The sequence below is a fragment of the Eschrichtius robustus genome, chromosome 6 (genome assembly GCF_028021215.1).
Source record: "Eschrichtius robustus isolate mEscRob2 chromosome 6, mEscRob2.pri, whole genome shotgun sequence".
Classification (NCBI taxonomy): Eukaryota; Metazoa; Chordata; class Mammalia; order Artiodactyla; family Eschrichtiidae; genus Eschrichtius; species Eschrichtius robustus.
This window is the reverse complement of record NC_090829.1, coordinates 29853549-29925637: the sequence shown is the minus strand read 5'-3', so window position 1 is coordinate 29925637 and position 72089 is coordinate 29853549. Positions and strand designations below refer to the sequence as shown.

General features: G+C 37.8%; 1 protein-coding gene and 1 pseudogene across 1 annotated transcript; both read right to left on the bottom strand.

Moving 5' to 3' along the window:
- Positions 1–8842: 8842 nt before the first annotated feature.
- Positions 8843–9787, bottom strand: LOC137765840 (methionine aminopeptidase 1D, mitochondrial pseudogene; annotated as a pseudogene).
- A 29755-nt stretch (positions 9788–39542) lies between these two features.
- On the bottom strand, positions 39543–68081 carry CPA3 (carboxypeptidase A3). Its single transcript, XM_068545626.1, is given in 13 exon segments — positions 39543–39730; positions 49513–49543; positions 49545–49598; positions 51286–51488; positions 52484–52574; positions 53473–53583; positions 54948–55049; positions 56094–56195; positions 56305–56407; positions 64196–64320; positions 67090–67165; positions 67263–67357; positions 68073–68081. Coding segments are annotated over 13 exon segments (1290 nt in total).
- Between the last annotated feature and the right edge of the window lie 4008 nt (positions 68082–72089).

The following is a 72089-nucleotide window of genomic DNA, read 5'->3' as shown; positions in this document are numbered from 1 at the left end:
ATCTTCCTGGAACTGAATTAAGCCTGGATAGGAGTTCTGATGAAATGAGGTGCAAAACTGGACATCAGAATGGATGCAACAAATGTGGCTAGTCCACACTGCCTGCCCCAATTCTTTCCCCTGATAGTCAGAGACGAAAGGGGAAAAACTATAAAATAGTGACATAAATAGTAAAAAATGCGGGTTTCTGCCTTGTTTTAGAAGGAGGCTTTGCCATTGAGGAGCACACTTCAACGACTCTATTGGATCTCAAAAAAACGCAGCTATTGGCTTATCTTGATGCTTGTTACTCATTCAAGCCACCGATCTGATGGGGGTCAGGCCAGTTACGTGGCATAGGAAGTGTCTCCCCAAGGGAGGGCTCGTATACTAACTCCTCTTGGCTCATATACACGCTATTTCCATTGGATTTTAAAACGGAAGTTTTTTGTTTGTTTACTTAAAGCCTGGATTTTGTGATATGTCAGGAAGCTACTGTTTCACTAAATTTATCATCTCAGCTTTTTGGTGAGACTTGTAGTTCTTGTTTTTAATTTTATTTATTTATGGCTGTGTCGGGTCTTTGTTTCTGCGCGAGGGCTGTCTCTAGTTGCGGCAAGCGGGGGCCACTCTTCATCGCGGTGCGCGGGCCTCTCACTACCGCGGCCTCTCTTGTTGCGGAGCACAGGCTCCAGACACGCAGGCTCAGTAATTGTAGCTCACGGGCCCAGTTGCTCCGCGGCATGTGGGATCTTCCCAGACCAGGGCTCGAACCCATGTCCCCTGCATTGGCAGGCAGATTCTCAACCACCGCGCCACCAGGGAAGCCCGAGACTCGCAGTTCTGAAAAGTATTTGTTTTTGAAGAATCATCGATAAAAAGGCTAGAGCACCCACTGTAGGGAGCCGGAGAAGAGGCAGCCAGGAAAGAGGGAAGAAACAGGGGCTCCAGCCTGCCCCGATGTGATGCAGGCTCACTTGACCACTCTGAGGTCAAGCATTGTGTTGAGCATTTTAAAAACAACATAAAACTATGGAGGGTAGATGAAGTAGATACTGGCTAGTTTTTGTCTACCCACCATTCTTTTTCTCATTTATGGGCAATGTATTCCCAGTTTCCTTCTGGGAAACCTTCCTCTTCTACTGTCAATTAAGGTGTTTTGACTGAGGCTGCGCCCTCTTCAGCTCCAGGAGTGGGCACTTGACATGGGTCTAAGTCAGTTAATAAACTCTCCTGGGTCACAGTGATTGCTTCAGACTCCAGGAAGAGGCACGGGGCTCAAGGGGAGCCAGTCATAGTGAAGTCCTGGTCCTGAAGAGAGCTGACTGCTAAGGAGCGGTGTTCTCTCTCTTCTGAGGGATTTGCATGAGGAGGGATGCGGTAGGCAGAAACTGTTTTAGGCATCTTGCCACCCTGTGGGTGGCGGTGGTGAGGCCTGTCTAGAATGTAGCAGCACAGTGGAAGCATGGAGAGAAGTGGGTCCTGATGAAAGCTTTTGCATTTTTTAACTTAGTTATGCCTGAACCGAAAACTGCAAATTGATAGTTTCAGTAATGTGACTTAACATATTCCACCTTCTTTATCCAAACGTTTATTTTGCTCCAGCCATTTTGAGTGAGGGCTTCTGTCACATGCAATAGAAGGATCCCTACCTGTTACCGTAAAGTATTATGAGATAATGATAAAAATTTGAGATGTAGGAAGAAATTAAAAGGAAAAACAGAATCTAAATATGACAATTAAATCCCAGTAAAGACAAAAGATTGGGAGCTGAAATTATGGATAAATAGGTGACTTAAAATAAAGATACAAAGAATCAAAGTTTAAAAATATAACAGAAAAAGAAGATATGCACATAAAAGACTAAAACCCATGATATAAAGGTTTAGAATATTAAAGTCGAGGGGATTAAGGATTAAGAAAAGGAATTGGAAACAGTAAAGATAAAATTGAAGATTAAAAACCTCAGAAGAATAAAAATAGTTATGAAGAAATATTTTTGAGAGAAAACAAAAACAAAAACCTTAAAGATTGGCGAGAGTGATAGGAAAAAAAAATAACCCAGTCCAAAGTAAATCAGTGAGAATTCACACAAAGTTCAAGGTGGTGACTGAAAAAATTCTGTTGATGGGATGTCATTCAGTGGGGCAAAGAGCCAAGAAGGCAGAAAGCCCATAGCTTGAGTGGTATCTGTAAATACACAGGGTTTGTCTGCTTAATACTGACACATGGCAGAGCAGTGGGGAAAAAAAACCCAGCCTTCTCATCCTTGGGAAACTTGAAAAGTTAGTGTCACTCACCTCCCTCTACCACCATGCACGACAGGTCTAGTGCTTTATTGTCTGAAAATTTGGAACCTATGTGTACAGCCAATAGAGCCTGGTTATAGTCAATTAGACAACTGTCAGGAAAAGCAGGGAGTCACTCGATACATTTTTTCAAATGATTTTCTTTTAAAGGAGAAATACTTGGAGAATATGCCGGAAATAAAGTAGCCCAGCTATAATTAAAAATGAGATTATTCAAAATGAACATTTCATACCCATCAAAAGCCTGAAAATATTAAGTATTATTGAAAACGAGGGGAAGTAAAAACTCATACACTGCTGGTGGCAATCTAAACTGGTATACCACATGAGAGCAATTGGACTATATCTAGTATAATCAGAGATCCCTACATGCTTAGATAAATGCCTTAGAGAATGCTTACAAATATACATAATTAGACATACCACAATTACTTGTAACAGCTAAAATGTATATGAAACATATTAATAGACGAATGAATAAAAATTGTGGTATACTGAATATATAGAGCAGTTAAAACAAATAAACTATTGTAATTATCAATGTGAAGAAGTATAGAAAACATAATGCTAAATGAAAAAATAAGTTGCAGATTCATAGGATAGGCTAGTGTTTACGTAAATTTTTTAAAACACCCCACACTACTATTTTTACTTTGGGACAAATACACATGTAGTGAAAGTATAAACATATGGAAAGAAACAACAGACACCATATTCAGAGCAGAGGAATAAGGAAGGATTAAAGATTTGGGAAGATTACAAAAGGAGTTTCAAATATAACTATAATGTTCTTTTACTTAAAAGAAACCTGGTGAGGATGGGATAGAAGTGAGAGAGGAGAGAACAGCACTTGCTGAAAGCATTGCTGTAGGAGTAGAGTGGCAGCTCCAGTTTTTGGTTGGCAGCGTCTTTGCATTTTGGAGCCAGGGCAGACAGTGGGGAGGGGCAAAGCATCTTTCTACCTTCTTTTCAGCCACCGGGTTTTCTGCGGCCCAGTGCCAACATATTCATGGGTCACCAATTTTATTTCTCAATCCAATTCTGAGGGCTCTGCAAGTAGTTGCCATTCTCCCAGATTTTGCCAATTAATCGTCAGTTTTAGTTTTCTCTGCTGTGAGTTTCCAACATTTTCTGGGGTCTTTTAAAGTATCTGTCTGTATTAGTCTGAGTAGGCTAGACTATGCTGTAGTACTAAATAAACACCCAAATCTCAGTGGCTCAATTCAGTGAAGGTTTCTTTAAAGCTCCTGCAACGTCAACGCAGATATTCTTGGTCAGGAGGCTTTCCTAGGTGGCTCTCCTCCAAGCAGTGTATACTAATTTACCTAGACTCTGCCACCTTCTTAGCCACAGGGATGGAGGAAAAAGATGGTGGCAAATTGTGAAGGATGTTTAATGGCCAATTCTGAAAGTGGTGTACTTCACTTTTGGCCAATACCATCAGACAGAATTCAGTCACATAGTCCCATCTGGATGCAAGGGGATCCAGGGAATGCAGCCTTCCTCCATGCCTGGGAGGAAAATAAAATAGTTTGGCGAATTCATAGCATGGTCCAGCCACCACATTTTATTAAGAACATAAGTCCCTGAGACATAATTTAAAACCACCCATGTTTTTTTTTTTAACTTTTGCTTTTAACTATTTAGTTATTATTAATCATGTGATAAGCACCTACAAGCTCATCACCCAAAAGAAGAGCAAGGACCTTGACAATAACCTACAACTAACTATATGGTCTTCTTTCCTGCATCCCCTGACTCTATTCACAAGATAACCATCATCCTGAAACTGCATGGATCATTCCATTGTTTTCCTTTTTTCAAAAAAATTAACCTTTTATCTTGAGATAATTCTAGATTCATATGTAGTTGTAAGAAATAACACAGAGTGATGCTGTGTGCCCTTTACCCAGATTCTCCCAATGGCAACCTCTTGAAAAATTGTACTGTAGTATCATAGCCAGGATATCAACATTGATATAGTCAAGATACAGAACATTTCCACCATCACAAGGATCAATTATATGGCCCTTTAACAGTCATATCAACTCCCCTCTGGCCCTCAACCTCTCCTTAGTCCCTGGTAACCACTAAATTGTTCTCCACTCCCACAATTTTGTCATTTCAAGCATGTTATATAAATGAAACCATTTCCTTTTGGGAAAATCAGCATAATTCTTTGGAGATTCATCCAGATTGCTGCACGTACCAACAGTCTATTCCTTTTTCTCTCTCAGTAGTATTCCATGGATGTACTGCAGTTTGTTTAGCCATTTACTCATTGAATAACTGGATTGTTTTTTTTCTTTCTTTCTCTCTCTCTCTCTCGCGCTCTCTCTCTCTCTCTCTGGCTGCGTTGGGTCTTCGTTGCTGTACGTGGGCTTTCTCGAATTGTGGTGAGCGGGGGCTACACTTTGTTGTGGTGCGCAGGCTTCTCATTGCGGTGGCTTCTCTTGTTGCAGAGCATGGGCTCTAAGCAAGCAGGCTTCAGTAGTTGTGGCACGTGGGCTTCAGTAGTTGTGGCTCACGGGGTCTAGAGCGCAGACTCAGTAGTTGTGGCGCATGGGCTTAGTTGCTCTGCGGCATGTGGGATCTTCCTGGACCAGGGGTCAAACCCATGTCCCCTGCATTGGCAGGCGGATTCTTAACAACTGTGCCACCAGGGAAGCCCTGGATTGGTTTTCCTTTGAGCTATACAAATTAAGTTGCTATTAATAATCACATAAACATTTCCTTTGTGTGTGTGAACATAAATCTTCATTTCTCTGGAATAAATGCCTAGGATTACAATTGGTGAGTTGCATGCTTCAGCTTTTCTAGTTCTCTCACCTTTCCATATAAACTTTAGGATAAACTTGTCTATATCTGCCAAAAATCTTGCTGGGATTTTGATAGAAACTGCATTAAACCTGTGTATCAATTTGGGGAGAATGTTGACTCTTCCAATCCAAGAACTTGGTGTGGCTCTTCTTTTATTTAGATCTTATTTGATTTATTTAATTAGTGTTTTGTAATTTTCAGCATACAAGTCCAGTACATATTTTGTTAGATTTACACTTACTTTATTTTTTGTGCAATTTTTAATGATGTATTTTAAATTTGAGTGTCCACATTGTTTAAGTACATAGAAATATAATTGATATTTCTATGTTTATCTTGTATTTTGCAAACTTACTGAATTTGCTTATTTCTAGGCATTTTTTTGAAATTCTTTGGGATCCTCTATGTAGGTAATCATGTCCTCTGCAATAGGGACACTTTTATATCTTTCTTTCTTATCTGTATGCTCTTATTTCATTTTCTTGCATTATTGCACTGGCTAGACCTTCAAGTACTATCTGGAATAAGAGTGGTGAAAACAGATACCCTTTCCTTGTTCCTAATCTTAAGAGAAAAGCATTAATCTTTCACCATTAAGTATAATATTAGCTGTCAGGTATTTTTTTTGTTGTTGTTTTTGGTTTTATTTCGTTTTGTAGATGTTCTTTATCAAGTTGAGGAAGTACTCCTCTATTCCTATTTTTCTGAGAGTTCTTGTAATAAATGAGTGTTGAATTTTGTCAAATGCTTTTTCTGCATCCATTGATATAATCCTGGGATTTTTCTTTTGGGAGTTTGTTAAGCTCCACTTGGGCATGGTATGTAAATATTTTTATATCCTGTTGAATTCTATTTGCTAATTTTTTATTAAGGATTTTTACATCTATATTCATGAGAGATATTGACTTATAGGTTTCTTTCTTCATACTGTCTTTGATTTCAGTATCAGGGTAACACTGGCTTCATAAATGAATTGGGAGTATCTGCTCTTCTTCTATGCTTTTTGTTGGAAGAGATTTTTAGAATTGGTATTAAATTCTGTTAATTTTTTTCCATTGTTTTAGATTGGGGAATTTCTACTTATTCTATTCTGTTGTTTACTTGTCTGTCTACTCTGCTGTTGATCCTATCCACTGAGGTTTTTATTTAGTCAAATATTTTTGTTTGAATTCTAAAATTACCATTGGTTCTTCTTTTTAATCTGTATCTTTGTGGATACTTTCTATTTTTTGCTGGGACTTTCTATTTTTCATTTGTTTCAAGTGTGCTCCTAATCACTCACTGAAGCATTTTTTTTTTAAATGGCTGCTTTACTATCTTTATCAGATAATACATTTCTTTCATCTCTGTCTTTTCAACTATTGTCTTTTTCATTTAGTTCTAGATCTCAGTTTTTGGTATGCTGAGTAATTTTCTTTTCTCTTTCTTTTTTTTTTATTGTTTTGATGATTTTATTGCTGAGTAATTTTCAAACGAAACCTGGACATTTTGGGTATTATGTTATGAGATTCTATTTAAACCTCCTGTTTTATTTGGCTTCCTCTGACACCTCTCCGGCAGGGTAAGGGAGGGCACTGTCTCATTACTGCCAGGTAGATGTAGAAGTCCAGGTTCCTTAACTGGCCTTTGTTGATACCCAAGGGTGGGGTCCCTAGCCTATGCTGGATAGGATTGGGAGTTCTGGCTGCTCACTAGGCCTCCACTGAAACTTCCCGGGCAGAGAGGGGCATGAATACCTCATTACTGCTCCTCACGTGTCCTCCACTGACACAGTGGAGTGTCAGGAGTGGCCTCCTTTCTGCTGGGTGGTAGAGAACCTTCCCAAGGCTTCACACATCCTCACTGTGGAGAGAGGAGGGCACCTTCTGATAGTGCCTGCCTGGAGGGGAAATCCAGCTTCCCATCTTGTCTTTACTGAACCCACTGGGTGACCTCATTACCTAATGGTGGAGATGAAAGTTCTGGTTCCATACTCTGCTGTCTTTGACACCAACCTTGTGGGTATTTTGGAGTTCCTTATTACAGCCTGATGGGGGTGGGTAGGGTGGGGATGGGGCTGGGTGTGGGGCGTGAGGCTGTGAAGGGTGTGCGGTGTGGGAGTATGGGGGATGGAAGTCTAGACTCCCTCCTCAGTCTTTGCTGGCATGGGTTGGGCCACAGTTTTTACACAGTGTTTTGCTGGAATACAGCAGTTATTGCCTACAAGTTTTCTGTCTTGCTAAGCTGCCCCTTTCCTGGTTCCTTGGCTAGGGAGAGTAGGCTTTAGTTGGGCCTTTTTTACTCTGTGTCCATTGGTGCTTCTATGTTGATAGCTTCTCCAGCTTTAAGTCTGGTCCATGTAAAGCAAAAAGAAAACCCATGGAATTCACCAACATATCCAACCTTGAGTCCCAACATCCTTAAGTGGTCTGCCTTCTCTCCACCTTTTGGGTCTTCTGATGTTTGCATGTAAGTACGTATGTGTTTAAAACTGAGCTATAATTGACATATAATATATTAATTTCAGGTGTACAACATAATGATTCCATATTTGGATATATTGTGAAAGGATCACCACGATAAGTCAAGTTAACATGCATCACCACACACAGTGACAAAAGAATTTTTCTCTTGTGATGAGGATTTTTAAGATCTACTCTCTAACCAACTTGCAAATATGCAATACAGTATTATTAACTATATTCACTATGTGGTACATCACACTGTACAAGTAGACCTCAGCAACCTGTACTTGAACTTCCATGGTGAGAAGCTCTCTGAGAAGCAAGACCAGCTGCTCTGGGATCCCAACATCCTCCCCAAGAGCGAAGGGACTGTACCTGGCGGAGAAGCGGTGATGGCATGAAATGGCCGTGTCTCAGCTCGCGGAGGGAGAAACGGTGAAAAGACAGCAAGCAGGCGCCGTATGAACTGGTGAGCTGCAATTTCAACGCGGAGAAGGCCGGGTGCGGGCTTCCGAGTGCACCAGAAGCGCTTCCATCCAATCCAGGCCAAGAAGGTGCACAGGCGGTTGGTGGGAGCGAGTGGGGAGTACTACTCCCTGTGGAAGCAGCTGGAGTGCTCAGACTCCCCTGAGCAGATGCGGTTGAGGCGGAGGAAGCACGGACGGCCTTCCGGGAACCACAGCCGCAAAACAGCTCCTCGCCGCCCTGCTGCCGCGGCTGGCAACCCGGAACCGCAACCCCTGACACGCATGCGCACAGTGCACAGAGCGAGGCAGCGCGAGCGGCGGTCTGGGTGGGCCTGGGAAAGCTCCGACGGCCTTGCGTCTTTGTCCCTGTCAGTTCCAGCAGCTGGACGTGCCGAGATGTGTCCCTGCCCCAGAGGCCCCCAGCCCTGGCCGACCCGGCCGCAGCCGCTCTGGAGCCTGGCGCCAGCCAGAGACCGGCAGTGGGTTGGCCCTGCCTGGCCCCCTCCTGGAGAGCTGTCCCTCATCTCCAACCACTTGGATATGCACTGAGGGCCCAAGGAGGCCGTGCCCGGCACAGGTAACCTTGTCCGTCCTTGAGTTTGGAGTCATTGGCGTTGAGGACGTGAATCCCTTCCTGGCTGCTGACGCAGCGTGCTTGGCCCCTGGGCTGCGCTCAGAGAGGCCCTGTTAGGCTGAAACTGATGACCTGTTGATCCCTGGCCACAGGCGGGCGTGTGTGGCCAAACTGGAGATGGGGCTGCCGCAGGGCCTTGCCTCTTCGCGACCCTACCCCTCCTTGTGGTCTTCTCTGCGTTAGCATACTTCAAGGACTGGGGTGAGAGGTGGCCCAGTCATGGGCCCTGCCCCTCCCTGCAGGCACCACCGCCCTGCGCCAGGCTGCCGCCCCCTCCGTGGGCCCCATCTGGCAGCTGGATACCCACCGGGTACCCGGCAGCCAGCAGAGGCCAAGGAAAGGCGACCTTTCCCAGCATCCCACAAAATGGGGACACACTTGCGAACCAGTCTGAAGAGTTACGTGGTTGATTGTGTTTCCAGTGACAGAGAAGGGAATCCCGCTCTGCCCGCTTCAGTTGCTTCATCTCTACACCTCCTGGCAACCTCCACTAACTTTTCACCACATTCATCCACATTGACCACCGAAAATGTTTCAGAGGTGGCTCCACAGTAGCCATTGTGATAGACTGTGACTTCAAAGTTGATAATATCTCCAGTCCTGGAGAGGTCGACAGTCAGGACTACCATGACATAGCACATTGTTTACAGAGGTGCAAACAGGTTTTGGAAAACCTCCTTAGCCTAGAGGTAAGGGATAGACATCATGACTGATGACTGCCTGGTGAACAAGAGCATCTCTCTCTTCAGTTGTCATGTCAACCTTTAAACTCTTCCCAGCCAGAAGGAGGACATGACCCGGCCAGCTGAGGAGCCTGACAAAGCCCTTGAATCTGATCTTTATGCTTAACTTCTTTGCTGTCTCCACAGTCAGGTACAATGCCTGTCATCACATAGTCTAGCTTCCTTATGTGCTTAGGGACTGGATGAGCTGAAGAAACTGCATCCTGCAAAACTACACTGTGTGAAATATCTCTTTGTCTCCAGAAAAAGAAATTTCTTCATTATTGACTGCTTGTGTAAGTAGATATGATTGAGCAGTGAAGAGAAGATTCTATGCCAGCCTCTGCGGGATAAGCAGGTGGACACCATTGGGTGCTGCTATATTGGCAGTGGTCACCAATACACCAGACATATTCAGGAGGGGGGAGTGGATGAAATGGGTGAAGGGGTCAAAAGGTACAAACTTCTAGTTACAAAATAAATGACACGGGGATGTAATATACAGCATGATGTTAGTCTTATATTGATATATTATATCCTGTGTTTGTAGTTATACTTAGAGGGAAGATTTGGTAAAAATACATCTATCTTCCTGGAAGTGGAAGCTGCTTTTCTTTTTATATAGATTATTTTTATCTCTACTTATTTAGATCTTATTTTACTTATTTTTAACTTTATGGAGAGAGTCTCATGCTGAACCTACTCTTTAGGGATTTTTTTTATGTTAATATCACATTGTTAGGAGTCATCCATAAGGCAGCACGTTCCCGTGTAGCTTATTCGATCTGACTGCTGTGTATATATACTGTGGTTTATTCATCCAGTCACCTGTGGATGGATATTTGTGATGTTTCCAGGTTTTTACTCATGTGAATCAGCTGGTGTGAACAGTCTTTTACATGCATCGTGTCTTACATGTGCTAGAGTTTCTCTTGAAATATACCTAGGAGTGGATTGCTAGGCTACAGATTATGTAAATCTTAAACTATAGAAGATAATGCTAAATTATTTTTTAAAGTGGTTGCACTAATTTATGTTACTACTAGTAATGTGTTAGAGATACTACAGATCCTTACTGAGCAGCAGCCTGAAAACTTGCCCCAGGCAGTAAGCTGGGGTAATTATGGGGCTCCCCTCAAATTTTCCCTTCTCAGGCATCACTCAACTGCCTAATGACCAATATGTAAAAGTTACTGTTCTATATTTTTAGATTTTTTTTTTTTGGTTGTTTTTGGCAGTTGAGTCAATCTGGTCCCAGATTCACTATCTTGTTTGGAAGTAGAAGTCTTTTAAAACCATTTTAGCCCCTACTTCTTCTGTAGTAATTGTCTCAGTTTTTATTTATAAAATCATTTGTGTCATCTCTCTACTTGATTAATTTTGCTAAAGTTTTATTTTGTTAGTTTTTCCAAATAGCCATTTTTTTCTTGTTAGTCTTCTCTATTTTATGTTTTCTTTTATCCCTTATCTTGTGTTTTCTTTAGTTTTTATCGTGTTATTTTTCTAACCTCTTAATTTTGGCAATTAATTTGTTAATTTTGGGGCTTTCATTTTTTTCCCTTAATATTCATGTTTAAGGCTATAAAATTCCCTCAGATCACTGCTTTTGTTGTGTCACATGAATTTTGATATATAGTTTAAAAACCTTTAAATCAGTTCTAGATATTTTAAAATTCTCATTATGACCTCATTGTAACTCATGAGTTATTTATCAGGGTTTAAAATAGAATTTCAAATAAGTGGGGATCAAGAATTTATATTTGTTTTATTAATGTCTAACTTAGTTGCATACTTATTTTTATAAATTATTGAGGCTTTTTTATGACCTAATTCATGGTAAATTTCATTAGTAGTCATATATACTTGAGAACAATATTTTGATTGTAATTGTTGGATGCAGAATTCAATGTATGTTCATTAACTTAAGTTTCTTAGTTCTGTCCTTCAGATCTTGTATATCTTTGCTGATTTTTTAAAATTAATTTTTATGTTTTTAAATTAATTTTTATTTTTTGGCTGTGTTGGGTCTTCATTGCTGCATGTGGGCTTTCTCTAGTTGTGGCTAGCAGGGGCTACTCTTTGTTGCAGTGCGCAGGCTTTTCATTGTGGTGGCTTCTCTTGTTGCGGAGCACGGGCTCTAGGCATGCAGGCTTCAGTAGTTGTGGCATGTGGGCTCAGTGGTTGTGGCTCGCGGGCTCCAGAGCACAGTCTCAGCAGTTGTAGCACATGGGCTTAGTTGCTCCGTGGCATGTGGGATCTTCCCGGACCAGGGATCGAACCTGTGTCCCCTGCATTGGCAGGCGGATTCTTAACCACTGCACCACCAGGGAAGTCCCTGCTGATTCTTTTTTGTCTATTTGACTTCTCAAGAATTGAGAGAGGTGTGCTGAAATCTCTCACTATGATGTTGGATTTATTACTCTGTCCCTGCAGTTCCAATAAAATTAACTTCATATGCTTTAAGGCAATTTTATTAGTAACTGTGTATTTAAAATTACTTCATCTTTTTGGAGAATTGAATTAAGTAGTAAATTGAATTATCTCTCCCTAATAATACATTTTACTTTAATATTTGTTTTATCTATTATTAGTATAGCTACAGCAACTTTCTTTTAGTTGTATTTACTTCATATTTCATTTTCTATCCTTTACTTTTAACCTTTGTGTTTCCTTATGGTTTAGGTATATCTTTTATAAACAGCATATTTTAGATTTTATAAAATCCAAACTGTGACTTTTATCTTTTAAAGTTTTAGTTCACATTTATTTATGCTAATTGCTAATATACTTGGACCAGTTTTAAATATCTTCACTTATTATTTCTGTTTTTTTCTCCCATTTCTATTTCTTTCCCCCATTTCATTTCCTTCCCTCCTTTAAATTGATAGCAGCTATATCTACTCAAAATGCTGATCTGGGAGTTGTTTGTTACTGATCCACAATGAGGTAAGGACCTCATGCCAGAACTTAAATTAAAGCACTGCTCCCTTCATTGAGGAAGTATGTAAAAATCATATCAGCAGTGTGGGTGGTGATGTGGTTGATGTACACGCTGGTGCAGAATCCTTCTCTTGTCAAGAACTGATAAATTGTTCACAGACCAGCTTGGTGGACTACACTTTGAGAAATACTGTTTAGCACGTTTTCACATCCCTTTTGAGATCCCAACGTTCAACATACTGATAATATCTAAGCTTTTAAATAGGGGTTGTTATGAATGTGTTTCTTTTTTTACTTTGATAATAGAGTTCTTTCTTGCCCTCTCTTTAAAATAGCAACCAGCTTTAAGATAACAACCAATATATTGGGTCTCTTTTATTCATGTATCATAGCATCTCTTGTATTTGTTTGTTCTCTTATTTAAGAATATCCCCAGCCTATTTTCAACGTGGATCTTCGCATGGCAAACCTTCTGAGGCCTTATTTGCCTGACAGTATGTTTATCAAGCCTTTACATTTGACTGATATTAGGCTGGATATAAAATTCTAATTTCTAAATTCTTTTCCTTCAATATTTTGGAAATTGTACTCCTATAGTCTTTTTGCAGTCAGTGTTGCTTTTCTTATTCCTTTGATGTGGATATGCTTTTTCTTTTTGTTAGCTTTTAGAATTTTCTCTTTATCTTTCTTATTCTTAAATTTTAGTATAATGTGTAGATTTTTCTTTCTTCTCTTTGGTACTCTATAGGTTTTTTCAGTCTTAGTCCTGTTATCTTTTTAAAAATCTGGGATGTTTATCTACATTATTTCTTCAAATATTTACTCCTCTTTTAAAATTTTCTTTTCTTTCTGTGATTTACATTATTTGGATTTTAGCACTTCTGTTTCTATTCTTTCTACCTATTGACTTTTCTTTTATATTTCTCATTTCTTTGCCTTTTCTTTCTTTTCTCAGAATATTGTCCTTTTTAAAATGTATCTTACCTTTCTGTTCTTTGTTTCAGCTATTATAATCTTATCTTTAAAGTATCTGCTTTATTCTTTTTAATGTATTTTTTCTTTTATCATATTGATACATTCTTCCTTTTTAAAAATATATTTTATTAAGGTGATTTAAAATTATTAGTTTAAATATTTTGCTTCTGATGGAATCTAAAATACAGATAGTTGTACTCCTTAAATATCTTATCCTCTTGGTTTGTGGGCTTGTTTTTCCTGGAGGTATGTTTGACTCTGTCAAGCCATACATATATGGGAAGGCCAGACCCCTGTCTCTGTCACTACAACCAGCTCAGGGGGTGAAAGTGGGGTGTATGCACGAGTCCTAGTGTGGAGAGGTCCAGGCAGTGAGGTCCAGTCACTCCTCACTCTAAAAAAAGAAAGCAGGGCTTTGCTTGCCCCTCAGCTTTAGAGATCTTCCTTAAACGTAACAGCTTTAAGGAGATCTTCCTTAAACATAACAACTTCCAGAAGTCATTACCTTGTTTTTCTACACCATAACACAGTGGCTTCAGCCATTGATTTTCTTTTTTTTTTTTTTGAGATCACTTAGACCAAGTCTGAGTTGCTGTAGGTGTGGGGTATTCTTTGTCCCAACAGTACCTTTTTTTTTTTTTTTTTGGTTTTGTTTTGTTTGACTATGTGCCAAGCATTGCATTAAGTGCTTTATTTTTTTTTCAACTTTTTATTTTATATTAGGGTATAGCAGATTAACAATGTTGTGATAGTTTCAGGTGCACAGCAAAGCGACTCAGCCATACATATACGTGTATCCTTTCTCCCCCAAACTCCCCTCCCATCTAGGCTGCCACATAACATTGAGCAGAGTTCCCTGTGCTATACATTAGGTCCTTGTTGGTTATCCATTTTAAATATAGCAGTGTGTACATGTCAATCCCAAACTCCCTAACTATCCCATCCCCCTATCCTTCCCCCTGGTAACCATAAGTTCATTTGCTAAGTCCAACAGTACCTTTTCTACTTTATACTGGGCTGCCTCTTGGGCAGGTTGAAGCCACTCTTTCTTTCTTATAGTAATTCAGAACAACCTTCTGTCTTTATTTCAAGGATTTCTCATATCTTTCTTGGTGTCTTTGGTTGATCTTGGGTGTGAGAGCCAATAATAGTGCCTGTTCACCTTCCTAGTAGGATCTGGAAATGGATCCACCACCCTTTGCTACTGCTTTTAGGGACTAACATTTTTTTTTTTCAGCACAAATTAACATATAGTTTTGTCTCATGGTTTTATTTTTACAGAGTGTTTAGCATGTAAATATAAATGTAGAATATAAAATACTATACTGAAGCTCTTTGTGTTCCATTTCCAATCTTTAGCCATACACAATCACATTTTTTTATGCTGCAAGTTTTTTTCACCTTATTTTTTTGAGTATACTTCTTTTGGTTTGTTCTTTTTGTTTATTTTAATGGTTCTAGTGTTTATTCTTAATACATTGCATAATATTCTAAAAAATTACATACTAAAATTTATTAAAGCTCTCTTATGTTTAGGTTATTTTTACTTCTCACTACTAGAGATGATTATAACATCTTTAAAAAGATATCTTTTTCTTTTGATTTATTGGTTTAGATTTATTTTAAGAATGAGGTTACAAGGTCCATGGATGTAAAAACTTTATGGCTCTTGATAAGTATTGCCAAATTGCCCTTCAAAGAATGATGCTATTCTTTGAATGGTTTTCTGTACACTTATTCTGATGTATACTTAATTGCATATGCACAAACTTGTTGTATATCACTTAAGACAATTCCTCTTCTGTCTTTTTACACTACTCTGATTACATTTTTTAAGGATACATTAAATTTAAATGGTGATAGACCATCTTCCTTTTTTTAAAACCACTATTACTTCCAAATAGCCCTGTAAAATTCTCTTAATTCTAATTCTAATTTAAGTAATTAGGAATATAAATATAAATTGAGACAATGGGGGACATTTACTCCCTCAGATTCTACCAGTATAGAGAGTATGTATTATTTACATAGTTTGAAGTCTTAGGTGTCCCAGAAAGGTACAAAATATTTTTTGAAATCACTGTTACCTGCAGAAGTTGTCTGAAAGTGTGACCCTCCCCTTCTGTTTGGAGCCATGTAAGTCCTGGGGTTTTGTCGTGTAAGAAAGGGATGGGGATTGGAAAGAACAGCTGTTATGCTTCTTGCCAACCCTAATGCCTGGTACTCAAACTAGATTTAATTTGATCTAGAAAAAATGCAAAAAGGTAACATTGTGTACATATTGAAGGTCTGCTATTCATAACTGTTGTCATCTTTAAACAAAGACTCAGAATATATTGCTTACATTTTTATTTTCAGTATAATTTATAAGATTCCTGAAATACTTATGGTCAATATGTGCTAAGCACTGTTTAGATACTATATGTTTAATCCTCTCTTTAATTTTTGCTGCATAACAATGTCAAAATCTTGGGGATTTACAATAATAAACATTCATTTTCTCCTTCACAGGTCTGTGGGTCGTCTGTGGCTCAGCTGGGCTCCAGGATTGGCCATCCTTGGCTCCAGGCTGTGGATTGGATTCCCATCTGCTTCACCAGTGCCAGCGGCTCTCTGGGGCATGTTCTTCTTATTGCAGACCACAGAAATGTAAGTCGGCAGGCCAAATCACACAACCATATTTAAAACTTCTGCTTTCATCACATCTGCTAAAATTCCATCATCCCACGCAAATCACGTGGCCAAGACCAGCTGCAGTAGGCTGGGGTATATACTCTGCCCCCACTGGGAGACACTGAAAAGTCACATGGCAAAGATTGTGGATGTGTAACTTTATTAGGGAGTGAGTGAGGAAGTGAGAATAATGATCCTGTATATCATAATCCTCAAAGCAACAGTGTAGATGGTCTACTGTTAACTCACCATCATCCTCATCCCTTATATTATATTAAAGGTGCTGATGGTTGCACTGCATTTCATGGGGGATGCCTAGTGTATTAGCTTGGGTTGCCATAACAAAATACCATAGACAGGGTGGCGTAAACAACAGACATTTATTCCTTACAGTTCTGGAGGCTGGGAACCTGAGATGAGGGGGCCAGCCAGCATGGTTGGGTTCTGGTGAGAGCTCTCTGCCTGGCTTGCTGCCTTCTCACAGTGCCCTTATGCGGTGGGTAGAGAGAGGGAACAAACTCTCTGGTGTCTTCTTATAGGAGCACCAATTCCATCACGGGGGGCCCACCCTAATGACCTCACTTAAACCTAATTATATCCTAAAGGCACTGTCTCTAAATACCATCACATTGGGGGTTAGGCTGTCAACATGTGAATTGGGGGACGAACACAATTCAGTCCCTAGTACCTAAGAGCAACATTTCCCAGAACCCCTAGCCAGCAGAGTTCTGGGTCAGGTTCTGTTAATGAGAAACATTTACTTGACATATGAAAAATGGAAAATTAGGAGAAGGCATTATTCTCTGCCAGCAGGTGGGCAGGTAAAGGGCAAATGGCAGTCATGAAGTTTACTTTGAGTTCTGGGCATGTTTTTGAATCACTTGCTTTGGTGCTGGGGGCAGCTGAGAAGGATTGTTAGCAGAGGTTTTCCATGATTCTTAAGCCTTCTCATCTCTGAAAGCCAGTGGTGGTTTCCCTGACTTTTGCTCCCTCAGACCTTTCCATGATTTTGTAAGTAGTTACAATATTTTATTGAAGTTAAGATCCCATCAGTTGTGTCACTATGAAAGAAAAAAGAGCGACCAATTAGATTAAAAAATTTTAATCCCTAGGATTTTTATTCCATACTTTTAAAAAGGGCTCTTTTAGACTTATTTAGACAGGTCTCAAAGATATGTGTGATAAAAAATACATCACAATTGTACATACATCAAAATGGAAATATGAGTATAGTAAATTTGCTGTTATTCCTGAAATAACCTCATATTCAGAATTTTGCTCCTGTGAATAATTTTTCTCCACTTAGGGGCCTCAGTGTGTGTGTTTTTCCACTCAACAGGAGGCGTCAGGAGCATTGGTAACAGATCATTTCTTTAGAGTGCTCCGTCATTATCTCCTGTCTTTTTTCTTACAAGCTGCGAACAACTGTTCTGCCAGTTTGGTTGGAGTTATCTTGATTTCATGTCAACTCGTATTCCATTCTCAAAGAGTACTCAGATGGTCTGTGGGTTCAATATGTGAGGATTTGCAATGGTTCAATTAGGCCACCGGGAATGACCATGAGATTCTGCACTTCTCAATGGGCTTATTCTTTACCCATCTTAATACACATTTCTGCGATGTATCAAGAGCTAACCCAACTGGTGGGTTGTGTAGGGTTCCTGCATATCTATTCTGAGGACTTTGAGTTAGCTCAGTGGCAACCCATCTATGTTTTTTGAGCACATACTATAACACTTTGGGGGAAGATCTCATTTTTGTATATCATTTTGCAGTTTAAAATTAAATGTAAAACCCGTGGAATGTACAACAGCAAGAGTGAACCTTAATGTAAATAAGGACTGAGTGACAGGGATGTGTCAGTGTTGGTTCACTGTAATAAATGTACACCGTGGTGGAAGATGTCGCTGAGGGAGGCTTTGCACATGTGGAGGCTGGAGTTACATGGGAACTCTCTGTGCTTTCTGCTCAGTTTTGCTGTGCACCTAAAATTGCTGTAAAGAATAAATAAAGTCTATTAAAAAGTAAATATAACAACAACAGTTATTGGCAATTATGCATAGCTTTACAGGTTTAGGCTGCTTTTTATAACCTGTGTCATGATCTCCATCTCTTTAGCACCTTTATCAGTGATGATATCATCACTAGAGTTTCTTTAACATTTTTTATTTGACTAATTAACAAATAGCTTTATTAATTCCCTCAACTGAATCACATGTTGCTGGAAATTAAGTAACTTCTGTTCACAGTCAGCCAAAAGTTTCTGACAAATTGATACTTAGGGCCTTAAGGATAATCCTGGGTGGTACGTGAATTATTCACATAAGCCTCTCTTTCATCTCTTCTGGATGATTTGGCCATTTCTCCTGCCTTCATTTCCCTTTTCGTTTGGGTTCCCCTAAAAGCAGAGCCTGAGACAAGGATGTGGGTACATAGAGAACATATTTAGAAAGTGATCTCTGGAGGCAGGTGGCCTTCTAGGGGCATTAATGTCACCCCTGGGGGCATTTACTGTCCCTTGCCCCCCAGTTTCCAGGCTTCTCTACGGTAGAAAGCAGAAACACCCTTATTGTTTTGAATAAAGGGAAAGAATGATGATAAAGACAGAGTGATGGCTACTGGGAGGTGCTATGCTGGTTTTGTTTTTTCCACGATACTTGCTAGGCCAAAGTGCATAAACTTGAGACTTAGCATGATCTTATGACATTTATTCTCCCAGCCTGTTTGCATTTCTGCTTCTTTAACAACTGCTGGGGATGGATGCTGCTTGTCTATCCCAAGTGTGTCTACTCTGCGTTCTCCAGTTCGCTCCAAACCCCTATCAGCCCACCATAAATTAATAATTTGGCAGTCTCATTGTAGAAGTCAGACCCTAGTGAGTCTGGTTGACATGCGTTCATTTAGCAGAGCCTGTTCACTCCTCATCACACTTCTGCGTGTCGGATTCTGAACTGTGGTCCCTCCACCTAGGCATTGCCATCCTAGGAGGCCCTGCTGAAGCAGCCTGCCAGGATTGGTCTTATCCTTTACCATGTCATAGATGTGGTAGGTGCTATGGGGAATAAAAAAGAAGTTTATGCAATAGTAGCTGATTTCCAAGAGTATAGATGCATGCTCAGGAGTAACCCTACACAAGGGGTAGTTTATCAAAGTCAGCGACTCAAACTCTGGGAACAAGTGCAAGGGAGGAGGCTCCCATAGACTGGAACCTTTTGGAAAGGCCTCATGAAGGGGCTGGTCTGAGCAGTGAATATGAATTGGGGGAGTGATGTTGATAAAGACTCCTAGGACACGTTCATTTTAGATTCTGGTCCTCCGGAGCAAATGCCATGTTAAAACTCGATCTTATTCCTCTCTGGTCACCAAATTGTCTAGTAAGTTAGTTGAAGTCTGTAGACACTAAGAGCAGGCAACTTGATTGTGGGATTGAGGTTTTAATGTAGGTCCAAATGCTATGTTTGCTGAGGAGGTTGGTGACTGACATTTAGCAGTGTCCTTGGAGAGGCTTAGTGGCTTACTTGTGTATGGGAAGTTCAGTTTCTGAATGCCTGGAAGCTCTGGATAAGAGCCATAGATGCAGTGGGACCCATAATGGGGAGAACCTGGTAGCTTGCTCTTTGAGACAGCCAGATGTACTATGGTCCACACGCTTGGGTCCAAGCCATCGTGTCACCTGGGCCGGATTGCTGGGGGAATTGCTGTCCCTGGCCTGGTGGGTGACACTGACCAGCTCCTGGGTGGACCTGCACCTTCTGGAGCCATGCTCCCCTCTTCTTCATCACTATGGAAGAGCTGTAACCATTGCTTTTCCATGGGCTATGGTAGGATGGAGGCAGGGGTCTAAGGTGGCTGGGAGGAACATTAAACCTTCCTTTTGTTTACTCATTCCTTGTGAGCCTATGGTGTCTGTAAAGTCTCACTCGTTAGACAGGAAACAGTTCGCTTTCAGTTCCAGAGGACTTGAATGAAGAACCACAAGAACTTGTGGTCACTTTTGGAAGGCACTGTGTTTGGGGCTTAGACGTGGGTTCAAACCTTAATGCTGCCCCTCCAGGGAAAACCACGGGTGATTCTCTTAGATTCTTTGAGTCTTGGTTTCCTCCTTTATTTGGTGGTTAATTATACCTAGCTCATAGCATTGTTGGGAGATTAAATAAAATGATGTAAAGTACCTGGCATGGAGCTCCAGAAGTGTCAGCTCCCTTCTAATACACCCTAATATGTCAGTTGTGATACCTGAAGCTAAAGCCTTAAAAGTCCAATTTAAATTTAATGAAAAAAATAAGATATTTATGCATTATTTAAAAAAGAAACACTGTGAGAAAAATCTTTAGATTTAAGCTGAGGAACTTTGAAGATGGAATTATAGTCTTATTTCCTAAATGCAGTTGTTTTCAGTGACTATTTTATTCACTTTATATGGAAAAAATATGTCATATAGAGGAGATAGCCTTGGTGTATGGGCATCTGATGAAGTGCAGCTAATTAAACACATAATTTGGTACAGACTGTGTACCCAACATATTTTGGCACATAAAATATTTACTCTGATCGACTGAAGCTGTTACTCTGAACTGGGTCTGAGTTGTTTTGAGACTGAGTGTTTTTAATTTAGCAAATGATAATGACTTCATTACTTCTGACTTTGTGTATCTGGTTTCAGCCTGGAATGAGATTTTACTGCTGTGCTTTTAGCTTTTGGTAAGATTGCTTGATAGACTGTCTCTGCTAAGTTCCTGTTTCTGAAAAGAACATTAAATACATTTTTTCTTTTTTTTAAATTTTAATTTAATTTTATTTTTTTATTGATGTATAGTTGATGTACAATATGATGTAAGTTACAGGTATACAATATAGTAATTCACAATTTTTGATTAAACTCCATTTATAGTTATTATAAAATATTGGCTATATTCCCTGTGTTCTACAATATATCCTTGTAGCTTATTTTTTTAATTTTTATTTTTAATTTTTAAAATTTATTTATTGTTTGAATTTTTGAATTTTATTTTGTTTATTTGTTTATACAGCAGGTTCTTATTAGTCATCCATTTTACAAACATCAGTGTATACATGTCAATCCCAATCTCCCAATTCATCACACCAACGCCCCCACCCGCCGCCACTTTCCCCCCCTTGGTGTCCATACATTTGTTCTCTACATCTATGTCTCAATTTCTGCCCTGCAAACTGGTTCATCTGTACCATTTTTCTAGGTTCCACATATATGCGATAATATACGATATTTGTTTTTCTCTTTCTGACTTACTTCACTCTGTATGACAGTCTCTAGATTCATCCACGTCTCTACAAATGACCCAATTTCGTTCCTTTTTATGACTGAGTAATATTCCATTGTATATATGTGCCACGTCTTGTTTATCCATTCATCTGTCAATGGACATTTAGGTTGCTTCCATGACCTGGCTATTGTAAATAGTGCTGCAGTGAACATTGGGGTGCATGTGTCTTTTTGAATTATGGTTTTCTCTGGGTATACACCCAGTAGTGGTGTTGCTGGGTCGTATGGTAGTTCTATTTTTAGTTTTTTGAGGAACCTCCATATTGTTCTCCATAGTGGCTCTATCAATTTACATTCCCACCAACAGTGCAAGAAGGTTCCCTTTTCTCCACACCCTCTCCAGCATTTGTTGTTTGTAGATTTTCTGATGATGCCCATTCTAACTGGTGTGAGGTGATACCTCATTGTAGTTTTGATTTGCATTTCTCTAATAATTACTGATGTTGAACAGCTTTTCATGTGCTTCTTGGCCATCTGTATGTCTTCTTTGTAGAAATGTCTATTTAGGTCTTCTGCCCATTTTTGGATTGGGTTGTTTGTTGTTTTAATATTGAGCTGCATGAGCTGTTTATAGATTTTGGAGATTAATTCCTGGTCCGTTGATTTGTTTGCAAATATTTCCTCCCATTCTGAGGGTTGTCTTTTTGTCTTGTTTGTAGTTTCCTTTGCTTTGCAAAAGCTTTGACGTTTCATTAGGTCCCATTTGTTTATTTTGGTTTTTATTTCCATTACTCTAGGAGGTGGATCAAAAAAGATCTTGCTGTGATTTGTGTCAAAGAGTGTTCTGCCTATGTTTTCCTCTAAGAGTTTTATAGTGTCCGGTCTTACATTTAGATCTCTAATCCATTTTGAGTTTATTTTTGTGTATGGTGTTAGGGAGTGTTCTAATTTCATTCTTTTCCATGTAGCTGTCCAGTTTTCCCAGCACCACTTATTGAAGAGACTGTCTTTTCTCCATTGTATATCCTTGTCTCCTTTGTCATAGATTAGTTGACCATAGGTGCGTGGGTTTATCTCTGGGCTTTCTATCCTGTTCCATTGATCTATATTTCTGTTTTTGTGCCAGTACCATATTGTCTTGATTACTGTAGCTTTGTAGTATAGTCTGAAGTCAGGGAGTCTGATTCCTCCAGCTCCATTTTTTTCCCTCAAGACTGCTTTGGCTATTCGGGGTCTTTTGTGTCTCCATACAAATTTTAAGATTTTTTGTTCTAGTTCTGTAAAAAATGCCACTGGTATTTTGATAGGAATTGCATTGAATCTGTAGATTGCTTTGAGTAGTATAGTCATTTTCACACTATTGATTCTTTCAATCCAAGAACATGGTATATCTCTCCATCTGTTGGTATCATCTTTAATTTCTTTCAGCAGTGTCTTATAGTTTTCTGCATACAGGTCTTTTATCCCCTAGGTAGGTTTATTCCTAGGTATTTTATTCTTTTTGTTGCAGTGGTAAATGGGAGTGTTTCCTTAACTTCTCTTTCAGATTTTTCATCATTAGTGTGTAGGAATGCAAGACATTTCTGTGCATTAATTTTGTATCCTGCAACTTTACCAAATTCATTGATTGGCTCTAGTAGTTTTCTGGTGGCATCTATAGGATTCTCTATGTATAGTATCATGTCATCTGCAAACAGTGACAGTTTTACTTCTTCTTTTCCAAGTTGTATTCCTTTTATTTCTTTTTCTTCTCTGATTGCCGTGGCTAGGACTTCCAAAACTATGTTGAATAATAGTGGCAAAAATGGACATCCTTGTCTTGTTCCTGATCTTAGAGGAAATGCCTTCAGTTTTTCACCATTGAGAATGATGTTTGCTGTGGGTTTGTCATATATGGCCTTTATTATGTTGAGGTAGGTTCCCTCTGTACCCACTTTCTGGAGAGTTTTTATCATAAATGGGTGTTGAATTTTGTCAAAAGCTTTTTCTGTGTCTATTGAGATGATCATATGGTTTTTATTCTTCAGTCTGTTCATATGATGTATCACATTGATTTGCATATATTAAAGAATCCTTGCATCCCTGGCATAAATCCCACTTGTTCATGGTGTATGATCCTTTTAATGTGTTGTCAGATTCTGTTCACTAGTATTTTGTTGAGGATTTTTGCATCTATATTCATCAGTAATATTGGTCTGTAATTTTCTTTTTTTGTAGTATCTTTGTCTGGTTTTGGTGTCAGGGGGATGGTGGCCTCATAGACTGAGTTTGGGAGTGTTCCTTCCTCTGCAATTTTTTGGAAGAGTGTGAGAAGGATGGGTGTTATTAGCTCTTCTCTAAATGTTTGATAGAATTCACCTGTGAAGCCATCTGGTCCTGGACTTTTGTTTGTTGGAAGATTTTTAATCACAGTTTCAATTTCATTACTTGTGATTGGTCTGTTCATATTTTCTATTTCTTCCTGGTTCAGTCTTGGAAGGTTATACCTTTCTAAGAATTTGTCCATTTCCTCCAGGTTGTCCATTTTATTGGCATAAAGTTGCTTGTAGTAGTCTCTTAGGATGCTTTGTATTTCTGTGGTGTCTGTTGTAACTTCTCCTTTTTCATGTCTAGTTTTATTGATTTGAGTCCTCTCTGTCTTTTTCTTGATGAGTCTGGCTAATGGTTTATCAATTTTGTTTATCTTCTCAAAGAACTAGCTTTTAGTTTTATTGATCTTTGCTATTGTTTTTTTTGTTTCTATTTCATCTATTTCTGCTCTGATCTTTATGATTTCTTTCCTTCTGCTGACTTTGGGTTTTGTTTGTTCTTCTTTCTCTAGTTCCTTTAGGTGTAAGGTTAGATTGTTTATTTGAGATTTTTGTTGTTTCTTGAGGTAGGCTTGTATAGCTATAAACTTCCCTCTTAAAACTGCTTTTGCTGCATCCCCATAGGTTTTGGATCATCGTGTTTTCATTGCCATTTGTCTCTAGGTATCTTTTGGTTTCTTTGATTTCTTTCTTTGATCTTTGATTTCTTCAGTGATCTCTTGGTTATTTAGTAATGTATTGTTTAGCCTCCATGTTAGTGTTTTTTACATGTTTTTTCCCCTGTAATTGATTTCTAATCTCATAGTGTTGTGGTCAGAAAAGATGCTTGATATGATTTCAATTTTCTTAAATTTACTGAGGCTTGATTTGTGACCCAAGATGTGATTTATCCTGGAGAATGTTCCGTGCGCACTTGAGAAGAAAGTGTAATCTGCTGTTTTTGGATGGGATGTCCTATAAATATCAGTTAAATCTATCTGGTCTATTGTGTCATTTAAAGCTTGTGTTTCCTTATTTATTTTCATTTTGTATGATCTGTCCATTGGTGTAAGTGAGGTGTTAAAGTCCCCCACTATTACTGTGTTACTGTCGATTTCCTCTTTTATAGCTGTTAGCAGTTGCCTTATGTTTTGAGGTGCTCCTATGTTGGGTGCATATATATTTATAATTGTTATATCTTCTTCTTGGGTTGATCCCTTGATCATTTTGTAGTGTCCTTCCTTGTCTCTTGCAACATTCTTTATTTTAAAGTCTATGTTATCTGACATGAGTATTGCTACTCCAGCTTTTTTTTGATTTCCAATTGCATGGCATAGCTTTTTCCAACCCCTCACTTTCAGTCTGTACATGTCCCTAGGTCTGAAGTGGGTCTGTTGTAGACAGCATAAATATGGGTCTTGTTTTTGTATTCATTCAGCGAGCCTGTGTCTTTTGGTTGGAGCATTTAATCCATTCACGTTTAAGGTAATTATCAATATGTATGTTCCTATGACCATTTTCTTAATTGTTTTGGGTTTGTTTTTGTAGGTCCTTTTCTTCTCTTGTGTTTCCCACTTAGAGAAGTTCCTTTAACATTTGTTGTAGAGCTGGTTTGGTGGTGCTGAATTCTCTTAGCTTTTTTTGTCTGTAAAGCTTTTGATTTCTCCATCAAATCTAAATGAGGTCCTTGCCGGCTAGAGTAATCGTGGTTGTAGGTTCTTCCCTTTCATCACTTTAAGTTTATCATGCCACTCCCTTCTGGCTTATAGAGTTTCTGCTGAGAAATCAGCTGTTAACCTCCTTGGAGTTCCCTTGTATGTTATTTGTCATTTATCCTCTGCTGCTTTCAATAATTTTTCTTTGTCTTTAATTTTTGCCAATTTGATTACTGTGTGTCTTGGCATGTTTCTCCTTGGGTTTATCCTGTATGGGACTCTCTGAGCTTCCTGGACTTGGGTGGCTATTTCCTTTTCCTGTTAGGGAAGTTTTCGGCTATGATCTCTTCAAATATTTTCTCGGGTCCTTTCTCTCTTCTCCTTCTGGGACCCCTATAATGCGAATGTTGTTGTGTTTAATGTTGTCCCAGAGGTCTCTTAGGCTGTCTTCATTTCTTTTCATTCTTTTATCTTTATTCTGTTCCATGGCAGTGATTTCCATCTTTCTGTCTCCCAGGTCACTTATCCGTTCTTCTGCCTCAGTTATTCTGCTATTGATTCCTTCTAGTGTAGTTTTCATTTCAGCTATTGTATTATTCATCTCTTTTTGTTTGTTCTTTAATTCTTCTAGGTCTTTGTTAAACATTTCTTGCATCTTTGCCTCCATTCTTTTTCCGAGGTCCTGGATCATCTTCGCTATCATTATTCTGAATTCTTTTTCTGGAAGGTTGCCTTTCTCCACTTCATTTAGTTGTTTTTCTGGGGTTTTATCTTGTTCCTTCATCTGGTACATAGCCCTCTGCCTTTTCATCTTGTTTGTCTTTCTGTGAATGTGTTTTTTATTCCACAGGCTACAGGATTGTAGTTCTTCTTGCTTCTGCTGTCTGCCCTCTGGTGGATGAGGCTATCAATACTTAATTTATATTTGTATTCAAAACTCTAAATCCATGCTAAACATAAGCAAGTCTCCTAATTATGAATTTCCTTCCTATTTTCAGTTTTATGTGAAAGCCAAGAACTTGCACAGCACAAAAAGTAGATCAGCTCAAAGTTTCTTTTCAAAATGCTTTGAAGTTTTGGTCTCTGCTCTCCACACTTCCTGATGCATTTGCATTAGAAGAAAGGTATAGTTTTGGTCATGTTCAAAGTAGGTGTATTTTCAGGGAAACCCCCTCAAACCTGTGCTTTAAGAAAGCACTGCTTGGGTTTATTTCAGTTTCAAGGGTGCTTAGTATTTTTGTCTACTTCCAGAGATGCAAGTTCTACTTTAGTTCAACTTTAGTTTACTTCACTAAGTCTCTGTGGGGCTTTTAGAAATTCTAGGCTTCAGATTTGTGACCTCTCAAATTAGGGGCATGGTCTCAGAATTTGCTCATGTTATCTAAAGCTCACGATTTAAAATTCTTTCCAGCTGTAAACATCTCAGGCACTGTAGCATAGTGTTTTAGTACAGATTGTGGGTCAGTTAGTCTGGGGTAGGTGTGGTGCTGAGAGTCTGCATTTCTATCAGGCTCCCAGGTGATGCAGAGTAGAAGGAGTTCAGTGTGCACATCTTAAATTTTAACTGCTAGAAGTTGAATGCCTGTTGTTCCACTTATTAGCTCTGTGACCTTGAGTAGGGCATTCCGCTGCTCTGTGCCTCCATTTTGGCATCTGTCAAAATGGGAGTGATTCAAATGGCATTTAGCTCTAAGGGTTCATTTAAAGAATAACTGGTATAATTCATGTAAAGTATTTAACCTCTAATAACAAAATGATAACCACTAATAAATATTGATATATATTTTATCTGGTGAAGTAGTTTCTCAAGAATTGGAAGGGGAGGCGTCCTAATGTTTATTTTTGCTTGAGAAGCATTTCAGTAGAAGTCAGTGACCAACTGCCCCAGTTTTCCCAGGACTGTCTTGGTTTTAGCACTGAAAGGCTCATATCCTGGGAAACCTTTCACTTCTGAGCAAACTAGAGCAATTGGTCACCCTTATGTTTTATATAGTTATTTTAAAATTTTCACAGTAACCTCGTGACATAGGTAGCATTACTTGAATTTCACAGATGGACCATAGCTAGTAAGTGGTGAAGCCTCTCTTCAGACCTGCCTTTGAGTGACTTCAGAGTCCTTGTGTGTTCCTTTACATCTGTTGTACATTCAAATGTTGTTCCTGTATTATTAGTCTTTCAAAATGTATATCAGAAGCATGTTTGGTTTAGAATAAGATAAGGGAATAAAAAATCTTTAACTTCCACAATGTTATTTTAATTAAAAAATCAGTAAGTAGTAAATAGGAATATACTAGACACACCAGAATCATGAGGCTACCCTGATCCACAGTCTGAGGAAAGTTGACTCATCTCAAAGGCTTGCTTTTTGTAGACCAAATGAAATGGACAGTTGGGTTAAGATGAAGCTTAGAGGCAGAATACTTAAATAATTCTGGGAGAAGGTGGGTGTTCGGGGAAGTGGCTAGGGAAGAATCTGATTTTATTACTTTTTTCTTCCTGACCCTTTTTTCCTAGTCTTCTGCAAAAATGACTAGACATGTGTTCTTTACCTTTTCTTCCTTTCTCTGTCTTTGAAAAAGATTAATTGTAGCAGATTCAATTGAGCTTTGTCCAGTGGCAACATCAAAGGATGCCAGAACATAAGAAAGTCCTCAGATTATCCCATCACCCTGTCTGAGCTTTTTAATGTGACAGCCAAAGAACCATGTCAGCTGGAATCCTCCCCTTAGTCTTCACTGAAACAAATGCTGTTAACTCCAGAAAGACTCCTGCAGATACTTCTCATAGAATTTGCTCAGTTTTACTATTAAGAAAGCCACTGCTCATTGCTGAAGGATTTTTTAGTCCAAACCAAACCAGAGTTTCCTCAGTTGGATATAGCCATAGTGAACCTGGGCCTTGGCAGAAGTCTTATTTTTATGTTCTAAAAATGGTTTTGGATATGACTTTAACTTAAAAACTTGAAACATTTAAAAATTCAATATATTGATAAATAAAAATATAAGATATAAATATAAATAGTAAAAAATAAATTAATGCCAGTTAAAATCTGTAGAATCAACAGAATTTCAAAGGAAGGACCCTTTCTTATTTATTTATGTATATTTTAAACTGTTTTAATGTGTAATGGATTTGAAGTGTGTAAATCTTTGTTCAAATACTTATTTACAAACATTTTTATGGAAAGATAGAAATTGAAATGGAAATATTATCCCCATTTCATCTATTTGATTTGTCTACAATTTTAATTGAAGATAAAACCTATGAGTAAATTACTTTTGCAAATAAACTGCACACTTCAATAAAGATCACCATAATTATTGAGAAAAACAATCATTGAAAAATAGTTATTTTTATTTTAGAACATTTAGAATTATTCTATATCAGTGTTTCTCAGAGTGTGATTCCTGGACCAGCAGCATCAGCATTATCTGAAAACTTGTTAAAAGTGAAAATTACTGGGGCTTCCCTGGTGGTGCAGTGGTTGAGAATCTGCCTGCCAATGCAGGGGACACGGGTTCGAGCCCTGGTCGGGGAAGATCCCACATGCCGCGGAGCAACTAGGCCCATGTGCCACAACTACTGAGCCTGTGCGTCTGGAGCCTGTGCCCCACAACAGTAGAGGCCGCGACAGTGAGAGGCCCACGCACCGTGATGAAGAGTGGCCCCCGCTTGCCACAACTAGAGAAAGCTCTTGCACAGAAACGAAGACCCAACGCAGCCAAAAATAAATAAATAAATAAATAAATAAATTTATTAAAAAAAAAAAAAAAGGTGAAAATTATTGTGCTCCACCCCAGATCTAATGTTTCAGAAACTCTGGGGAAGGGGCCCAGCAATCTGTACTTTTGTAAGCTTCCCAGGTGATTCCAATACATGTTCAAGTCTAAACCATTTAGAAGAGTGTCTGATGAGTTGTTAAGAAGATATATTGATACCTTTGGCAGGGTTGGAGAATTAGAACCTAAATTGATGACTCACAAATTAGATAACCTCTTTCGCTCTCTCCTTCTAGGAAAGTGATGACCGTTGGACTGTGTGGTATAAGGAAAAGAATTTGAATTTTTAAGTGTGAAGGTCTAGTTTCAAGTTGCAACTTTATATATGCAAGTCACTTAAGAGCCATGGTTTCTAATACATAAAGTGGAGATAATACTAGTCTCCCCCCCAACTCAGTCTCAGAGTTGTTGTGATCAAATGCAGACATGCAAGTGAGGGTAATTTTTAAATTATCCAGTGCTATGCAAATGTTACTTTTCATATGATCATTACTGCCATTATGATTACAGTTCCCCAAATTTTTCCTTCTCACCTCCCCTCTCTTTGTCCCATTAAATTTGATTACCTCTTAAAATTTGTTTTGCAAAGCAGAGATTAAAAAAAAGAAATTGGAGACTTTTTAAATGAGAAGAGAAACCAGCATTCTTACAATTTCTTTTATATATGAAATGATACATATGGATTTTTTTCTTTGTTTCATGAATAGTCTTTTAAGTCTCTAATCCACGATGTAAAATGAATCAATAGCACATTTCAGTGATACCATGGCAATAATAGTGCATTTGGAACATTAAGTGTCAAATTTCCCTCACATATTTCAAAAATTGTTTTACATTTTGCTGGCTTAACCTCTCTTGACACCAGTGAACTTAAGGCTTGTAATTGAAGGATAAGTGAGCAAAAAAGCAGTTCAAGTGATAATACATCCATTTCAATTCCTATTTTCTGGACGGAGACCTTTTATGCTAAGTTCATGTGAGAGTAAATTTTTATGACAAAATTATAACCCTCAGATAGATGCTACTCAGGCAGGCTGAGATCTGTCCTGGTATAATGGATTTTGTGACAATGAAATGCAAGAGAGTGTCCCAAAAGCTTTGCCTAAGGAATTTCTGACAGTAGCCTATATGCTGCCGAAATTTTCAAGATGCTATTATGACTCATTTCTACTCATTATAGAAAGATGGCTCGGTATTTTAATCGCGAAATACCATTGTGTTGAAAGGAGAAAGAAGTATAAAGGATAGTCTGAAAAATTGCCATGTATTCATTAGTTGTACTATTTAGTAAATTTTGTTGTTTTTGCTGTGATTTTACATAATAAAACCTTCTAATTTAGAAGGTCGAATATATTTGTTACTCCTGATTTGACTTTCACTAATAATTTTCTCTTTGTCACTAGTTGAATGAAAAGGAGGTGTCCTCTGCCACCAGAGGTAATCTGAACTTCTATAATTCTCTATAAGTTCTCTCTTCCCTGAGTGGTAGAATACTACTTCTTCTCCCATTTCAATGGGTTATTATTTTTTTTTTGAGGGTAAGTTTGTAAAGTTGTCTCAATATTGTAACATGTGCAGTTAAAAATATTACAGCATCTTTAAGGGCCAAATATTTTTTCTTTTTCTCCCCCTAGTTTTATTGAGATATAATTGACATAACACTGTGTAAGTTTAAGGTGTACAACCTGCTGATTTGATATGTGTATATATTGTGAAATGACTACCACAATAGGTTAGTTAACACCTTCATCACCTCACATAATTATGTGTTTTTTTTGTGATGAGAACATTTAAGATTTACTTTCTTAGCAACTTTCAAATATGTGACATAATATCGTTAACTGTAGTCACCATGCTGTACATTAGATCCCTAGAAATTATTCATATTATAGCTGGAAGTTTGTATTCTTTGACCAGTATTTCCCCGTTCCCCCAACTCCCAGTGGCTGGCAACCTCTCACTAGTCTACTCTGTTTCTATGAATCTGGCTTTTTATATTCCCCATATAAGTGATATACAGTATTTGTCTTTCTCTATCTGACTTCATTTCACTTAGCATAATGCCCTCAAGGACCATCCATGTTGTTGCAAATGGCAGGATTTCCTTCTTTCTCATGGATGAATAATATTCTTCTTTATCCATTCATCTATTGCTGGATGCTTAGGTTGTTTCCATTTCTTGGCTACTGTGAATAATGCTGCAGTGAACATGGGAGTGCAGATATCTCTTTGAGATCCTGATTTCTTTTTCTTTGGATATGTACAGAGAAGGGGGATCATATGGTAGTTCTATTTTTAATACAATGAGGAGCCTCCATACTGCTTTCCATAGTCGCTGTACTGATTACATTCCTACCAACGATGCCCAAGGGTTCCCTTTTATTCACATCCTCGCCAACACTTGTTATCTTTTGTCTTTTTAGTAATGGCCATTCTAACAGGTGTGACGTGATATCTCATTGTGGTTTTGATTTGCATTTCCCTTGATGATTAATGATGCTAAGCATTTTTTCATGTACCTGTTGGCCATTTGTATGTCTTCTTTGGAAATGTCTATTCAGGTTCTCTACCCATTTTTTAATTCGATATTTTGAGGTTTTTTTGTTTTTGTTTCTTTTGCTATTGAGTTGTGTAATTCCTTATATACTTTGGATATTAACCCATTATCAGATAGATGGTTTGCAAATATTTTCTCCATTTCCACAGGTTGCCTTTTCATTTTGTTGATTGTTTCTTTTGCTGTGCAGAAGCTTTTTAGTTTGATGTAGTCCCACTTATTTATTTTTGCTTTTATTGTTTGTGTTTTTGGTGTCATATCCCAAAAATCATTGCCAAGACCAATGTCAAGAAGCCTCTTCTCTAAGTTTTCTTCTAGGAGTTTTATGGTTTTAGGTCTTATGTTTCAATCTTTAATCCATTTTGAGTTAAATGGTTTCCATCTGCATGGAATATCTTTTTCTGTTCCTTCACTTTGAACCTGTGGGTGATCTTAAAGCTGAAATGAGTCTCTTATAGGAAGCATGTAGTTGGGTCTTGGTTTATTATCCATTCTGTCTTTCGATTGTAGAATTTAATTCATTTACATTTAGAGTAATTATTAATAGGTAAGTGCTTACAATGCCAAGTTATTGTTTTCTGGCTGTGTTGTACTTCCCTTGTTCCTTTTTTCTCTCTGTCTTCCTTTGTGAATTGATGATTTTCCATAGTGGTATGGTTTAATTCCCTTTTCTTTATCCTTTGTGTATCTACTGTAGGTTTTTGCTTTGTGGTTACCATGAGGCTTACATAAACTACCTTACAGTCTGTTTTACATTGATGACAACTTAACTTCAGTTGCATACAAAAACTCTACCCTTTTATTCCCCACATTTTATGTTTTTGATGTCAAAATTTACCTCTTTTATATTGTGTATTTATTAATAAATTATTGTAGCTATAGTTATTTTTAATACTTTTGTCCGTTAATCTTTTTTTACTAGAGTTAAGTAGGTTAATATGCCACCAATTAGAGAGAGTATTATGAATTTGACTATATACTTACCTTTGTCAGTGTGTTGTATATTTTCATATGTTTTCATGTCACTAATAGTTTCCTTTTATTTCAACTTGAAAAATTCCTTTCACCATTTCTTTTCTTTTTTTGTGTGTGTGTGTGTCTTTATTTTTTATTTTTAAATAATTTTTATTGGAGTATAGTTGCTTTACAATGTTGAGTTAATTTCTGCTGTACAGCAAAGGGAATCAGCTATACGTATATATATATCCCGTCTTTTTTGGATTTCCTTCCCATTTAGGTCACCACAGAGCACTGAGTAGAGTTCCCTGTGCTATACAGTAGGTTTTTTTTTTTTTTTTTTAAAGTCATGATGAAACAGCCTTTATTGAGTACTTACTATCTGCCAGATACTGTTCTACACCTTTCACCATTTCTTGTAAGTCAAGTCTAGTGGTGATGAACTCCCTCAGCTTTTGTTTGTCTGGGGAAGTCTTTATCTCTCCTTCATTTCTGAAGGAAAACTTCTCTGGACAAAGTATGTGTGGTTGGCAGTTTTTTTCTTTCAGCACATTGAATATATCATTCTGATCTCTCCCAGACTGTAAATTTTCTGGGAAGAAATTCACTAATAGACTTATGGGGATTCCCTTGTAAATTACAAGCTTCTTTCCTGTTGCTGCTTTTAAGATTCTATGTTTGTCTTTGATATTTGACAGTTTTATTATCAATATAATGTGTCTTGGAGAAGATCTTTTTCAGTTGAATTTGTTTGGAGACCTGTGAGCTTCATGAACTTGGGTGAGCAAATCTCTCCCCAGATTTCAAAGTTTTCAGCCATTATTTCTTTAAGTAAGCTTTCTGCCTCTTTCTCCCTCTCTTCTCCTTCTGTGACTCTGTAATTTGCAGATTTCTTCTCTTGATGGTATTTCATAATTCATGTAGGCATTCATTTTTTCTTCTTAATTCTTCTCTGGCTGGATAATTTCAAAGTTCTCATCTTCTACTTCACAGATTCTTTCTTCTGCTTGATCCGTTCTGATGTTGATGCTGTCTATTGCATTTTTTTCATTTCATTCATTGTATTCTTCAGCTCCAGAATTTCTGTTGGGTTCTTTTTTTTTTTTTTTTTTTTTACAATTTCTGTCTCTATTAAACTTCTCATTTTTTGTGTATATTGTTTTCGTAATTTCATTGTATTATATTTCTGTGTTTTCTTGTAGCTTATTGAGCTTCCTTTAAACAGCTGTTTTGAATTCTTTATCAGGTAAATTGCAGATCTCTATGTCTTTGGGGTGAGTTACTGGAATATTATTGTTTTCCTTTGGTGGTGTCATGTTTCCTTGATTTTCCGTGTTCCTTGTAGTTTTGTGTTGCTCTCTTCACATTTGAAGTAGCAGTCATTTCCTCCAGTCCTTACTGACTGACAGTAGGAGAAAAATAACCTTCCTTCATCCATGCTAGAAATCCTGAGACTTTCTCAGACTTTCTGTAGATATGCTGGCCCCACACTTTTTACTTCATCTTGTGGCAGAATTCTTAAGCCTGTATGCCTTCTCTTGATCCTGCAATATACCAGGCTGGGTGCTGACAGCCTCCTTTTTACTTTCCCAGGGGAAGTGCTAAAAGTTCAAGTTTGTAGTTTCTCTTTGGCCCACAGATTCAGGCCTGCTTTGAGTATGTGCTCACTATCTGTCTGCCAAAGGTTGCTCTCACAACTATTGGAAGCACACACAGGGAGCCGGCCATGGGGTGTGGGTATATGTGTGTGTGTGTGTTTGTGAAGAGCTCGGAGTGACTGGGCTGGTTGGGGGGATCTGCAGGCAGGGCATCCCAGTGACTCTTAGGCAGGTCTCTATGATGGAATCTGTGATATGGTTAGTATCATTCATGTCCCTTTGATACGTTCCAAGCCCTGGCTCCTGTTCTCCCAGCTGCTCACTGCTCACAGTCAGGCAGCTCATGACTCAGTACTCTGAATGAGATGAGAGAGAAATGGGCCTCTTCGGTAGTGTCCCACATAGCTGGGGAAGCCAGGTGCTCACTCACATGCTCTCCTTTTCCTCTGTGGGAGAAGTTGCAGGCCAAGAAGGGCTCTCTTAGGCTGAGTTGTGCCCCCTTGAGGGAGAGGTGATGAGGGTAAAGTCAAACTATTCCTCTTACCCTCTCCAATGTGTCCAGTCTTGGATTTTTTTTCTCCAGTGGTGCAATGGCTAGAACTTCTCCACTGAACTCCTGGACTTTCACAAAGTAAGAGGCTGATTTTTTAAAATAAATTTATTTATTTATTTATTTTTGGCTGCATTGGGTCTTCGTTGCCGCTTGCAGGCTTTCTGTAGTCACAGCGAGCAGGGGCTACTCTTCGTTGTGGTGTGCGGGCTTCTCATTGTGGCGGCTTCTCTTGTTGCGGAGCATGGGCTCTAGGTGCACGGGCTTCAGTAGTAGTGGCACATGGGCTCAGTAGTTGTGGCCTGCGGGCTCTAGAGCATAGGCTCAGTAGTTGTGGTGCATGGGCTTAGTTGCTCTGTGGCATGTAGGATCTTCCCAGACCAGGGCTCGAACCCGTGTCCCCTGCCTTGGCAGGTGGATTCTTAACCACTGCGCCACCAGGGAAGTCCAAGGCTGATTGTTTAAGTCAGTATTCTCCAGGGGCTCCCAGACTGTGGCCAAGAGGGGCTAGAGCCAGTTCATGGGCCACTTCAGGGTCCACAGCCAGGGTTGAGGTCTGTATGTCTATTACCCTTGGCATATGGGGCTGGATTCTGTTGCTCCCACAGAGGCACCTTTGTCCATGGATGGATGCCAAATTGTTGTGTTGAGGGGGAGATATTAGTGAGGGACACCTTATTTGGCCATCTTGGTGATGTCACTCTCCATATACTACATTTGGACAAGCACCAGCTCAGGGTCAGAACGACTGGGGAAACTGTAGGTGACACTATAGAGCAGGGAAACGTTCAGGCCACATACTATAACAAATACATTGTCATGCTTTAATTATTTTATAAAATTTTAGGACGTCTAATTTACTTGTTTTTGATAATTGGAAATGTTTTATATTTTCCAGCTATCTAGTAGACATTTTATGTATTTCTTCTGAATGTTGTTTAAAAAACAAAGAAAACAATCAATATTAATAAACAACAACAAAAAAGAAGCAAACTTCTCTACAAACTCTGAGTTCCCTGGGTTGGAGTTCATTTTTATGTGTGCAGATATTTTTCAGATTATGTTGGATTTTGTTTTCAGTTGTGCTTGTAAACTTTTGAGCATCAGTAACCCTTAGATTGTAACAATCTGATGAAAACTTTGCATGCAGGGAAATATCATATGCACACATCCCTTTGTACCTCATTATAGCAGAGCCCTGGGGGGAAAACCACACCTGAGGGCAGCAATGGTGCCATGTTTCTGTACCACCTGACACCTACCTCAATTAGGAACCACCTGAGCCAACTCTGTTTAGGATAAGTGTTCTTTGTCTCAAATATAGACAAAATGGAAATAAGTAGCTTACCTTGCTGAACATCTATTATCTCAAATCCTAACAAAAATCTACGAGATAAGGAGGGCAGGCAAAGGGTGATTGTGTCTTGCTGAATATCATTCAGTGGATTCAGGAGTCTAACCCAACCTCCTGATTTCTAGTCCTGTGATTTTGTATAACACCCTCTGGGGATTTTCATCCAGATCACATCTGGAACTGTTATGATAGCGCCTACTATCATATTTTTAACTTCAGTTCTCAAGAACATTTTATGGTCCAAGCTGATTGCTCAGTCTCAGTCATCACAGTTGTATTCCAGCCAAAAGAAAGAGAAAAGAACAGAAAGGAAGGACCAAAGTGTATATGCCAGAGGTCTATGAAGTTAGCTTTCTAGACTTTACCACATGGTGTTTCCTCTTGCAACTCACTGGCCAGAACAGTCCAAGAACCACCTCTGTTTGAAAGGGAAGTTTGGAAATTGAGCCTTTATTTGAGTGGCCATGTGCCCAGTTCAAAATTGGGAGGCCTATTACTAGGGAAGAGGGGAGAATAGATTTTAGGGGACAACTAGAAGTTTATAAGCTTGGGCACAGTTTCTAGGTGCCATTGCTTCATATAAATGAGTGTTCAACTCAGGTTGCTTTCTGCTACTGCTTCTTATAATTTGTGTCCTGGGAAATCAACATCAATTTAATACTACCATATTTCATTGTAGGTTTTTGGAACCAATGCACGTTCTCTTTTAGAAAAACTCCCATTTACATTTTCTATGTTAAAGGTAAAAGGTTAGAAGTTCTCTGTCTTTGATCTTTTCCCATGTCCACAAAAGCCCAACATTCATCTATTTGAAATGACCAAAATAATTTAAACACTTCGTGAGAACAAGTTGGTAGAACCTGAGAATAGAGAGAACTTGAGTATTTTCAGTGATTTCTTGCACGTTTCTCTGGGAATTACTTGTTTGTTTTTTCATCTAAAGAAAAGCAGGCATAAATGTTTGTTTTAAATGAGAAACAGAAACTCTTGTCAATAAGCCTAATGTTTACTTAGCCAGTGAGCACTTATGTAGTTATAGAACGTATCCGATGTGTAGGGTGTGGGGAGGGTACTTCTGATATGACATTTTAAAATCAGTTTGGAATCATAATGCCCATTGGAAACTCAAATTTATTTGCATTGCTAAAAGTAATCAGTAAGATGTTTCATTTTCTCATATAATAGAGGTCTATGTCTCAGCTACTAGATCATGGCCATAAAAATTTTCAAAATATGAAACAGTGTTTCTTGAGTGAATTTGGTGGTATGAAAACTAGAAGAGGAATGATGACTTAGAAGATTTATTTTGTGAGACATTGTCAAGAATATTTTAAGAGACAGCACTACTTGTAACTTGGGCACCAAGTCATTTTAATGAGAAATGAGAAATGACAAGGGAAGAATCAAGCACTGACTACTTAAACTTTTCCATAAATAAAATGAAGTTTTATAGTTTTTAAATTTTAATATATTGATAGATATTTTTCTTCACATGTTTATTTTCATAATTCATATGAGGTCAAGCGAAATACCCTGAGAAGTCATGCAGAAGGTATTCAGTTAGGATAAGGAATGATCTTGTTAGGATTTTTGATTTTTAGTCCCTCGAATGCTTTCTCTCTGATTGAGAAAAGAAATATTAAGCTACATAAAGGCTCAAATAAAATGGTGAGTAGAACTTTTGTGTCTTTTATAAACTAGGTGAACACTGGCTGATATTCAATAATTGGGATTATCTCTTTTACCTCTGCCACCTAAAGACCTAATGGAATTAGAAATATTTATGTAAATTTTAGGATTACAATTTCTTCCAGTCCTTTATCAGTTGAGTAAGTAAGTGTGAATGAATGTATAATTCCCATATGGCATGTTTAATGGAACAAATTTGTGTTCCTGGGTTCTGAGCCAGTTTTGAATGCTAAATATTTAGGTATAGATATTATATTTTTTATAAGGGACAGTTTAACCTCATAATCAGAGTTTTATGTTTTACTTTCTTGCCTCTGTCACCTTTCCCTCCTCCACCTGTGAAGCAATTTTGTTAGTTTATATTGGTTTCCCCTAGACAATTCTGCACGGGAAACTTTTACCTACCTTCTAACTATCAGAAATACCATCACCTTATAGATTTGATGGCACTCTTTCTTTTATGGGCCCTTAAAGGAGTCGTGAGGAATGTACCAGATTATTTGTTAACCTGGTTTCTCAGGGTCTTTTAAGATCCTCAAAAATTTTATCCAGATTGTTCTGAGAAGTAAGTTTATAGGAAGTCAAGGAACTCTCTACTTGTCCCTCAAATTCTGGTCAGGCATCTATGTTCTGGATTTTACAATGTAGATGCCACTGTTGTCACATGATGAAATATTGAAGAATAAAGTTAGGGAAAAGGTATTTTGTAACACTATCTTAATATTATTATATTATTATAGACAGTATAAAGGTAATAAGTTACTCCGATTGCCCTTGGTCGACATGACTTTCTCTTTTCAACTTTATTTCCAGGCTTTTTTTCTATCCGTTATTAGGCAGGGCTCACAGCTGACCAGATGTTCTGGCTGTGTCTGTAACTGCCAAGAGGTGTTTTGGCAGGTAATTTCCTCTGATTATGGCAGTTTAAACTATTTTGAATTTTATGTACATTATGTTGGTGAGAACTGGATTGGTTGTTTAAAGCACTGAGATTCATCTCTAAATAAATCACTTTATTTCCTGCTAGAACATCCTTTTGCTAGTGTGAGGATATAAACATTGTCTACGTGTATTAAAAAAAAATATGTAGGCAAAATATGTTTTGAAAAATTGAAGATGTTCTTTCTTATTAACAGAATGCATAAGAAGCATTAATGCATGATTATTAATACTAATAGAGGAATGTAGAGAACATAGTTTATAAAAAACAGAAGGTGCATTTTGGAATATGTTTTTTTTTTTTTTTTTTTTTAATTTTTTATTTTATTTTTAATTTATGGCTGTGTTGGGTCTTCGTTTCTGTGCGAGAGCTTTCTCTAGTTGCTGCAAGCGGGGGCCACTCTTCATCGCCGTGCGCGGGCCTCTCAGTATCGCGGCCTCTCTTGTTGCGGAGCACAGGCTCCAGACGCGCAGGCTCAGTAGTTGTGGCTCACGGGCCTAGTTGCTCCGCGGCATGTGGGATCTTCCCAGACCAGGGCTCGAACCCGTGTCCCCTGCATTGGCAGGCAGATTCTCAACCACTGCGCCACCAGGGAAGCCCTGGAATATGTTTTATTTTTCTTATACTGGCACATGAAATGATGAAGCCACATGGTGAAAGTCTGGTTCTGGAGAAAGTGAAGGTTCTCATTTCCTTCCTGTGACCCACTGTATATCACCTTTCAAAATACTCAAAATAATACTTTGTGCTCGGTTCTAACTTAACTTGGTTAAACTTTCACCTGAGGCTATTTGTTAAGATACTATTGAGAGTAAATAAAAGCAAAAAGAAATAACATAGGACTTAAGTGAACAAGAGAGGACCTATTCAGGTGATGTGGAAACCAGATTTTAGGGATAAGCAAAGATTGACTTTCTAGTGAAAGGCACGGGAAGAATTAACGGGCTTATTCCAAACAGAGGGCAGTTCTTTAGGAAGTGTGCTTGAGGATATACTTGACAGTAAGTTTGACAGCTAGCATGGTCTCTTTACAAGTTGACATTATCTGAGATTCTGGAAGGAGAAAACCAAATTTGCCTTGATCTCGGAGCTCAAAGGCAAATGTGTGTTTGATGCCCAGGTTGTAAGCCCAGTCTAAAGAAGAACCTGATGTCGGGTCTGTAAAACATAAGCAATAAATATTTAATTAGAAACAAATGTTAATGTTTTTCTTGAAATGGAAATTCACTGGTGTAAAATTAGCAATAAAAATAATTTCATGTACAGTTAATTGCAGTAATGAATGGGAGTAGTGGTCTGTGTAGTACAGTGTCGAGTAAAAAATAATCATGGCTTTGGAATCCATCACACGTTTTAAATATATGCTGCATTTTCAAAATTACATTTTGCTTGGATCATTTTGAGTCTAAATTGAGTTTGTCTTCTGGGTGCACATTGTCGTAGATGGAGTGGTCTGAGCAAGTGCAAGCAGTTGAGGAGACCAGCTGAGGAGGGGTCACTGGTCACTGAAAACCCACCAAGGAAAACTACACATACAAGCTATGCAAAATTACATTCTTTCTAGTAGTTCAGGTCTCTTTCCATTCATGTTGCTAGGATAAACTATTTTATAGTTAAAAGACCAAGAAAGTTTAAATCAGTTATTTTAAGGATATATTTAATCCCCTAATCCAACTTTTCCATGTCAATTTTTGTGAAATTTTACTAAGAATGTTATTTGTTAAAAAGACTGAGAATATAAACATCTAGAGGTTATATACGTATAAGGCTTATACAAGTGTATGTAAATACTGTAAAAGCGTTTATGTATATTTTGATTTACATAATTGAAAAACTAATTTTTTTGTACATAAAATTACTTATGTTTTAGGAGAAGTAATGAGTTTGATACAAACATTTTAGGTTTGAAAGATAAAAATTCAAAGCTGTGATGAAGAAAGAGAGAAGGAATATTTTGGTAGAGAGAGACAGGGTTGGCTTTAAAATTATTCAACAAATATTTATTAAAACCCTTAATATGCGCAGTGCACTTTACTTGGCACTGTGGAGGGTGGGTGGTGCAAGGGTACAAAGATGAAGAAGATGCTACTGGTGTCTTTGGAACTTACAGTTGAGGGGAGAGAAGTCAACTATGTAAATCAATAGAGATAGGGCAGAATATAAAAGTACCATAGGAAAGGTACAGTATCTTGTGAAGATTTAAAGGAAGAAAGCAATTATGCTTGGTGAGGAGGATGGCGTTTCATGCTCAATACCTGCTCAAATACCACCTTCATGATGGAGGTTGTATTTGGGGAGAGCCTTGAAGAAAGGCTAGTATTTTTCCAGATGGAGATTGAAGAAAAGCATTCTGGCCAGTGAACTACAAGGATGGAAAGCATGGAGGCATTTTTAGGGACCAGTGAGATACAGTTGGACTGGAAAATGGAGCAGTAAGAGTTTGTGGGCAAGGGCTTCCCTGGTGGCACAGTGGTTAAGAATCTGCCTGCCAATGCAGGGGACACGGGTTCGAGCCCTGGTCTGGGAAGATCCCACATGCCGCGGAGCAACTACGCCCGTGAGCCACAACTACTGAGCCTGCGCATCGCAGTGGGAGAGGCCGCGACAGTGAGAGGCCTGTGCACCGCGATGAGGAGTGACCCCCACTCGCCGCAACTGGAGAAAGCCCTCGCACAGAAACGAAGACCCAACACAGCCATAAATAAATAAATAAATAAATAAATAAATAATAAATAAATAAATTAAAAAAAAAAAGAGTTTGTGGGCAAAGCTCAGAAAACCTAATAAAAAAGGAAAGATGTTTTGTTTGGCAGCACTGGAAAGAGACCAGTTAGGAGGTATTGTGAAGTGAAAGCCTGAACTACTGTAGAGTCACCACACTGGGGATAGAATAGGTGGGACTCTATGTAAGAAACGTTGGAATGGAAGAGTCACAGAATTTGATGAAAATGATTGAGATTTCAATCTGGGTAGCTGGAAAAAAATCCACATGTTATTAACAGAAACAGGAACTCAGAGAGAGTAGTGATGGGGAAAAGAAAGGGTAAAGGAAGGAAGAAAAACAATGTTTAGCATCAGTCAGACAGGGGATGGGTGCTTCCTGCTAGGGATCTGGGCACTGGCGGCAGAACACTGCGTTGCTGTTTGGGCTGGAGCAGTCAGATGAGTACGGTCAGATGTCCAGCCTTGGCAGAATGGAAGAGTCATGTCCAGCCCTGGGAGAGAAGGCAGGGGGCACTCCATCCTTGAGGCAATAGTTGGTCTCTGTGTGCCTTTTCCCCTCAGTCCTGTGCACAGCACCTACCAAGTACATAGTGTTTGACGCAGAAGGATATGTGAAGCCTCAGTCCTGCATTGAAACGTGAGTTGGGAGGGTGGGGAGGCTGATGAAAGCCAGGGGTCGCTGCCACCTTTCTCTGATTTACTGTGCCATGGAGGAAGGAGCCTGGGAAAATGGATTTGAAAATTATTGGCAGAAGCATCACAGGTGAAACTGGCTTGCACACATTCAGGATTATTATGTCTTCTTGGTGGATTGATCCTTTTATCATTAATGTTCCTCTTTGTTTCTGGTAAATTTCTTTGTTCTGAAATTTACTTCATCTGATGTTTAATATAGCCACTCCTCCTTTGATTAATGTTTGCATGGTGTATCTTTTTCCCAGCCTTTCAATTTCAACCTATGTTATATATGAAGTGAGTTTCTTGTAGCCAGTATATTGTTGAATCATATTTTTCTTAATCCACTCTGCCAATCTCTGTCTTTTAATTAATATATTTAGGTAAATTATTGATATACCTTAAATCTGCCATCTTACTATTTGATTTTTGTTTGTTCCCTCTGTTTTTCATTCCTCCATTTCTCTTTTATTGCCTTATTGTTGGTTACATGAACATTTTTAGGATTCCATTTTGATTTATTTATAATAATGTTTTTGAGTATATCAGTTTGTATAGTTTTCTTAGTGGTTGCTCTATGTATTACAATATACATACATGACTTATCACAGTCTACTGGTATCAGTGTTTTATCATGTCAAGTAAGATATAGAAATCCTACTTGCATTTAGATTTTTTTCCCCTTCCCACTTTGAAAATACAGTTGTCTTGATTACTTCTCTACATATATTAAACATCACATCAGATGGAATTATACTTTTTGATTCAATCATCATGTGGAGAAAGATAGTCTATTTATCCTTCATTCATCCACCCATCCATTCATTATTCATTCATTCATTCCCTCATCTATTGTTTTTCCTTCCTTTCCACAGTTCCAAGCCTCTGTTACCATTTCTTTCTTATTGGAGAGCTTTCCTTATAAAGGGTAGGTCCGTAGGTGACAAATTCTCTTAGTTTTCCTTTGTCTGAGAATATCTTTATTTCCTCTTCATTTCTGAAGGATATTTTTTGCTGAATATAGAATTAATGATTGATAGTTCTTTTAGCACTTGAAAAATGTTATCCCTTCCTTTTGGCCTTCCACGTTTTCAAATGAGAATCTGCTCTCATTTGAATTGTTTTGCCCCCTCTAGATTGTTTCTCTCTCGTTGCTTCCAAGAGTTTTTACTTTGTCTTTAGTGTTCAGAACTTTAATTATGGTGTGGCTTGATGTGAGTTTCTTTGAACTTATTCTGTTTGTGGTACACTTGATTTCTTGAATATGTTGGTTTGTGTCTTTAGGAAATTTGGGAAATTTCAGTCTTTATTTCTTCAAATATTTTTTTCCAGCACTATTCTCTTTCTCCTCTCCTTCTGAGACTTTGATGATATGAATGTTTGATCATTTGTTATTATGCCACAGGTCCCTTAGGCTTTGTTTATATATGTTTTCAATTTGTTTTCTCTCTTCAGACTGGATAAGTTCTATTGTTCTATCTTCAAGTTAACTGATTCTTCCCTCCATCATATTCATTCTGCTATTGATCCTCTCCAGTGAGTTTTTAAAATTTAAGTTACTGTGTTTTTCCGTTCTATAATTTCCATTTGCTTCCTTTTTATACCTTGCATTTCTTTGATGAGATTTTCTATATTATCATTTGTTTCAAGGCTATCTGTAATTGCTTGTTGAAGCATTTTTATGATGACGATTTTGAAATTCTTGTCAGATAATTCCAACACCTAAATCATCTCAGTGTTGCCATCTGTCAATGTCTTTTCTCATTCGAGCTGTGCTTTTCTTTATTTTTGGCATAAGGGATTTTTGATTGTATCCTAGACACTTTGGCTATTATGTTAAATCTTAAATTTTAACGGAAATCTACTTTAGCAGGCAGTCACCCTGTTTAGGTTTAGCATGCAGGCCCTGGTCTTCTTTTGTGACTTCTGGTTCCAGTGTCAGTATAGTTTTCAGAGCCTTTGCATTGCTGTTTTCATCTAGTTGGTTCCCCTGGTGCTGCTGGGCTCCCACTGATCCCTGCAGGTAACTGCTGCATGGATGAAAGGTGATTTCCTAGCTGGGCCACCGCGGCGCCTCTAGGTGGCAAATGCAGGCTCCAGCCTGTGAGGATAGAGAGTACTTCCCTGATGAGAAAGAAGCAGAAGGAAGAGGAGGGGCCTGAAGAGACAACCTTGTGGAATATCTGCGTAATACCTATTTTTGGGAAAATATCTGCTTTTAGAGGCAGTCAGCAGAGACAAAGTGGAATAGAAGGAGGAGGCGGCAAACCAGGTGAGTTTGGTGTCAAGGAAGCCAAGGGAATGGCAAGAAGAAGGTATATCGACAAGGTCCAATGTTGCAGGGAGTTTGTGGAGCATGTGAGCTGAGATAGATATACTGGCTTTAGTGATCAAGAAGGCTGCCATTTTTAGCAAGAGTTGAGTTTAAGTTCATTAGTAAAAAAGAACATAAGAGTTCTCTAGCAATGGAGGTAGGGTAAATAGGAATTGTGTCTTGCATGATGATTTAGAGTGTGCTAGACATTTCAATAAATGTGGCCAGTTTCTAGCTGTACCAGCCCTCCATTTGCAGTTAAGTAAACTGCTATAATTTCAAAGAGTTAAAGAATATTGATATTTCATTTTGAAAAATTTACTTTATGAGAAATTTCTCATTAAGATTAATAGTGGTGATTGATAATTTATGTAATTTGTGATTTTTCATAATTGTGTGATGTTATTGAGTGTAATACATTTTCTTTTATGATACCACTTTCTGTATCTTCAAAACCTTAAATTTGCAAGCAAAAACTATATTAAGACATAAAATAAATACAACATTGAAAGACTTTTACTCGTAAGAATATAGTATTATACAACTTAATTTGTTGAACATGCTGCTTAGCCTTTTATTTATCTCCGTCTGTACCCACTAAAATATGTGTATATATTTATAGAATATAATAACAATCACTTGCTAAACACCAGGCACCCTTCTAAGTGCTTTATGTATGCTAACTCATTTCATTAATTCCTGTCACAACCTTATGATTTAAGTACCAATTGCTGTTTTACAGAAGAGGAAGTTTTGGCACAGAGAGATTAAGCAATTTACTCAAAGACAACATAGCTAGATGTGTAAAATAGATAGATGACAAGGACATACTGTATAGCACAGGGAATTATAGCCATTATCTTATAATAACCTAAAATAAACTATAATCTGCAAAAATACTGAATCACTATGTTGTACACCTGAAACTAATATAATATTGTAAATCAACTACATGTCAATTAAAAAAAAAAGATACATAGCTAGTAAGTGGTTGAGTCAGGAATCAAACCCAAGCTGCATGTCTTCAGAGTTTGCATGACTAACCATTGTACTTACTACCTACCATATGTCAATCTATAGTCCTCTCAATAAAAAGTCTTAATTGAGTTCTACAAGATAATTTTTTTTGTTGTTAACATTTTCTTAAAATGTTGACAATAAGAAAAAAATTTCCTACTCCTTTCAAGGCACATTAAGTGCAAGGAACTGACTGTAATACAGTCAAAACAAGTCAAGGTAAAACTGAACTGACCTAACACTCTGGTTTCATCCCAGAGAAATCCACATAAAGTGACACTGGTGACTTAACTTCTATGTTTTTAAAAAAATATTATTGATAGGCATTAAACATACTAACACGCACTTTTATGCCAACAAGAGTGGAAATTCTATTTGAAGCAAGAGCTGAAGCTAGAGATGCATGGGCATGAACTGAAATATTTACTTTGCACTTCTGTTGCCCTCAGTATAATTCCAGCTTGAATGTCTTAGTGGATAGGTAGTGGGTGTTGAGCTACAAATTCGGGGTCTTGATTTTCTCCTTTTCAAAATGTAGAGTAGTAAAGAGTATAGAAAACAGTACAGAGTTGAGAAACAAGAGCAGAGCTAGCGATTTTGATGTGTGGGGAAGGGAACAAGAAAGGCACTTTGAAATTAACTTTTTATTTCATCATGTGACTCATAGATGGATGATATTAATGATACAAGCTACTTGATTCCTATCAATTCAGTGAACTATTCTTGCTAACTAGGAACTATCTTCAGTTATTTCTAAGATGGTAAAGGATTGGCTATGCTGTCGATATGCAAATATAAGCATTTCACAATCTTTCAATATCAATTTTTGTGCCGTCTAAATATCGCTGCTTCGTGGCCAAATAGTTGGTATACAATTTGACTCTGGTCTGGAATGCTGATTTTTGACCCTATTCTGCCCCTAAGTGATGAAATCTTTCTGTATCTCAATTTCATAGTCTATAAATGAGGGGTTTAGCTTATATCAGTGGTTCTCAACCCTCGTTTCATCTTAGAATCACTTTGACCACTTTAAAAAAATTCAAGTGCCTGGGCCCCACCAGGGACTAATGGAATCTGAATCTCTGGGGATAAGACCTGATCATCTGCATATTTTAAAACCTCCTCAGATAATGCTAGTTGGAAGTCAGGCTTGAGAACCATGAATTAGATCATTTCCTAGGTTTCCTCCTGGTTTCAAATTTTATGGTTTTAACTTATTTGTTTATTAGGTTCAAATTGCAAACATATTTTTCTGGAGGTCAGAGATCGCTCCACAATTTGGGTTTTAAAAATGCTCCCTCAGTCCTTTTCTTCTGTCTCCATCAAATCAAAGAGAGAAAAATACTGGTAAATGTTAGCTGCTTCCCCCAAATCCTGGAACTTGTTAAATGACAATTAGGATATTGGAATGACTAAACTTTAATTGTGGGGTGCTCCTATTTTCTTTTCTTACCAAGTCAAGTGCTTTGTTACTGCCTGCTTCTTGTGACTGTTTGATTAACATTTAATCAGGTGCTTTATTAAAGCAGTCACTCCTAAAAGTTTTGAACATCTATCAAGCTGCTGTAGCCCCATGTGGAAGAGACAATTCTTTCTAAATCTGAATTGCTTAAAAAAACTTATAATATAATAAAAGTTTAAAGTACTACTACACAGTTGTATAGAATAGTAATTCCTCTTTATCCTCCCATATTGAAAGTGACACATGATAGCAGGGAACTATGTTATCTTTGGTGATCTCCTCCTCCCAGTTAGAATGTAACTCTTTGAAAGTAGTCATTGTGTCTTCACTCTTTTCACCTATCTCTCAAAGCTCCAAGTGCTGGGCTATTAGGTGGGTGCTCCATAAATTCTTGCTTATTAAATAATTGTGATTCAATGCAAATGCATAGCTCTAATATGCTCATAATTTGCATCTATATGCAAATATACATCATGTATATACATGCGTGCATATGTGTGTGTGTGTATATATATGTATATATAAATATAAATATATATATAAATATATATATATAAATATATATATAAATATATATATATATATATATATATATATATATATATATATATATATATATATATAGAAAGTGAGAGTAATAATCCTTTGATGCCCTAGCTGCCATTTGCAAAGTTTTCTCCTGTTTGGAACTCTTTGTTCTTTGCTGCCAAGAAAATCTGTGTGTTTTTCCTCCTTATGATTTAGGAATTCCTCTTACATCATATCTGGGTGGCTTATCTGGCCCTGCTATTTCTCAGTATCCACTAAGTAGGCTGCCATTTTAAACTGGTGTTCTAGTCTGTCCTTTGGTCCTTTACTTTGCTTACTTTTGTCCACTTATGTAGCTGGGTATATCATCTGTTTTGAAATCTTGTTGTCATCCACTTGTATGTGTAATGAATCCCTGGCCTGGCTATGTTGCAGCAGATCTGTCTGGATGCTGGTGATCGGCTGTGTCACTGTACTTTCTCTTCTGCCCTTTAAAGCACACAGCTGGTTGATACGTGCTTGCTGATGAATGTTCTCTAGGAATGGAACTTGTCTGTTTTTTTAAGTCATTTTTCTAATTCCACCAAAGGAACCTCCAGTAGATAGGCTCTAGAAGTTGTTTGTGATGACTAAAGCATTTTCAAATTCCATACCAATTGTTGAGGGTGTAGACTTTTAGTTACAGTTTATTCTTTCAGCGTGGATTAGGGAAGTGGTTTATGAGGTATGGCCAGGTAGAGTTATTGCCTGGAATCCACAGATGCACATATTTATTTTTTCAATCCACGCGTTCTAAAAGTATCATGGAAATAATCATCTGTATTTGGTGGTGGTGAGTTGTTCCATGAAATGTTTAAAAGTTAAACAGCAGTCTTCATGCTAAAAATGTTGGATATCTTGGCTCTAGAGAGTGATACAGGCTAAATCAAGTCTAATTTTGTTGTGGTTTCAATCCACATTCACACCTTTTGGACAAGTCAGGACACCATTTTCTTTGACCAAGTTTATGAGAATTAATTCTGCTATTGTTCCATGCCCCGTGCTAGATATTGTATGATCTGAGAGGAGATCTGAAGTGTAAGCCTTGCTTTTGAGGAATTAAATTTTGTTAGGAAGTTAAGGTTTTGTAAGCAGTTTCATTGGAATTTCCTGTAAAGTTTGGGCCTAAGAACTTAAACTTGGAAATAGTTTGGAGAAAAGGCGAGTTTTACTAAAGAATTTCCAAACTAAGATCAGTGGGATCTGAGGAGAAATCGTCTCACTTCCCAGGGTCTGAATTAATGGTCTTTGGTGAAAACTAAATGAATTTCTTTCTATTGCTTGAAAATAGAAATCCCTAGTTATTTTAGCTGCAAAAACCAAATGGGAAAGCAGTCTGTGCAGTGGTCAAGATCTCGGACCTCGGCTTTGTTAAAACCTGGGACTGAATCCCAGTTAAGCTAGTTGCGAGTACTGCACACCTCATGGAACATTGTGAGGAGTAACTGAGATTGTGAAAATCAAGGGCTGAGGACAGTGCCTGACTTGTAAGGAGTCTGTGTCAATAATTAAAAAATGCAAAGACAAAGTTTAAAAAGAGTGAAGATTTAGAAGTGGTGCTGAGACACTAAAGCAAAAGCAGCAGAACTAGGACCTTGTGACCTCCTTTCTTAATCCGCCATATAGATTTCGGTTGAACACAGTAGGAAGGGGCTGGTGAGAGGGACAGGAGACTGGCCTTACACGAGCAGAGTGGCTGAACTGTTGGCCTACCCGTTTTCCCCCCAGGAGCTAGGGAAAAGACTGTGCTGGCATAGGGACAAGGCCAAGGAAGAAAGAGTCCAGTCAGAGTTAAATGGTTAAAAAAAAAAAGAATTGACTCTGCCCCAGTTAATTCTTGTTAGTTCCTGTGAGGATAAAATGGTGGTGGTAGTGGTGGTAGAGAATAGGATGATGAAAGAATTAAACTGTAAATTTGTCTTGATGTAATTACTTCTGTTGACCTTGTAGCCTTGTAAAAGTTCAGTATAATTTGTTTCTAGAAAAATCTTATCCCCCCCCCGCAAAGGGTGGAATCTGTCTCCTAGATTCACGTATAATTCAGAATCTCCTGTTAAAACCGAAGTTTAAATTAGCAGTTCCAAGATGTTCTAATCCTAACTTATAAATTCTATAACTTTCTTTAATGTCTCTAAAAGAGAATTAGGGAAAGTGACACAATAAATAATAGGAAAAACGTACAAATGGTTGATGCTGTTGGACCACAGGTGTGGAGTGGGTTCATACTGAGTTGATAGGACATCAGTGCCAATCTTTGCAACTTTGGCCTGGAGAGAAAGGGAAGTAGGAGTGGGGTAACTGGATACCATGTGAATGCCATTAATTCACTGGAGATTAGAAAAAGTCGATTTTACTGGTTATTTGGCATTTGAAGATCAAAATAAAATAAATGATTGAGTGAGAAATTTATTTTCAGTGAGATATACATATTGTCATCACGAGGCCTTCTAAATGTGAAGCCAGTCATGTACAGTAATATCATAGCTCGTGTTTCTACCCTTTCTTCATACTCACTCTTCTTTCCTCTCTCCCTCCCTCCTTTTCTTCCTTTTGACTTCTGACCTTCCTTCTAAAAAAACATATTCTTTCTTTTTCCTCTCAGATTTTCTTTTGGCTTCAGATATTTGTGTCTCTCAAAGTCAGTTTCTCCCACGTTCCTCCTTCCTTGGTCTTCATAGGCTCCACACCACCATGTGTCTTTCTCCGCATATGATTTTAGTATGCCAAGGGAAGAAAGGTGCTTGACTCCTTTTTAAAGTACTTCTGTTTAAATTGGAGTTTTTCTTCTTGAGTGGCAGCTTATGACCTTTAATACACAATAGTGTTTTGTGCTATGGGAATGATTATTGGAATTCATTCTAATGGAGTATAGTCACTAACGCTTTTGTACTCTAGTGAAGATTTTGTTTAGTCTACATGTGTAATGTATATAACCAAAAAGTAAGTTGTTTTCTTAAGCAGTTTCGTTGCTGTGTAAGAACACTTACTTTACTCAAAATGGTTTGTTTTGTATATTTGTATTTCTTAATCCATAATACCATTTTCCTAAGGGTAGATTGAATTGCATTGCTGTACCTTTGCATAAATTAATAAAACTCATGGGTTCAGATTCTCAGCTAGATTGATTAAATAAATGGCTCTCTGGGCCACATATTGCTTGTGTATTTGTTGTATATAAACAGAAAGTTTTAATGACTGGTTCAAATCTTTGCTCCCACTCAGAATTGAATGCTGGAAACAGTTGACTCAAGTCAGAAAGGCAATTGTAACCTCTAAAAAATTTAAAAAAAACTTTTGTGGAGCAGTATTTGAATCACAGCTTTTATTTCTTCTAGAGCAATTAAAAATATTTATCCCTCATACGCAGAAGTTTTTTTTCTTTTTAAAAGCTAACATGATCAAATTCATTTTCATAGAAAGGAAAAGAATGCTTAGCGGATCATAGTTTTGGAGAGAGTGTTTTTAGTGCAGAAGCTTCACAATCATTCAAAATTTCTTTCCTTGGTTAATAAAAGAATTAATGTAATTTCCAAGTTGATCAGGAGGATAAAAATACAATTGCTCTCCTTAAATCTGGTGTCTCAGTGACAGGAATAGCAGATGTCTTTGCTATTGTCTTAGGCTTTTGCTGTGTATGGTTTTATGTTGTGACCCATGGTAAATATTTAACTAGGCAACATCTGTGTAGTAATGGGATTCTACTCTGGTAGCCTAGACCTTTCTTCATACTGGCTTTATCTTAGAATCATATCAAAAGATTCTATTATCTATGTACTTTTATCACATGAAAAATTAACCTGAGGTTTTGGTTTTAACTCTAAGGTAGACTTCATTAGTTCTCTTCTTTGGTATTCAAATGTGAAATTTTTTCAAGATAACCCAGGTTGTTAATGATGAACAGACTGAAAGTCAATGGTGGTGTCAGTGCTTAAACCACAGGCTTTTCCTACATACCAGTTCCTCATGGTTAGGTGGCAGTTCTGATGTATATCCGTAGGGAAACAATAGCATCTGGGAGTAGGAATGGAAGGTAAGGTAAGCCTTGATTGATCTTCAGTGGCTTCGAATGAAGTCAGTGACAGCTTTGGTCTCTTTCTCGGACTCTGGTGCAGGGCCCCGATAGATCTCCCAACATGGGTCCTTGGTGTGAGGGAACGCGGCAGAGGACATGGAGGGATGAGATCAGAATCTGCCCCCCATCAGTACAGCCCTTACTTCTTTTGACAGGGATTCACAAAATGTTTTTAACATTTTAGTCTCCCAGGTTTACAGGGCTGCCTCAGTGTCCCAGCAGACTAACTTTGTATGCATAACTCAAGAGTGTAACAGACTTAGCCCACTTGAATATTCTTATTCTTAGCCTTGTTTATTTTTCCTCCATTTCCCAGGGTCACAGGAATAACTCAGCAGAAGCAGCCCAGGGCCTGGAGTCAGTCCCAGTTCAGCCTCAGCTCTAACTCATTGGAGACTGCTGTAAATTACCTTCTCTGAGCCTGAGTTTCTTTAACCTGTTTCAGTAGGCAGCTTTCACTTAGGGATATGTGCTATTATCATATTCATTATGGTAGAATAGAATTACATGCTGAGGTGCTATTTTCAACAAAGTTAGATAAAGAAGAAATTTATGAATTGGGATAGTGGCAATTCCTCTTTGAATGTACGTAATGATAAAGTAATATTTGTGTAGCAGCTGCAGCATCATCTGATGTAGCAGGCCTCTGCTTATCATTGCTTTTCCCTGCAACCTTTTCACTTTCTTTGCCCCAGATGTTTCTTTTCACTACACATCTGAAGAACTACCTATATGTTGGTTCTAACCACTGGTATTTCTCAAATTTTATCAGATCAGGAAGAGGAGGGACCTGAGATCTCTGTTCAGATTATCAGAATTTCTGGATTGTGCCTGATTTTTAGTAAGCTAGATATATTAAGTAAGAGATTGTTTGATAAACAGTCCTACCTCCTACTTCCACCCATTCAACAAAACATTCATAATACTTCTATGGTAGTGATGATTATCTTTCATTTTTTCGATTAGAAAATTAACACTTAGGGAATACCTATCTTTACTGAATAAGTAGGTAGTTTAACTAAATTCGGTGTCTAAACACTCTTTAGAGCTATTTCCCTTGAGATCTTGTCTGCTACTCACAGTTCCCTGAGACATTAAAGTTCCTGTTGAGGTCAGTTCCAATGCATTTGGAACGTTGGTTCTTGGAACGATTTTTTCTCCACATGCGGTCCTGCAGTACTGAATGATGGAAGTGTTTACACAAGCTCAGTTAGCATTTTTCAATTTGATCATTTCACATTCTCCCTGCAGGTGTCTACAGCTTTATTTGAAATTTATCTAGTTAACCTGAGACCCATTATATAAAGAAAAAAAATATTTTTCTTATAACTGGTAATATTTTCAGAAGCGCTTTTTACATTAATAGTCTAAGGCCTTGATAAAAAATTCAGTTAGTTTTAAAAACTGTTGATTAGTTCTGAGTATTAAAAAATGATCAACGTTGTTCTGATATTACCTGTAATTTGAATTTTAGCTTCGTTACATCTTTCACCATTTATAGCTTCAGAAATAATACAGGTCAAATTGTGATTGTTGGAGCATAATTTTCAGAAAATAACTTTTTGTGATAGTATCTGTCTGAAATCTCAAAATCAATCTTATTTAGCAACAGCAGGGTATAAAGAATTCTCTTAAAAGACAGATATCTGTGTCACTCTTTTATTTATTTTTTGATACAATTATTCCACTGCAGATTCTGTCCCAAATTGATGCAATACAATGACTTTTGTTTTGAAGTCAGTATGTTCAGAATGTCTCTAAATGACTTTTATTCTTAGCTAGAAATACTTTTGCCATATTGTATAATATACATTTCCTTTATAATTACTGCTTTATTTCATTTTTCTGCATTACTAGCTTCTAGCAGCAGAAATTTCGTATTATTTCAAGAACTCCTGTGTAACCAGGAAATCATGCTTTCCTTAGTTGAAACTGAGTTTTTAAAAATACACTTTTCTGAACTGGAATTGATTAACCAAACCTTAAACTTAATGCATAACACTCAATGTGCACGTAAGTCAGTAAATAATATATTACCTAAATGCAAACAAGAGACTACAGAGCCGTACCTGTCTCCATGACCAAATATATCCATCAACACTGAACACAGGAAGAACATAAAAATTCATTCGGTCCAGGGGTTTGGTCATAATTTTGTTTTTACCATAAGTTTTGGTTGCCTGCAGGGGTAGGAAAAAATTAAGCTATTGGTATAAAGTTTAGCTACCATGTGGAAAGCTGTGGTTATAATTGTAATGACTACCACTCCTTAAGTCCATTTGCCCAAGGTCACATGATTTCAAACGTATTTCCCCTAAACTGCATAAAGATAAATAACCCATATAGATGACAGAAAAAAATGACACTTATTCAGACTAGTGAAATTAATTGAACTAAATATTCTTTAAAGGATCATTTAATTATCAAGACTTGTAGCATTCCAAATGTAGCATGCAAGATACGTTTCATGGAAAGAATAGAGGCCAAGTGAAAAATTAGCAGTACAACTTGTTTTAAATAGATTCTTTTCCTCACATCTTTCGGTAAATACATACTGAATTTGTAAGCATAGGAATATGTGAATATTGGGGAGGATTCATGAATTAATTATAAGTAGGATTAAAGAAAAAACACTTTGTTAATAAAAAAAATTAGAGCATTTAGATTGACCAATCAACTTGTTTTCTCACATCAGATGGAAATTTCTCTAATTATCTGGACTTTCTATGGCTGCCTAAAATCTCTCATTATTCTTGGAAAATGTCTTCCAGGTATATCTGTACTGGAGCCAAGATATTTCTTGTAGCTCTATCTTGTGTGTTCCTTCATGGCTTAAGTAAGTGAGCTTATTACTTAAGTAAGCTGAGCTCTCGGCCCTCAGCTGGAAGAACTAAAACAACTGCAGGGATAAATGAGTTCTACCGGCAGATTAATTCCTAGTGAAAAGTATCCTCGCCCTGAAAGCAGCTGTGATGTCATATTCCAGCGGCATGATGTACGCAAAAGCTGGCAGAGAAGAGGAAGTTAAAAGATAGTAGGCGTCAGAATACAATAGAAATAGTGAGAAGAACAACAAACTTATAAACTGGATTTACTTTTTTAAAAAAGTGAGTTATTTTTCACTTGGAAAGGAAACTTAAGTATGAAAATTCCAAATGTGTGCATAGCCAATTCAATATCTAAACAGGACCTAACGTTCTGTGCTTTGAACTCACTGAAGAAAGGCCAAGTTTGTAGGTTGTAATATAAAGATAGTTTCAGATTTCCCATACTTAACTATAGGAAAAACCAGATTGTAGCCAAAAATTGTTTTTTAGTTTTATAAACTGTTAGCTGGAGTTCAAGAAGTTTAAAGGAAGGTGTCAATTTTATAAAAACCTCAACGATGAGTAAAATCCAGAGTGTTTATTTCCTGACAGCACCAAATGTGGGCTCTTCTTGTTAAGAGGAACTGCACTCATTTGTAAAGGGGTGTTGCCACTCAGTGAAGTGATGGAGACTTGACAATCAAAGGAGAATTGTGTGAATGTTCCGATTGATTTACCTGATAGACAGACCACTGGCAGAATGCTGGGGAGATCCATTCTCGTGCATGAATGCCACAGTCCATAAAAATAGCCTTTCTTCTTTCATCCTTTTCCCCAATCTTTTAAAAAATAAATTTGAGATATTATTTTACATGAACTTACACACTGATCTCTTGTTGTCCAAATACGCATTCATAGTCTCAGAGCAATTCTTTCACCTGTCTTCTGTTGAATGAGTAACTGTGTATGCACGTATTTTTCTCAGGGAGGACCATGGCATGTATCCTTAAAATACATAATTCATAATCTATTTCAAAGTATATTTTTCAAAAAATTTTCTTAGTGTCAAGAGTTGCTTTTAGGGTTTAAAAAAATCACAGTCTATTGTTTTTCTTATTTTATTGCTAACATCCTTTGGCCTGAGAAAAAGATTATAAAGTTACTTCTGTTTCTGCCATTTCCTTTTATTTTTCTTACTTCATAAATATGATGTTTAGCCTGGAGTGGAAAAGATTTTGTAGTTGTGTTTGCAGTGGGGAGGAGGGATAGTGGCTGGATATTTGAAGAACTGTCATTTTAGAGAATTTAGATTTGTTTTGAGTGGTTGGAGAGCATGAATGGATGGGAAATCAGGGTAGGGGAAGGCTTCTCAGTTATTAAGGGGATGCTTTAGGGAGCAATGTCTTTGGATGTACAAAAATCCAGCAGCAGCTGAATGGCAATTGTCAGCTCGGTCATAGAAGGGAATTCCCTATCAACACAGAGTTGAAATGCCTCACTTACTGTACTGAGATCCTATGATTATAAGATTCTTAAATTTCTTTTCTTCCCAACATTTAGTCATCAGTTTCACTGAATTTTAATGGATGGAAAACTGTTTTATACACCAGGGACATCATAAACTCTTGTTATAAAGATATGGGATAAGAAACTTGTCTGGCTTTGTCCACTGTGTCTGTCAGGTGGCTTATTCAGGGACTTTCTGGGTTCTACCTAAAACCACCTGGCACTTCTATTCTTGAATGGATGTCTAGAGCTTATATGTTCTTCAAAGAAATAAGACTTTTTATTGTCAAAAAATTAGCTAGTTGCGTCACAAAGTAACTCTTACATTCATATTTTTCAACAATAGTAAGAATCTGTAGTTCTTAAATTACTTTTACCTTGAGAACATACAGTGGATTATCTTCAACAGTAGTTCCAATTTTAATACGAGAGACCATTTTAGGATGCTTATGTACCATTTTTTCAGTCCAGTCAACAATCTTAAGAACAAAAACAATTTTGAGAGATTAGAATAAAAGAAAACTAAAAGACAACTAATGTTGAGGGTGACGTTTTTCTTTTTGGAAGTTCAGGCATTTTGTACTATACCTTGTCCCTGTTATTGTATTTTGCATAGCTGTGCCTGCCTGGGGTATCTTCTTTGACATCAAACTGTTTCTCAGCCTCTTCTTGTACATCGTGAATCAAGATTCTGTTTGACAGGGGGAATGATAAAATACACATTTACTGGAGAAAGAAAAACAGTTATCTTTCATTTGCAGAAATTTTCTCTTCCTTCATCTCTATCTTAGATCAAGTTTACCCTGTTTCTTCATTATTCTGTAACCATGTCTTTTAGATGTGTCATGTGTCTGGCTTCCAATCTTCCCATTTATCTAGAGCTGTGCTGTTCTTGCTGATTGACTGATCTGAGTGTAGAGGAAGAACATAAATGAGGTATACTCTTAATTAGAGTTTATTTAGCACATGAGACCAAGTACTGCTCATGAATATTGATTCCCATTAACATCACTGACAAGCACATTATTATGCATATTATATCTAACTCACTGTATGCTTGGCTTTTGACTTAGGATGAATCTGGGATTTCTGAGAAAAAAATTATGACAACAAATTTGGAATCAGGTGGGGCATGTTGCACTAAAACTCACATGAAGTCTGAGAAGTTTGGAAGTTATATTCTGGGTTGTCTCTACAGACATAATTAATTGTCTTAAGCTCTAAAGAGGGTATGTGGCTTTTGCTCCACCTGCATTAATAGAAGTAGAGGAACCAGGGAAAAGAGAGATTTTATGGTCTCAGAGGTTGATTTGTAGCATACGGCCGTATTAATTAGTCACAGGAAGCTCGTATCTAAGAATATTTTTAGACTTACACATATCAATTTAGCTCTTGTGATAACAGCAGCGAAAGAAAATCGTGTGAGCTGAAATACGACCTTTCCACAAATGCAGCTGCATGAAGACATCAGAATGCTAACAGATTGTTGCTGATAAAGACTAGAAGTTAAGCCTAAGGCTGGAAATTAAGAACTATGGCCAGATGTTATTTTCATGAGCCCTTCCACTAACCAGCAGCCAGGTTTAAGTAGATGAAACCAAATTACTTTCTCTGAAATATTATTTTAGCACTCCAAGATTTGCTTAATTTGTTAAAAATTGTTCCTAAATATAGGTGAAAGGATAAATAATTATCCCTGAGGATTTAATGATAGAAATGGCTGTTTATTGAGTCTTTCTTACGTACCAGGCACTCTGTTCAGCATGTTATTTACATTTTTCACTTAATCTTAACATCAACACTCTTAATTGGGTACTGTTATAACTCCCATTTTTATAGAGGTTAGGTAGATTTCCAACATGGATATAACTAAAATACAGAAGTTGGGATTTGAACTTAGAGATGTATGACTTCAGTACTCTAGCTAAACCATATACAGCAATGCCTCCATCACAAGGAGTGAAATCCCTGGGTATTGCTGTCAGATCTATAGTCTTCTTAGTCTACTGAGGCTTGTGCAAAGTTTGCCCAGTTGACCAGCTCTCCAGGAAGCCTGAGTCCCAAGATCAGGGAGCTGGTAAGTTCAGAGAAGAGGCAAAATGAATCCTATGGTGACAATTTCAAGACTCCCTCCTTCTGCTGCTTTTAGAGAGTAAAAAAGAATGAATGGAGATTGCTTTGGCAATATGTGGTCTTTTGTGGGTACATATAAATTTTAGGATTATTTGTTCTAGTTCTGTGAAAAATGTCATGGGTATTTTGATAGGGATTGCATTAAATCTGTAGATTGATTTAAGTAGTATGGCCATTTTAACAATATTAATTCTTCTAATCCAAGAGCATGGGATTTGTATCATCTTCAGTTTCCTTCATCAGTGTTTTATAGTTTTCATAATATAGGCTTTTCACCTCCTTGGTTAAGTTTATTCTCTGGTATTTTATTCTTTTTGAAGCGATTTTAAACAGAATTTTTTTTTTTTAACTTTCTCTTTCTGATAGTTCATTATTAGTGTATAGAAAAGCAACAGATTTTTACATGTTAATCTTGTATCCTGCAACTTTGTTGAATTCATTTATTAGTTCTAATAGCTTTTGGATAGAGACTTTAGGGTTTTCTATGTAAAATATCTTGTCATCTGCAAATAGTGATAATTTTACCTCTTCCCTTCCACTTTGGATGACTTTTATTTCTTACTCTTGTCTGATTGCTGTGGCTAGGACTTCCAATACTATGTTAAATAGACGTGGCAAGAGTGGACATCTGTGTCTTGTTCCTCAATTTAGAGGAAGGGCTTTCAGCTTTTCACCTAGTTTGAACCCAAGCTTGGATTTGTAATAAATGGCTTTTATGTTGAGATATATTCCCTCTGTACCCACTTTGATGAGAGGTTTTGTCATGAATGGATGTTGAATTTTGTCAGATGCTTTTTCTGCATCTATTGAGATGATCATGTGATTTTTTTATCCTTCCTTTTGTTAATGTGGTATATCATATTGATTGATTTGTGAATATTGAACCATCCTTGCATCCCTGGAATAAATCCCACTTGATCATGGTGTATGATCCTTTTTATATATTGTTGGATTCGGTTAGCTGGAGGTATCACTTTCTCTGACTTCAGACTATACTACAAAGCTACAGTAATCAGAACAGTAGAGTACTGGCACAAAAACAGACACATAGATCAATAGAACAGAATAGAGACCCCAGGAATAAATATATGTACCTATGGTCATTAATCTGTGACAAAGGAGGGAAGAATATATGATAGAGAAAAGACATTCTCGTCTCTTCAATAAGTGGTGCTGGGAAAACAGGACAGCTACATCTAAAATAGTGAGATTAGAACATTTCCTCACTCTATATACAAAAATAAACTCAAAATGGATTAATGATCTAAATATAAGACCTGAAACCATAAAACTCCTGCAAGAGAACATAGGAAGAACAGTCGTTGACATAAATTGTAGCAATATTTTTTTGGATCTGTCTCCTTAGGTAAAAGAAATAGAAGCAAAAATAAACAAATGGGACCTAATTAAACTTAAAACCTTTTGCACAGCAAAGGAAACCATCGAGAACACAAGAAGACAACCTACTGAATGGGAGAAAATATTTGCAAATTATACGACCGACAGGGGGTTAATACCCAAAATGTATAAACAGCTCATACAACTCAATTATAAAAAAAAAAAAACAACCCAATCAGAAATTGGACAGAAAACCTGAAAAGACATTTTTTCAAAGAAGACATATGGATGGCTAACAGGCACATGAAAAAGATGCTCAACATTGCTAGTTATTAGAGAAATGCAAATCAAAACAACGAGATATCACCTCACACTTGTCAGAATGGCCATCATCAGAAAGTCTACAACTAACAAATGTTGGCGAGGATGTAGAGGAAAGGAAACCCTTGTACACTGTTGATGGGAATGTAAATTGGTGCAGCCCCACTATGGAAAACAGTATGGAGGTTCCTCAAAAAACTGAAAATAAAACTACCATATGATCCAGCAATTCCACTCCTGGGTATATATCCAGAAAAAACAAAAACGCTAATTTGAAAAGATACATGCACCCGAATGTTCATAGCAGCACTATTTAAAATAGCCAAGATGTGGAAGCAACCCAGGTGTCCATCAACAGACAAATGGATAAAGAATACGTGGTGTGTGTGTATGTGTATATATATATATATATATATATATATATATATATATATATATATACACATACACACACACACACACACACATATACATATACAATGGAATATTACTCAGCCATAAAAAAGCATGAAATTCTGCCATTTGCAGCAACATGGATGGACCTAGAGAATATTATGCTTAGTGAAATAAGTCAAACAGAGAAAGACAAATACTGTATGATATCACTTATTTGCGGAATCTAAAAAAATAAAACAAGCAAATATATATATAACAAAACAGAAACAGACTCACAGATTTAGAAAACAAAATAGTGGGGAGAGGGATGTGGAGAAGGAAAAGATAGGGGTATGGGATTAAGGGATGCAAACGAGTATACATAAGAATAGATAAGCAGCAAGAATATATTGTACAGAACAGGGAATTATAACCATTATTTTGTAGTAACTTTTAATGGAGTGTCATCTATAAAAATACTGAATCACTATGCTATCCACCTGAAACGAATATAATATTGTACTCAAGTGTACTTCCATTAACAAAAGGGAAGGAACGGAGAACTGTGTGCCAGTATATGTGACTGCCATGAGCTTCAGTGTGTGTGTGTGTGTGTGTGTGTGTGTGTGTGTGTAACTGTAGTGGGGAAGGATGTTTCAGGGAGGCAGAGTCATTGTTATGGTGTCTTATAAACTGGTCTGGACTGCCTTTCCCCCATGCCCACATTCCTGCAGGATAGGGTCTTACTCAAAAAGCATGATTTCAGGTTTCTACAGGATCTCATTTGTCTCCAGTAACTCCCTAATTGGGTTACTTTGTATCATACTTGGCACTTATGGACATGGATTTCCCCCAACATTTGAGATATACCTCTGTGTTGGATAATAAACTTTAAGGCACTAATTTATTCAGTAGGAGGGAAAGGGTGCAGCTGATGATAGTCTCTAGTTATCCCCTGTTGCACAGTGTGTGTGCATGTGTGTGCACATGCTCATGTAAGCACACGTATAAGTGGTCTTTCCTCCACTTGCATTAATAAAAGTAGTAAAGGAACCATCCAAAGAACATTATATGGTTCCAGCCAATCTTCATGAAACCCCTATGAAACATCATTTTAAAGATGAGGAAAATGAGATGGAGAGAAGTTAAATGCACTGTCAATGTTAAATACCTAATGCATGGCTTAAATGGGACTAGATTCAGACACCTTCACTCCAGAATCTATATTCTTATCTACCACACTCTTCTGCTTTCCACCATGACCAACATCTCTTTGACATTTGTATCAGGTATTAACAATACCCATTTTATTCTTGGGTAAGGAATATATAAAAATGTGGAGCAGAATGAAAAATGAATAGGATGAACCATTAGAATGATTTATTTGATTGAAATACTTATTTGATAGGACCATGCATATACTTGGAATATGGATTTGTATCTGACTGAACATTATTAGGTAATTAGACATTAACATGAAGTGTTGATGATCAGTTTGGTATAGATCTCTTCCACATTTCTCACATAATCTTATGTGGGTCTTAATAAGATTTTGCTTAATTGTATCATTTGAGTTTTACTATTATATTAGTTGTTGTTTCCTGAATTACCTTTCATTAACAACTCTTTATTTTCTAATTTTAACTTTTGATCAAAGAAGAGAAAATCTAAAATGTATCTAAAATACGAATATCTAAAATGTAGAAAAATTAGTAAAAACACTAGGGTTTTCAACTGCTGACTCTAAATATGGTGTCTGTCCTTTAAGGCTCAGTCCAAGGGATGTGCATTCTTTCAGACACTATTGAACCAGTCTGTTCAGGTTTGTTAGTATATACATATTATTTGTTTTTTAGGCTTGGCCTTTTGTGATTTTGTAAGAGTGTAAAGGGAAAGAAAGGGAGCAAATATGCTACTTTAAAATAAAATCTGTCTTGGTAATTTAATTTTCTGAAAATTAAAAAAAATATCACACAGATGCTTTAAACTAAATAGTGGTTTATATGCACTGTCTAATGAAGGGTGTCTTAGTAAATCATTGTGTCAAGCCAACCTCTTAATGTGGTTTTATTCTGACTGGTGTCTGGGTCCAACCAGATGTTTCTGTTCTTAGAACCTTCTTCTGTTACTGACTGACACCAAGTAACACATGTAATTAATATGCAGATAAAATTATCTATATAATTAGTACTTGGAGACAAGATTTTAAATAGTTCTTGTCTGCACAGATCACTTTACATATTTATATTTCTGAGGAAGGTAACTATCTAATTATGTGGCTTTCTCACAACTGTGGCTAATTTGGACCAATTTCTAGAAATCATCTCCTAATTAGATAAAGCTAGTTTTTATAGGTAGTTCAACACTTTGGTTCTTGATGTAGATAGCAAGGAAGTATTTGGCATAAGACAAAGTGAAAACCACACTATTCGTGAGGATATGGATTTAGACCTCTGTTTGAGTCAGAATTGTTCCAGGCTAGGAGAGGACCAAAGAGGAGAAAGGGCTGATGTGAGTTATTTGATATAATGGAAAGATGGCAGCCCCCTGCCTGGGTGTCTTCTGTGACAGTGATTTATTCCACTATCGACACTCAGTGTTGAGCAACTAGCTGCTTGTCTACATTACCAGGATATTAAGGAAACATACTGCTTCATTTTTACCCTGCTGTTCAAACCAAATTATACAAAGTTTGCCAACTAAAATATATTTTTGCTTGGGCTAGATACTTTGTAAGGATTAGTTGATCATAGGAATCTGGGTCAGGTTTATATTAATGAAGTAAAGTGAAGATTGTAATAATCGAGGCACACATTTGAAAAGTCTGGCTGTGAAGTGATTCAAGAGACACAATCACCAGGGAGTATAGATGGTAGAGGGGTGATTTCTTTCAGATGAAAGAATCAAGATGTCATAGCGACCTTAGCAAAAGCATACAGTCCATAACGCACTACTAATTTCTGTGATTTGGAGGTATATTTATAAAGTGTCTACTTCTAATTTTAATGACACAATTTATAAAATCATAGAAAAACACGTATCAATATATTAATTAAAAAGGTTTAAATGCTGGTATAAATGAATTTTGAATATGTTCTCCCCATATATTAACTTCTACATTTGTTTTACAGTCCTCTTGAAACAACAACAAAAACAGACAGTGATAAAAACAATCACACATAATAGCCTGTGACTTTAAGCCATTAAGCCACAGACAGGAATATTTTTTTGTTTACTTGTCTATGTATGTGTTTCCTTCATTTCAATAGTATTTATATTTACTAGGAATATTGAAGCAATAAAATAAATACAATCAAGTCATGATGAGCTGCAGTAAATCCTGCTCTGTAATATGACATTATAGGATCTTTGTCTGAGCCAGAAGTAGAAGGCCTTTTGAGTTACAGCACTAAGTTAGGTGGCAGAGGCATGAAATAGCAAGTCAAAAAGAAAGAACTGGTGTTTAGCAGTTTTGAGTGGTGGGGGTCTTAATAAAGGGGACTACTGGAATGACAAGGGCTGGGGGAGTACAGGATCCCTCAGTACATCAAATCGCTAAATATTTTAAAGTATAAAAACACATTTTGTTTTCTATATTGTATGTCGATTGGTGATATTCATCTCTGGGCTCCCTTCTTATTTGTTGCCCCAGGGCCCAAACTGCGTGTGCATGACCCATGGTTAGTGCTAAGTTCCAATTTCCTTTTATTTCTCTGTGGGACCACAGCAACTCATTTCTGCATCTTTGGCCGTTCGAGAATTCTCTCCTCTTAGATTTGTCTTATTTTACTGCGTTGTTTTTGCTTTCTCTGAGGAAGAATTTCTTTCGTAAAGAATTATTTGTTTATTATGTATTTTACATTCCTGCATCTCTGACTCAAGGATGAACATTGTTAGGGTCTCTTTTTATGTATCAGGAGAATTCAAATACAAGAATGTGGTGCTGGTAGTCATCAGTAGTGCTGAGCTCTGCGTTGATTACCTGGCAGGGGTGACGAGTGTGACCAAACCATCCATGCCTGCTCACGTGCACTTTGTCCTTACAAGGGCCTGAGTTTTAGAGATGGCAGATATCGTAATTGTCGTTCTTGCAGATCATAGCAAACGTAAGATAGAAGCTGAGTGGCCAAGTTTGAGCTCATCACTTTTATAAGCAGGCCTCCATAGTCTGTTCGGAAGTAATTACACATTTTATCTCATAGATAGAGCTTTCATTTTGGGGGGCCCAATTTAAAAATTACACTTGCCTTTCAATTTCAAGACTCCAAGACTTTGAGTCTCTAGCACATTTGAATATTTGCATAGGACTTACTCATAGTGCATTTTATTTTGATCCAAGGCAGCCTGAATGGACTGGAATTCCTTTTCACTAATTCAGAAATCCACTGTCATGTTAGCAGCTACATGGTGAGTGATGTCTGGATACCAGAAGTCAAGCTGTGCAGATGAGTTCAGTGTTAGTCGCAGTTGTTTATTTGCTCACCCAACGCATATTTATTAAGAAATGACTATGTGTCATACATAATGAAAGGAATTTGAGGTTCAACATGACTGAAGTATGGACTCTTCTCTTAATAAACCTATGAGATTTTTGCAAATGTATTTAAGAACTGTTGAATATTAGGGAGTGGGAAAAGAACTACTGTACTGATCACTTTTTTAGGACATAGTATGTACAGTTGCGAAAAGAATGAGCAGCTTTTGGTTAATCTGTTTGCTTCTACCATCTTGGGGTCAATTGGAGTTGTTTCACAATTGATTTAACCACAGCATCTGCCTCTAATTGGGAATGTGGATTAATATATGACATCACCCTCCCCTGCCGCTGCTCCTGAGTCAGGCCTCAGAACCAGATGTCCCTGTAAACTCTGGAATTCCTGGAAGGTTTGTGTCCAATGAAAGCATAGTCTCTAGCCACGTCATTTTTCTAGCAGTATGTCCTTGGGCAAATTACTAAAACTCTTTGAGTTTCAGTCCTCGCCCCTAAAAAAGGGGCTAACAGTCCTCCACTGGGAGTGTTGTGAAGACTGTGAAACAGCTGTGACACGTGGGCCATGCAGGCATTTAGCAACTGCTGATTCCCTTCTCTTTATCTTCCTCTAGCTGAGACTTTCAGAAATTTGGTGAATGGGACTATAAAGATAGCATTCAGATTAAAGTAATTTAAGAAGATTCCAATTCGTGTTCTTCAAAATCATACTCAATTGTGAAACCCAACGAAGTATAATTTCCCAACCTTGGAAATGTAGAGAAAGTGCTCATTTTCTACCCATCATGCCAAGCTTGTGGGCGTGTCTAAATCTACCTGGCTGTTTTGTGATTGACTCCCTCTCTCCCTCTAGGTCAATCAGTTATGTGCCAATAGGGGGCTGCAGTGAACCAACCAATATTTATTGGCTTATTTGGATCAAGAAGCTACAGCCTGAATTAGACATGTGAGAGATGTAATGTGTGATGTAAAGGTAGGGCCATCTAATCACAATAGCAATCTCTCTGTTCCAACAGGATAATGTAGTACAAGAGTTAAGGCTCAGTGAACCTTCATGAGCATTTACTAAGCACCAGGCCCAGAGCTGGGTGCCAGGGTTGTAGAGGTTAATAAAAGAGAAGCAAGAAGTTTAGTGTGGCACACAGAGCTGTATATGCACTTCCAACATTCTGACCAGTGCCAGAGGCAAGCACAAGTGTTCTAGGAGCATGACAGGCAACCTGAACTGGGTCATGAGAGTTGATGAACAGAGAAGGACTTCCTCCAGGAATACTGCCTGAGCTGGGTCTTGAGGAATAAATAGCAGTGAGCCAAGTAAAGAGGGAAGTGCATTCCTCCTGAGAAAAGGTGTGTAGGGCCAAAGTGGGCGAGTTTTTGGTGTTTATGGTGCTTGAAGGGTGAGAAAGAGGGTGGAGTGCAGAGGTTGGAGATTATGAAGTGCTTGGAATAGCACCCCTATCCCAACAGAAGATGCTTCTACGGTGCTTATTACGGCCAGGCCCACTTCTGAGCATTACCCAAATATTAGCTCATTTAGTCTTTACAGCAACGTTAGAAAGTAGGTGTGATTGTTATCCCCACTTTACAGAGGAGGAAATTGAGTCCCAGAGAGGTTAAGTCACTTGTCTAAGGACACAGAGCTAGGGTAGAGCTGGGGTTTGAACCTCTGAAGACCATGCTCTTTCCAGACTAGGCTGCCTCTCACTAAAAAGCTTCAAGTGGAGGAATGCAGTTGTCCAGCTTTAGAGACAGCAAGCAGGGTGCCATGCGGACTTGGCTTTGTGGGAGGCAGGGCTAGACCCCTGAACACGAGACAAATTGTAACTGTCTATTGAAATTGTCCCTGTAAAAGGTAGGGCAGACGTGAATTTGGCAGTGACAGAGGAACGAAGAGGAGAGGATGGATTTGAAAACCATTTGGGAATTAGTACGGGCAGAACTTTTGATTGATTTGATGTGGAGATAAGGGGGTATCTGACTAGATCTCAGATTCCATTCTGGCTTTAAATTTGATATGTCATCTTGGTCATTTAATTTACTGTCTTTGAACTTAAGTTATTCTGTTTTCAACAAGTTACATTTTGACACTGACATTGAAAGTCAGTAATTAAATAATAATTTAATTTGAAACGATGTATGTAAGGTGGCTGGCACAGTGTGTCTTGTGCATAGGAGCAGCTGAATAACTGAGAAAATGATAACTTTAGCCCATTGGATTTTAAAAGACTGATCTAACTTTAAGAGTTCTCTTTCGCAATGGACCTGCTCTTGGAAAGGGTCACATCTTGATATTATCAACCAGTGCATTGCTGTTATCAGTTAACCAGTACCTTGATGTTATCATAATTTTGACAGAAATTATGCCACTGGTACAGATCAGTGTGGCAGTGAGGAGAGTGGCAGGCAAGGCACTACCAGCAGGGAGGGAGAAGAGGCCATGATAAAGGTGTCAGGAACGTCTCCCTATTTCACACTTTCACCTAGAAAAAGCTGTTGTTTGCAAAGCTTTTGGGTGGGAAAACAGAAGTGGTAATTTGGGGGAAAATAAATAAAAACAAGGGAAGTACTGGAAACTGGCTGAATTATCCGAGTAGCTCCTGTCACTTCCCACTATCTTTGTCTTTGGTAGCTCCATGGGCATTGAAAATAAAAGACAAAAGAAGCAGGTTTTAGGGAACAGAAAGAAAAGATTTTAAAAACCCCTCTGTTTGCTTTACCTGGTTGGTTTTGGCCAAGTCCTTTATGATGTTTGCTTGTTTTTCATCCTGGGGCTTCACACGGGGCGCCTTCTCCCTTTAAGAATACAAAAGATGAAACATGTAAACTGTAAAGAAGCGTTTCATAATCCTCTTCCCACATGGAGTCTGGAACGCAGGGCGGCAAGGTTCACCTGTCAAAGCGGACAGGAGCAATTGCAAGGGTGATAGCGATCAAACCAGAGGCAGGATGAACCTCGCGGTTCTTCTTTGCCTGTCCCAAGCCCCGCTGCCGGTTTTATGCCTCAGCTCTTATCTGGAGGAGCAGCTCATTTCCTCTTAGGGTTCTGGTGGACGAAATGCCCCCCCCCCATATTCTCTAGTTGGGGAGGGGAGTAGGGTGGCAACACTAATACTAAATGCCCATTTTGTGACAGGTGAATTCCATGCTACTCATATACCTTTTACAACTGGGAATACCCATTTTACAGATGAGATGAGAGGCAAATTCCTTGTTTAGCAAATAACTTGCCCAAAGAAGCAGAGCTAGTATGATGAGATTTGAACCCAGTTCTTTGTTCTAAAATACAACTCTACCATATGCTTGAATTGAAGAACGGAAGGAATCGGTTTAAATTTGTACTTGGAACATGAGATGAATTTGGGTATCTGGCCACAGAACCCTGATGGGTGGTCCCTAATAGCAAAACTTTTTTTTTTTTTTTAAACATCTTTATTGGAGTATAATTGCTTTACAATGGTGTGTTAGTTTCTGCTTTAAAAGAAAGTGAATCAGCTATACATATACATATATCCCCATATCTCTTCCCTCTTGCGTCTCCCTCCCTTCCATCCTCCCTATCCCACCCCTCTAAAACATGTTTTTGAAGCTACATTGTAAATTGTTAAAATAAGAACTTTTGATTAGAAATGATTTTGAATATACTAAAAATACTGTAAGTAGTCTGGAAAACATTGATATGTTCACTGTCTAGATTTTATACTTTTGCCATCGTTTCTCGGTACCTCTCTTGGTAAAGAAGTAAACATTACAGAAATTGCTAAATTACATCCCACTCCTTTCCCCTTTCCCTCCCTCTGTCCTCAGGGGGAACCCCTATTTGTAAAGCAACTTGAGGACATTTAGAGGGCAAGATAATATGGTTGCTCAAATGTTTGTTCATGGGCTGCTCTCTTCAGGGTCTAGATGCTATAGGTGCCCAATAAATGCTTTTTGAAAGTTGAATTACTGAAAGTCATTTATAAACCATTTTAAACAGTGTCTTGGGGGGGTCTTTAATCTTGAACAAAACTCAGTTAATTATGGATTATTTGGGAGAAGGCAACACTTTTACCCAGAATTATAGGTAACCTAATATACTGAGTGAATTTAATCAGATAACTTATTAGAATTTCCTTTAAAACTACCTCTTCATGTATAGATGGTCATACGTGAAATTTCTCAGAGTCATAGTTGTATATTTTTATTATCAAAATAATACTGTTGGGGAGATGCCCCTGTTATATGTATAGCAGCGATAGCTTCATTCCTCTGCACCTGACAGATGTGCAATGTGACGGGTCCCCCAAGAGGGTTCCCTTGCTGCAACCCTGCAGGTAAGGAAGTGGAGGGGTTTACAAATGCCTTCATGTTCTTGACATTGGACAAGCTTATCAGCACTGGAAAATCCCAAGGCAAATTCTTGCTCTGTTGATTCTAAGGGGGCGCTTGGCAGGAGTACAGAGGAAAAGGAAGAGCTTGACTTTGGAGTTAGACAAACGTAACCTCAGGGGGGCTCCCAGACACTAGCTGCTTTACCTTGAGCAGGCTGCCTAGTCATTCCAGGCCTTGGTTTCCTCATCTGTAAAATAGGGATGCACATGGGACTCTTAACAAGTGGCTGTGAGGGCTAAATGAGATGCGTACGTAAGGGACTTGGTGGATGGTAGGTACAAAAACATGCCTGTGTCCTCTAAGCAGTTAATACAGTTGTCAGGTTCTATAGACACACTTGCTGGCCACTGTCAGGCTGCAGAACTGATGAGTATCAGCATGTATCATGTGGTAGGTTAAAGTGGTAGCTGTGTCCTGTAAGGCCAGAATATCTCTCTGTATTTGTTTTAATGTGGACTGCTTAAAGAAAAAAAAAAATTTATGTTATAGTTTTGCCTTTAGGAATTTTGTTTGGATTCTAAAAGTAATAAATGCCCATTGAAAATAATTTAGCAAAATATGGAAAAGTTGAAGGAAGAAAATAGAAGTCACTCTTAATTCTAGCATTCTATGCTAGAATTCTATGCTAGAATTCTATGCTAAATTTTCTATGTTAAAGCCTTTTTCTGTGTGACCACTTTTAAAACTGTATAGAAAAGGCTTGTGTGTCTGTTTTTCAGGTCAGCTAGGAAGGACACTTTTATTTGGGGATCTAAGTAAATGTTTGAAGGATCCTGGTATTTCTCAAGATAAGACTTTGATAATAAATAATCTTTGACTTCTTAATATCTGTTGCATATTGACAATTCCTTGTTTCTGGAATAGGACATAGACATATGATGCTTTAAGACCTCCCACTCCTCCCAATCTATTTAGCCTCTGAAAAACAGTACAGTAGATGGATTTTAAGAATATTTTGGAGCTCTTTCTCAGAACAAGTATGGTTTCTTAGCAGGCGTAGTTCAGTAAAACCTTGTATTCCTGAATCAAGACTTATGAAAGGTCTTGGCGTATGTATGGAGTTGGATGAATAGTTGTTAGATACCATATCATTTTAGGATTGACTATGTAAGATGGTGTGATGTTTCATAGGTTAATTTAATCTCTTTAAAAATACTTAAAGTTGATTGCTTCACACGACAGTAATTTTCCATCTTTCTGGATCTTTGCACTCCTAGGATTTTTGTATGTCTAGACACAGTTAAAAATACCACTGTATTTTTTAAACTATGCTTTTCTGCATATTTTTCAAACATTATCACTATAAAAGAAATGTCCTAGAAAATGGAAGTGAAAGTTCTCCTGTGATTTACTACAATCTTTCAAATAATTCTCTATCTTCAAATCAAATATAGTAAACTTCTGGAATACCTTTCGATATCTCATAAACGGTATGTTGGAAGAAAAATTTGTTGCCTTTAGTTGCGGATATTGGATTTTTAACATTGAAATGAAACTGCCCTGGAAAATGCTGCAGAGAAACTTGTCTTTATTAGTTGCAGGAAAGGTGGCATTTCTGCACAGAGACGTGGGTGAGTGATTCAGGCAGTGTCAGACCTGGCTAGAGGGGGAGTGACTACCTGCTCAAATGAGATGACCTAAGAGGTTCATCAAGACCCCATTTGGCCCCCAAATCATTAACTATCATGGTTCCGCCGTCTTCCTTCTACTCCTGAAATTCTCTCTTTGACCAATGCATATAGGTTATCTGGCAAAGCAGGGGAACACATGAGATGCGATTCTAGATATGTAGACCTCCCATATTCCAGACTGGGAAACCAGTCTTGCTATTTTGTAGCAACACTGTTTGAGGTAGGAAAGATCCAGGGGGCCGAGCCCCTGCTGTTTGTTAATTGCTGCTTTGGGGAGGTGAGAGTTAGGGACTGAAGGAACTCAGAGCCTGTCCTAGGTTCTTCTCAGGGTGGGAATTAGCCAAAGAAAGGGAGAAGAGAGGTGCCCTCACAGCCAGGGGCTCCTGTGTGGGCAAGGCTGGGCAATGTCTGGTCTGGCAAAGCAGCAGAGTCTCTGGTCAGCCGGGCAGGAAGGCATAAAGTACTATATTGCACTGGGAAGGCCTAGAGCAGAAACTTCTTTTCTCTTTTTTCTTGGTGAAGCTCAGGCAAGTGGCACTGCTGGCCTGTAGCTGTTAACTTTCAGTTGGCAAGAGATATAGCAAAAATGTCTCTAGTGCAGGAAATCTCAGGTACATGGATTTTATTTGCTTTCCTATTTCTAATTCTTCTTAAAAATTCCTTGAAATTTTAGAAAAACCCATGTATATTCCTAATTTCTATTTTAAAGCAGTGAACTTTGGGCCACAGCATCCCTTAGTTAGAAGTCGATGGCACCTGCTAGAGGTAGGGTAAGGGAGTGTCCTGTGGAACTGAGTTGAATGATACACCTCCAGCAAGATAACTTCACTCAGGTAAGTATGGTTGAGTTAGCTTTGCAATTCACATGGATATAACTTAAACAGAATGGGAGAAAGAAACAATAATTTTGCTAAATTACATCTATTTTTAAAATTAGCATCAATACTGCTTAAGAATTTACGGGAATTTCTTTTTTGGCACTTAAGGGTCTCTCTTTTTCTGTGCCTATTTAAATGATCTATTACTGAATTATTTTGAAGATGGTTGCCTGACAAATTGTAGCAGCTGCACTGCTACCATCTAGTGGACAATTAATGCAATTAATCATTCTTTGGCTTGACAGCTTCCAAACAGATCATTGCGACGTTAATGGATTCTGTTTTTGAATGGAACACTCTTATAGATATTTCAACATATTATGCTAGATATGGAATCTTCTCTTCCTTGAATCTACATGGAAAACAATGAGGTAATGTTTTGTTTTATGATTTTAAAGTAAGCAATGCCCCCAAATTATAATCTAAATACATATTATTATATTTTAAAATTTGAACTTTGCACAGTACTCTCCAACATTACTAGCACGTTCAGTTTTAATTCTGGAAAACTTCAAGTCATGTTTGACCTACAAGTCATAGCGTTATTTTTGCCTCTTTCATTTTAGGCCCAGCTGGTCCAGCCAGGGTCCCTGGCACCTTCTTGTTTCACTTCCAGTCTGCTTTCCACACCGTAGCCTGGCTGGTGTTTAAAAATACAAAAAACAAAAAACTCTTATCATGTCATTTACAATTTAACATCTCCAGTGGCTTCTCATTGCTCTTTTTTTTTATTGAATGAAAGATTCTTTAAATTCTATAGTACTTTACAGTTTTCAAAAGTTTCACACACATGATTTCATATAATCACATAATAACCCCTTTTTCCCCCTACCCCTA